The sequence below is a fragment of the Desmodus rotundus genome, chromosome 10 (assembly GCF_022682495.2).
Source record: "Desmodus rotundus isolate HL8 chromosome 10, HLdesRot8A.1, whole genome shotgun sequence".
Taxonomy (NCBI): Eukaryota; Metazoa; Chordata; class Mammalia; order Chiroptera; family Phyllostomidae; genus Desmodus; species Desmodus rotundus.
In genome coordinates, this window is record NC_071396.1 from 59,110,689 (window position 1) to 59,182,777 (window position 72,089).

The window sequence follows — 72,089 nt, forward strand, 5'->3', positions numbered from 1 at the left end:
ACCAAAGAAAGACCCAACAAGAACCAAAAACCAAAGACACACACAGAGCCAACATAAACCACAGCCTAAGATCGGTAAGCTCGGGAGATCTAGGAGACTACCACTGAAACTCACAGGCATTCTACCACACATGTCTACACCATAAACCCAGGGGGTCAGAATAGAGCAACTTAAGAAGCAGAGCCTAACAGGAAGAGTCTCACAAACCATGGGAAGACAAAGAAACAATCCCCAAATGCAAGGAAAGGGGGAAGTCTCAGAAACAATGCTAAATGAAAAAAAGAGACAAGTCAACTATCAGATGTTGAGTTCAAAGCATTGGTTATAAGGTAGCTTAATGAGCTCACACAGAATTACCGGAAGCTACAATGAATACAATATCACTGCAAACAATATCAACATGAAAAAGGAAATAGAATATATCAACAAGGGCTAAGAGGAAAAGAAGAATACAATTTCTGAATTGAAGAACACAGTAGAAGGGATCAAAAGCAGGCTCTATGAAGCAGAGGACCGGATAAGCGAACTGGAGGACAAGGTAGAAAAAAACACACAGAATGAGCAAGAAAAGGAAAAGAGGCTCAGAAAGAATGCAGGGGTTAAGGAAAATGCAGGAAAACATGAAATGTAATAATATCTGTATAATAGGGATACCAGAAGGAGAAGAAGAAGAGCAAGGGATAGAAAACCTGTTTGAAAAAGTAATGATGGAAAATTTCCCTAATCTGAGGAGAGAAAAAATCACCCAAATCCAGGAAACACAGAGAGTCCCAAGCAAGAGGAACCCAAAGAGGCCCACTGCAAGACACATCATAATTAAAATGGCAAAATTCCAAGACAAAGAAAGATCTTAAAGGCAGCAAGGGGGAGGGGGGAGAAGATGGCGGCGAGATAGGTGAGAGCAGAGCCCACTTCCCCTCGGCACCAGTGAAACACCTAGCTGATCCGAGGAACAGAGTGAACAGCCAACGGTATTCCAGCATGTATGAAGATCAGAGACCAAAGATAGAGGACATTGAAAGATTTGATGGTAAGAAGAGTGCTCAAGGACAATAAGGTCCCTGGGACCAGTGCCAGGACCAGGGTGGCTGAAGCCCCCAGCCCAGGCTCAGGGTCTGCTTCAGGATTCTTGGGAGAGAGCCAGGCTGGGCTGTGTGAGAGGCCAGGTGCTTGTTTGGACCAGGTGGGCTTGAATAAGAAGAACTTCTCGAAAAGAGAAAGAGAAAATAGAGGCACTCAGCGGCTGGTTAGAGAACTCTCAGCAGCAGCCGGGGCCTCTGGCTCCCCTCCCCCCTCAGCCCAGGGATTGTGAACACGGGATAAGCAGCCCCAGCACTCATCTGAAGCCCGGCTGGAACGCACCCAGATCAGCAGACTGGGCTCCCACAACTGAAAGCCTTGGTGGGTGCGCACGCTGATAAGTGACCAGGCTGCCTGGGCGCACAGACCCAAAAAGAGCCTGGATGGGCGCGCAGCTCCTTCAGCGGCCTAGGCGCCCACTCCTGAAACCCTGGCTGGGCACCCACACCTTAAACCTCAGGTGGGTGTGCATCCTGATCAGTGGCTGGCTGCCCCTTGCACAGACCTAAAGCTGTGGATTGGCTGCCCAACCGGATCAATGGCTTACCTGCCTGCTGGTGACCACACCTAAAAGCACAGGTTCTGAACAACTCCCACCTAGCTGCTGCACACAGAGCCCTGCAGGGACTACTGGCTCTCTAGGAGGAAGGCAGAATGCCCCGCAGAGGGGAGCTGCAGGGCTAGGAGAGACTGCATTTCCCAGAAAGACTTGACCCAGTAGGGGGCTGAACTACCCTGTAGGAACACCCAGAGCCCCTAGCATCTAAGACAGCAAGGAGCAAGAAGGTTGAGTGTGAGTCGCCCCTAATTCCTAAAACTGAAGAACAGCACAACTGGTGAACTAAAGGACTAGTGGGGAGCAGAAGGACCCTGAGGAACTGGACTGAAGGCTGAACAACAGCGAAGAGTGTGGCTCAGGAAGGGAACAAAGTGAAACCAATCCCTCCAACCACCCCCTCCTGTTTCACAGAGAGGAAGACCAGCAGTACTAAACTGACTGGTTTAAAGCCAGCAGAAGACCTTTTTTTTATTTTTCCTCCTTTCCTCTAAGAAACTATTGCAAAATGAAAGGAAAGGAGGAAGCCTCAAAAAGAATGCTAACTGAAAAAGAGGCAAGTCAACTATCAGATACTGAGTTCAAAGCAATGGTTATCAGGAAGCTCATGCAGCTAACAGAGAACAACCAGAAACTACAGGGAAACTACAATGAACTCACTGCAAACTATATCAACATGAAAAAGGAAACAGAAACTATCAACAAAGGTCAAGAGGAAATGAAGAATACAATTTCTGAACTGAAAAACACAGTAGAAGGAATCAAAAGCAGACTTGATAAAGCAGAGGATCAGATCAGCGAGCTGGAAGACAAAGTAGAAAAAAACACACAGAAGGAGTAAGAAAAGGAAAAGATGCACAAAAAGAATGAAGAGGGATTAAGGGAAATGCAGGACAACATGAAACGTAACAATATCCGTACTATAGGAATACCAGAAGGAGAAGAAGAAGAGCAAGGGATAGAAAACCTGTTTGAAAAAGTAATGATGGAAAATTTCCCTAATATGGTGAGAGAAAAAGTCACCCACATCCAGGAATCACAGAGAGTCCCAAGCAAGAGGAACCCAAAGAGGCCCACTGCAAGACACATCATAATTAAAGTTCTAAAACTCCAAGAGAAAGAGAGGATCTTAAAGGCAGCAAGGGAGAAAAAGGAAGTAACATACAAGGGAGCCCCAATAAGGTTAGCAACTGATTTCTCAATGGAAACGCCCCAACCAACAAGCGAATGGCAAAAAATATTCCAAGTAATGAGAACCAGAGGCCTGCAAACAAAGCTACTTTACCTGGCAAGGCTCTCAATCAAGACAGAAGGCCAAATAAAGAGTTTCCCAGACAAAAGAAGTCTAAAGAATACACCTCCACCAAACCAGCTCTGCAAGAGATGCTAAAGGGACTGCTTTAAGGAAAGGAAGGAAAAGAGAAAGAGAGAGGAACACACGTATGAAAAAATGGCAATGAGTAAGTACCTATCAATAATAACCTTCAATGTAAATGGATAAATGCTGCAGTCAAAAGACATAGAATAGCTGAATGGATAAGAAAACATGACCCACACATATGCTGCCTACAAGAGACCCATCTCAGGAAAAAAGATGTACACAGACTGAAAGTGAAGGGCTGGAAACAAATTTTCTAAGCAAATGGACAGGAAAAAAAAAAAGCAGGGGTAGCAATACTCATATCAGACAAAATAGACTTCCAAAGAAGGGCCATACAGAGAGACCTAGAAAGTCACTTCACAATACTCAAAGGAAAAATCCACCAAGAAGACATAAACATTGTAAATATATATGCACCCAACATAGGAGCACCCGAATACAAAAATAAAATCTTGGAGGACTTCAAGAAAGATATTGACAGAAGCACAATTATAGTAGGGTACTCTAACACCCCAGTGTCAAAAATGGACAGGTCTTCCAAACAAAATATCAACAAGGATATTGTGTCACTTAACAATACCCTAGAGGAAATGGACTTAACTGATATATATAGAGCTTTTCATCCCAAAGAAGCAAAATAAACATTCTTTTCAAGTGTACATGGAATATTTTCAAAGATAGACCACATGATAGGACACAAAGTAAGCCTCAACAAATTCAAGAAAATTGAAATCATATCAAGCATTTTCTCTGACCACAAAGGACTGAAACTAGAAACCATCCCCAAAGGAAAAAAACACAAACACTCAAAATCATGGAGACTCAATAGCGTGCTATTAAACAATGAGTGGGTCAAGAATGAGATTCAGGAAGAATCAAAAACTTTCTGGAAACAAATGAGAATGAACTCTCAACAACCCAAAACCTATGGGACACAGCAAAGGCAGACCTGAGAGGGAAGTTCATAGCAATACAGGCCTACCTTAAGAAGATAGAAATATTTCAAACAAACAACCTAACCCTAGGCCTACAAGAACTTGAGGAACAACAACAAAGACATCCCAGAGCAAGCAGAAGGAAGGAAATAACCAAGATCAGAGCAGAGTTAAATGACTTAGAGACTAAAAGCACAATTGTAAGGATCAATGAATCCAGGAGCTGGTTCTTTGAAAAGATAAACAAAATCGACAAGCCTTTATGGAGGCTCATCAAGAAAAAACAGGAGAGGATCCAAATAAACACAATTAGAAATGAAAGAGGAGAGATTACACCTGATACTACAGAAATACAAAGGATTGTAACAGAATACTACGAAGAACTGTAAGCCAAGAAATTGGAAAATCTAGCCAAAAGGGACATATTTCTAGAAAAATATAATCTTCCTAAACTTATTGAAGAAGAAGCAGAAAACCTGAACAGACCAATAACAGCAGATGAAACTGAAGCAGTAAACAAAAAACTTCCAACACACAAAAGCCCTGGACCAGGTGGTTTCACTGGAGAATTCTACAAAGCTTTAAGGAAGAGCTAACCCCTATCCTTCACAGACTATTCAAAAAAAAAAAAAAAACTGATTGAAGACTCCCAAACTCTTTTTATGAAGCCAGCATCATCCTAATCCCAAAACCAGATAAAGACACAAAAAAGAAAGAAAACTTCAGGCCAATATCACTGATGAACATAGACGCTAAAATTCTCAACAAAATATTGGCCAACCGCATCCAGCAAGATATTAAAAAGATCGTACACCACGATTAAGTGGGATTCATCCCAGGGATGCAAGAATGGTACAATATTCACAAATCAATAAACATAATACACCACATAAACAACAGCAAAGACAAAACTCACGTGATCATATCAATAGATGCGGAAAAAGCATTTGAGAAGATGCAGCACCCATTTCTGATAAAGACACTCAACAAAGTGGTTATAGAGGGAGCATTCCTCAACATAATAAAGGCTATATATGAGAGACCTATAGCCTCATCATACTCAATGGACAAAAACTTAAAGTTTTCCTAATAATATCAGGAATAAGACAAGGATGCCCTCTCTCACCACTCCTATTCAACATAGTATTGGACGTCTGAGCCATAGTAATCAGATAAGGAAAAGAAATAAAAGGAATCTAAACTGTAAAGGAGGACATGAAACTGTCATTGTTTGGAAATGACATGGTAGTGTACATAGAAAATCCTATAGACTCTACTAAAAAACTACTTGACCTAATAATTGAATTTGTCAAAACAGCTGGATACAAAGTCAGAAATCAAAGGCATTGCTGTACACCGACAATGAAACATCAGGAATAGAAATCAGGGAAAAATAATCCCATTTGATATAGCAACAAGAAAAACAAAGTACCTAGCGATAAACCTAACCAATGAGGTAAAAGACCTATACTCAGAAAACTACACAACATTGAAGAAAGAAATTAAGGAAGACACAAACAAATGGAAGCATGTACCATGCTCATGGATTGGAAGAATTAACATCATCAAAATGGCCATACTACCCGAAATGATTTATAGATTTAATGCCATCCCTATTAAAATACCCATGACATATTTCACAGATATAACACACACAGTTCAGAAATTCATATGGAAACATAAATGACCCTGAATAGCTGAAGCAATTTTGAGAAAGAAGAACAAAGCAGGAGGGATCACAATACCTGATATCAAACTGTATTCCAAGGCCACTGTAATCAAAACAGCCCGGTACTAGCGTAAAAACAGGCACATAGATGAATGGAACAGAACAGAGAGTGCAAGAATAAATACAAGTCTCTATGGTCAATTAATATTTAACAAAGGAGGCAGGAGCATAAAATGGAGCCAAAATAGCCTCTTCAACAAATGGTGTTGGGAGATCTGGACAACTAAGTGCAAAAAAATGAAACTCGATCACCAACTTACACCATACATAAAAATAAATTCAAGGTGGGTAAAAGACTTAAATATAAGTTGTTAACACCATAATAGTACTAGAGGAAAAAATTGGCAGGAAAATCTCAGATATTCCACACAGCACCATCCTGAGAGACATGTCCCCTAAAGCAAGGGATAAAAATGAAAGAGTAAACAAATAGCACCTCATCAAAATGAAAAGCTTCTGTATGGCTAAAACAAACAGCACTAAAATACAAAGAGAACCAAAAGTATGGGAAAACATATTTGTCCATGATACCTCAGAGAAGGGTCTGATTTCCAAAATATATAAAGAACTCACATGACTGCACTCCAGGAAGACAAACAAACCAATTAAAAAATGGGCAATGACTTGAACCGACACTTCTCCAAGGAAGACATACATAGGGCCCAGAGACATATGTAAAGATGCTCAGTATCACTAGCCATCAGGGAGATGCAAATTAAAACCACAATGAGGTATCATCTCACACCAGTCAGAGTGGCCAAGTGTTGTAGGATGCAAGGAAAGGGAACCCTAGTGCGTTGTTGGTGTGAATGCGCACTGGTCCGGCCACTGTGAAAAACAGAATAGAATTTCCTCAGAAAACTAAAAATGGAACTGTCTTTTGACCCGGCACTTCCAATTCTGGGATTATACCCTAAGAGCCCTGAGACACAATCCAATAGAACCTATGCACCGCAGTGTTCATAGCAGCACAATTTACAGTAGCCAAGTACTGGAAGCAACCTAAGTGCCCATCAGCAAATGAGTGGATCAAAAAACTATGGTATATTTACACAATGGAATTCTATGTAGTAGAGAGAATGATGGAGCTTATACCCCTTGCAACAGCATGGATCGAACTGGAGAGCATTATGCTAAGTGAAATAAGCAGACGGTGAGGGACAAATACCACATGATCTCACCTTTAACTGGAACATATTCAACAGAAAAAAAAAACATACAAAATATAATCAGAGACATTGAAGTACGAACAATCTAATAAAGGCCAGAGGGGAGGGGCGAACAGACAGTGAGGAGAGGGGTTTTCAGGAAGTACTAGAAAGGACACATGGACAAATCAAGGGGGAGTGTGTAGGGCGGGGAAGGAAGTGGGTTTGGCTCGGGTGGACTGGAGGCATGGGGAGAAAATGCAGACCAGTGTAATTGAAGAACAAAAAAATTAAAAAATAATATCACAGCTCACATTTATTGGGGCTCACCCTTGCCTGGAGCTGTTCTAAGCACTGTCTGTGTGTTCATTCATTTAAGCTGCCCATTCATTACAGGAGGTAGGACCATCGTCATTTTACTCCTTATTTTCTAGGTGAATTGTGGACTTTGCCCAGGAACACAAAACTGGTAAGTGTGGGGCCAGAATCTAACCCAGTTAGCTTGTTTCTAGAGACCTGATTTTGTAACAAATATCCCACATAAGGGAGAGAAAGAGTCCCCTGCTCAGCCATGCAAGAAAGAACATGGCTCTGGGGCCAGGATGGGCAATGCTCCCTCCTTTTCTAGTGACTGTACTGGCATCATAGCTGATCTAGCATAGCCCCTGCCTTCTTGGAGCTTCTCACTATGCTTCCCAGGACACTTAGCGTCCACTCAAGGTTACCAGGCTTCCCTTCCCTTTTCTTCACCTCCATCACTGCCTCTCTGGGGATCTTGACAGCAGGTGAAGTGACAAGTCTTTATGCTTAATTAAGATACATTGTGACATAGATTGGGAATCAGGAAATGGCTGGGCTGTTTTACAAATAGGAACAATTCTTGTTCGTTATCCCATAATTGAGGCAACAAAGGGCTCTGGAAAACATCCATCAAAAATGCATCCATATACATCATCAGAGAGGATTGGGTCTAGAACCACACAAAAACCATAGCAAATGTTCCAATCAGGAGTTATACAAAGGAAACAAAGGCCCAGAAGCCCAAATACAGCAGAATTAGCCCAATTACATAGTTGATGTGGTGAGGAACTGAGTTCTGGCTTCTGGCCAGCTCTTCTCTTGGCCTCTTTTTACCCTCTTTCCCTGGTACCAGCTGGGGAGGAGCAAGAAAGGAATTCCCAGACCCTCTGTAAGCATGACTTTGGTCCCAGAGTGGGGAAGGAATGGGCTGACAGAGAATCTTGGGGGGCTGAAAGTTATAATCTGAATTTCAGATGTGGCTGCTTGTAACTGCCACCTCCCTCTTTCTTGTCACTGATTCTTGTAATATAACCTAAGATACTGAGGCAGCTCATCTCAGTTTTGGTTTTATGGTCAGCTTATGTCTGGCTAAAGTCCCTGAATAATTTTTGTATGATTATTTTTGGGGCTGGGTCTTCTCCATTATATATTTATTCAACTGAATTTTGGAGCCCAAGTTAGGAGTTTGCATTCATCTCTGTTGTTTTAGCTTATTTGTGTTGTCACTTAGTGGAGCTGAGTGAAATTGACCTGCTAAGACCATAACTCAAGCTACTCCTGAGGTGAGCTTTCTGGCCTGTCACCTCTGAAGCAGGGTGCAGCCAAGAGGAGGGCCCCAAGAAGGGATTTGTAATGGGGTCCAGGACTCGGCGTGTCCAGGAAATATTAGAAAAATGTATATAGGATATACTCACCCCCACAAGTCTGAGCTGGGGGAAGGGACACGTGAAGCAGGGCCACTGAGAGCTGTTTTGCATAGCAACAGCTTTGCAACTAACCACTGGCATGGTCATTTAACATATCTATAAGCTTTAACTGGTTTCATGGATGTGTTAAGTAGCTGTGGCCATGCTTTGAGCCAGGGGGATGGGACCAAATTCCACCCAAGATGGGACTGGGAAGCAACTCCCCCTGGTTACAGGGCCTGTGGGAGAGCTTGGAGATGATTGGCTCCATGCCATGGGGCCACACCTGCCCAGACTTACTATGGCAGCCCAGTAAAGCTGGAAGAATACAAGGATGCTGGCAGGTGTAACTGACTGTAGGAGGAGTCAGAAATGGGGCTGCAAAGGGAGATGGGCACTGGGATTTAAAACCTAGGCGCAGCAGCCATAGAAGGGGAGGAGGACCACAAGGTTTTGGGGGAGAAAGGAGGAGACCACGCAGCTCCAAAGTAAATGGGGAGGAGACCATGCGGCTCTGAAGGAAGGAGTAGACCACGCGGCTCTGAAGTAAATGGGAGAACCACGAGGCTCTGAAGCAAGTAGATAGATAGAGGTCCATGTGGTTCTGAAGTGGGGAAAAGGACCAGGGGGTTCTGAAGGAGAGTAGAGAGGACCACGTGGTTTTGGAGTGCTTCCTTTTGCCACGCAGCTTAGGCAGCAGGAGAGAATTTGCAGCCATAGAGAAAGGGGAGAGAGGACTCTTTCTGGTGGGCCATGAGAAGGTGCCACATGGCTTTGGATTAACTGGAGATTGCAGCAGCCACACAGCTGATGGTGCCGGGAGCCTGAATCATGGACTTCTACTTCTTTTCCTGAGACACGGTACCCCGGACTGGGCACAGGGAGAGGGAAGGACTGTGCATCTGTGGGTATTCTAAAGGACTTTAGTATCTTATTGAAGACATTAGGTCATTATTCTAAGTTTGTGTAACTTTTAAATAAACAATTCCTTTCCTTTTCACCAGTCTCTGGCATTGAGAGACGTCTTTCCTCTGGCGGCGGGCATTTCGAACCTAGCAGGTGGGCGTGGGGGAAGGAACCTCCAGAGACAGAAAGGGGGAATCCTTTCTGTAATAATTTATCGTGAACCACCCCCTGCCTTGCTCTGTAACACCTCCACTAGGAGCTGAGAGAAAGAGAAACTTGGACGCTTAACATAGAGCTTTTCTTTTTTTTGTTCTTTATTTTCCTCATTGGTCAGGAAATGACTGGTCATTGTACAAAATTTGGAAATTACCAAAGGTACAAAAATAAATCAGTAAATAAATTAATCCCACTAGACCCTGAGTCAATTTCTATGAACATTTTATTTATTTCCTTCTAGTCTTTCTTCCAGACACACTTTCCTGTGTGGTTGAGAACATGTTACATATGATCTTAAGTTTGGAACCTGTCTTTTTTTCCCAACTTATTGTCATATGTTTAAAAACTTTTAAATTATCTTTTTAATGACTGCACAATATTCAATTATATGAACACGCCGTTGTGGTGGGGATTTTTTTTTTCATGATTATCACTGAACATTTGGACTGTTTTCAATTTCTCACTGCTATGGATGATTCTGTCATGGGCATCTTTGTGCAAAGAACTCTCATATTTCAGATTATTTCCTTAAGATAGATCCTAGAAGTGAAATTGCAGGGTCAAAAGGTATGATTATTTCAAGGCTATTGCTATATATTGCCAAGTTACTTTCCAAAAGGCTACACCAGTTTATAGTTTCACTAGCAGATTATTAGAATGCCTGCTCCAATGTTACAGTACTGATTTTGGGAAAAAAGTTTTGCTTAGGACTTAGCATGTGAGTGTGTATGTGCATGAATATATGTGCATGCATCAGTTCGTGCATGTATACATATATGCACATGTGTGTGGGCATTTGTGTATGTACATATATGTATGCATGTGTTGGGGTTTGAGGAGAGTAGTTACCACATATTTAACATATTTGTCTAGTTGTAGGAAAAAGAGAGATCCTCATTTCCCTCACTCTCCCCATCTCCATACTGGAGGTTTTACTCAAAGCCTTAGCTCAGTCAAAGCTGTATAATCAGATGTCAGCTGCCTGCTTCCCCTCCCCCCTCCCAAACCCATCTGCATCCCTCAGCCATCTCCTTACATTTAGCTCAAACCTGAGTTCCTCCCCTCATGATAGCCAAGCCCTGGCTCCTCCTGCATCTCTCTGTACCTAAAACCCCCTGAGGGCTTGGTGTCTCTTGCTCCATGACACTTCTCACACTGGGCTCAAATCCTGGCTAAGTGTCCATTGACAGATAAATGGATAAAAAAATGTCACATATACATTCAATGAAATATCACTCAACTATAAAAAAGAGGATATCTTATCATTTGTGACAACATGAATGAGACTTTCCAGATAGAGAAAAACAAATACTGTATGATTTCACTTATATGTAAGATCTTTAAATAGAACAAACCCAAACTCAGAAAAAGAGATAAGACTTGTGTTTACCAGAGGCAGATGAGGAGAAAGGGGAATTGGAGGAAAGTAGTTAAAAGGTACAAACTTCTAGTTATAAGATAAATAAATACTAAGGATATAATGTACACCAGATGACTGTAGCCAACACTGCTGTATGATATATGGAAAAATTGTTAGGAAAGTAAATCCTAAAAGTTCTTATCACAAGGAAAAAATTATTTCCTTTCTCTTTTCTTATTATTGTATCTATATGAGAAGATGGACATTAGCTGAACCTATTATACATATTTCAGAACATATGTAAATCAAATCATCAGGCTGTATGCCTTAAATTTATACAGAAATGTATGCCAATTATTTCTCAATAAAACTGGAAAAAAATTGGACTTTCCCCCTCCCCTACTTCCTGTGTGAACAGCTATTTCACCTCCCCATGTTTCAGTTTCTTCATCTGTAAATAGGGATAAAAATCGTTTCTATTTCCTAGGGCTGTCACAAGCATTAAATGAGTTAAATATATGTGAAATGCCTAGCTTTGGGCCTGGAACATAGTAAGTGCTAATCCACATTCAAACCATCTACTTACATGAAGTGAATTTTTGTAAAGTTTAGTAAATATTCAGGTTCCGCTGGGGAGACACTGGGTTTTTCCCCATTATTCTTTGTGTTTCTTTAAAAAAATTTTTTTTATTGTTATTCAATTACAGTTGTATGCCTTTTCTCCCCATCCCTCCACCCCACCCCAGCTGAACCCACCTTTGTGTTTCAAGAGAGGAAGCTACACTTTTCCACAGGGACCTAGCCCCTGATGTGTGAATGGAGCCAACAAAGCTCTTTGCTACCTCCTACCTTTCTGAGCCTAAGAATGGCTACTTAACTTCACTCCAGGCGGGCTTTGGGGAAGTGGATAGCAGAGAAGAACTGGCAGGATCACCAAACAGGCATATATTCCCAAGAGGCTGGTTCCTTCCTCCTCCAGACAGAGAGGAAACAGGCTCCTGCTGCCTTGAGCTGCCCTGGAGGCAGCCATTGGGCCCTCCCTTCCAGGATGCCAATGGTGTCCTGGCCCTGGCTGAGAATGGCCTGATGGCAAGGGCTGGACCAATCTAGTCTATTCAGGGGATCCAGGTACTAAAGGAATGGTGCTCAAGAGTGAGCAATCCCCCAAACCTTTCAAATGTTCCAGAGGAAGATCAACTCCACCCAACCTTCCCTCCTATCTCACCTAGAATTGGCTCTCACCTGACAGGGTTGTGACTCCTTTCAGTGTCCAATCAGAAAGTATTTCATGCAGGGGATTAAGTGACTGTAACCCTGCTGACAGGACTGGTGGAGTGGCTATCCTTGTACTAGCCACAGAACTGACCCAGCAGAGGGCCTGCTTCTCCTGCCATTATCTAGAAGGAGAGTTCAACTCGCATGCTCCTGCTAGACTCACACCAACAGCAAGTGGAAGCTCTGCATACTGCCTCTTCACAACCAAAGGGCCAATGACCACAAGTGACAGGTGAGACATTGGACATAGGAGAGGCCCTGCTGGTAACTGCCACACTGGGTTTTCTGCTGCAAAAAAAGCAGAGATGGCAGGGCCTCTGTCCCTCTTCTCTGTTCCAAATCTCACAAGAGTGTGGACAAGTGGCTGAAACATAAATCACATCAGAATTTGAGCTGCAAGTGCATTTGAGAAATGCCAAGCTTGCTTTCTGGCTTCTGCAACACTGGGAGTGGGGGCTAGAAAGGGTACATTTCCCCACCCTTTACCCATCAAGTGCTGAAACTCCCACTGTAGCCTGACCATAGATTTGCATACTGTGTCCTTTTTGCCTTACTGCAGTCTACTACCTGTTCAGACTAACATTTGCTCTTGGGTTTAGGGGCCTGGAGGAGGTCTGTAAAGGCATGCTTTCCCTTAGTGAAGTTAGGAGAACATTGCTTCCATTTTCTTTCAGAAAGCATTTTCCCCACAATCAGTCCTCTTGGAGTCTTACTTTCAAGAGCCATGCTTCTAAAAACATATCTTTCAAAGAGAGATATTGCCATCCCCAATAGGAATGCTGGAAATGAAAAGATTTTCCACCTTATTACAGGGGTAATTTCTCTTTTCTTTTATTTGCAAGTCATTGAAATTCAAAAAGAGTTATTTAAGCAGAGAAAGGAATTTATTGGTTAATAAAACTAAAAAGTCTAATGTAATCTTCAGGTATGGCTAGATCCAGGTGCTCCAATGATGTCATCAGCTCCCTTTCTTTTCTCTGTTTCTCTGCTTTCCTCTTCACTTTTCAGGAAAATATTTCTGTCTTAGTTTGGGCTGCTGTAACAAGAATAGCATAGGCTGGGTGGCTTAAACAACAGTTTTAAAGGTTGAAAAGTCCAAGATCAGGGTGCTGGTAAATCTGGTGTCTGATGGAAGACTGCCTGCTTCTTGGCTTGCAGATGGCCATCTTCTTGTAGCCTCACATGGCAGAAAGCAAAGAGAGAAGCAAGCTCTCCTGTCTTTACTTATTTGAGCACTAATCCCATTATAAGGGCTTAACTCTCATCACCTAATTATTTTCCCAAATCTTTACCTCCTAATACTTTCACATTGGGGGTTAGGATTTCAACACATGAATCTTGGGGGACACAAGCATTCAGTCCATAACCACTCCCCAAGGCAGTGGAAAATGATCTTTATCAACTTCTTTCCACTTCACTGGGTCATTATCTTGCCAGACAGAATATGCTCCCTTCTCAATAGTTGTTACCAAAGTCCCAGACCTGATTCTTATTGGCCCAGCTTAGGTCATCACCCCTAAATCAATCACTGATTGACTAGGTCTGGACCATGCACTTGCCTCTGAAGGTGCACTAGAGCTGTGGTGGGCCCTATCTGAACCACCTGCACTGAGAATAACAGAAGGCTGTCACAGTGGCCACCCATCATAATCTCTCTGACAATTCTCAGCCACCATCCTACTCACTTCACTGAAGAGGGGTCCAGTGTCTGTCCTCAGTGATCTGCTTCTCCTGGGCACACCATGGGCAGGGTACATGGACCCCTGCCTCATGGGTTGTTATGGGCAGCCCAAGAAGATCTGAGGTACAGTTCCCCAAGGACCTTTATAGACTTGGGTCTTAGCCTATGCTTTGCTTTCCACCCCCTCCTCTGTGTTACCTCTACTATTCTACCCATAAGAGCTAGAGAGATGCCTGGTTACCACATCAGAGGCAGGAGTTCAGGGGTCATGACCATGCAGAGGCTTTAAACACATGGCTTCCTCTGACCTGTCTCCAATGATAGCTTGCAGTATGGTTATGCCAACATAGAGCTGACAGTTACTGAAAACCTCCCCTTGTGTCTAAGTTGGGCCTGTAGAAAACTTACCAACACCTTTGGCTTCTTCTTCACCATCCTTCACACAGTGGTCAGGATGTTAAGCCCAAAATGTGGGCATGAACTCATTCTGGGCTCTGGACTTCCAGTTTCTACAGTGCCATGTACCATGGGCCAGCTCATAGGCCTGCACCTATGTTCTAAATTCATCCATGGGATACCAGCTACTTGTTAGGAATACAGCAATACAGGCCCTTCCTGCCTCTGGGCCTATGTACATCTTGCACCATCACCTTGGAGCCCCTGGCAGAAGCCTATTCCTCCTTTAAGGCCCAGTAGCACCTCCTCTGACTTTTCTCCCTCTTGTCTGTCCCTTGTCTATTCTTGCCCAGCATTTGCTCCTGTTTCACTCTGGGTAAAAAACACCTCCTGAATTAGTGGCTTGAGATGACAACAATCATTTTATTATCTCTTATGGGCAGTGCTCAGTGGGCAGCTCTGGTTCAAGATCTCTCATGCAGTGGCTGTCAGATGAAGAAGCAGGAGCTGGGGAGCAGGGGCTGGGAGAGCAGGAGGCTGGCTGTGTCTCTCTGTGTGGTCTCAGGGCCTCTCCCTGTATCCCTGCAACCAGGGCTAGTTGGGCTTCCTGTGTGGCCTCAGGGAACTGGAGGCTTAGTGGTCTGTCTGGGGGCTTAGGGCTCCAGGGAGCCAGGCAGAGGTTGCAACACCTTTCATGATCTTGTCTGGGAAGTCATTGAGCATCATTGCTGCTTTTGGTTAAAATAGCTGCAAAAACCTGAATCAGTCTCTTGCAGGAAGCACTGGTAGAACACAAGGTCTTGTAAGGCACATCTGTACAAGTAGGAGGGAGGGGACTTGTCTCTGAGGCCCCCAGTAGCACCCGGCACAGAGTCAGGCCCAGATGTGCTCAGAGGATTCTGTTTTTCTCTGAGGAAATTAAAAAAATATCTACCTCGGTTAAGGGTAATTCACATCCCCATAGCACCTAAGGGTCAAAGCTGCCTTCTATGAACCCCCTCTGGCCCTCCCTGACCTGGCATAAGGCTGACCTTCTGTAGCCCTGGGGAGCAGAGCTGGTGGGAGTATCCTTAATGTCACTCCAGGGTAGCTATTCCTTCCCTAAGGAAACCAGAGAGAGCCCTTGTGGGACCCAGTTGTGGTGGGAGCACAGAGGATTTGGCCTTGCCAGCTGAGAATCTCAGCCCCACTGCTTTGGAGCTGGAAGACCACGACACATAACTTAACCTGAGTCTCTATTTTTGTACTTGCAAAATGGACAGAATAATTCCCTCCTCTCAGAGCCACTACCAGGATCGATGGAGATAACAGATGAGAAAATGCTTGGCTAGGAAGTTCTCACCTAGACCCCCTTTTCCCCAGCCTCATGCAGGCTTTAATGAGAGCTGGCTGTTCCTTGGGATTTTTAATTAATTGTTCCGGCCCCCAGCTCAGTGCCAGAAAATTAAACCCTTCCTTGGCAGGAAGTAGGCTGTGGATTGCTTTGGATGCAAACGCCCGAAGCGGAGGATTTCTGTGGTGAAAGGGCTGACTGGGTGATGTTAGAGCAGCTTCTTCTGGGCTGCTCTGGGGTTATTGAGCCTCCACATCCTCAGCAGAATCAGGGCAGCCAGAGGTTACCCTGGACCTAATTGAGAATTCTTGGGGGAATGAGGTAAGGGGGCTGCTGCCTGCCAGCCCCACCAGCTCAGCCAACACCAGCCAACACCAGGTATCTCTCCAGGTATCTTCCAGGTTTCTTTCAAACAGCTCTCCAGGTACACTCTAGGCAACCCTCCAGGTACCCTTCAGATATCCTTCAGGTAATCCTCCAGCTATCTCTCTAGGTAACCCTTCAGGTACACTCCAGGTACCCCTCCTGGTTACATGCAAACACCCTGACCATTTGTTTCTAAGGACTGAGGCATTGCCTACTGCACCATTCAATTTTTGCCACTTTGAGCTTTGGACTTTGCTGCTCTTCTTCCCACACTCTCTCTCCTGGCTGTCCAGTAAGGCTGTCTTCTTTACAACCTCTGGGTCTCCACTTAAGTGTCTTCTCATTGAGGGAGACTCATTTGTTCATCCTGAGCTGCCCCTCTATGCCTCTCGGCCCCCAGGGCCCTGATCCTGTCTTCCATAGCCCTCAGTATAGGAAGCTGTCCTTCATTTAGTGTTTCATTGTCCTTGTTCACTAATTGTCTGCCTTATGGAGGTATGGCCAGGGGATGACCCCATGGACCTCACAGCAGGCTTCTCAGGAGGGCCCTGGCTCAGCCTGCAGGGAGGGAGGAAGCAGGAACAGACATAGGACTCTGAGCAGCTTGGGGCCTGGAGCCAGAGTGGCCCCCAGAGCTGTCCCAAGTCAGGGAGGTGGCTAGGCCTTGATGCGTCTGTATGAGACAGTGACAGGGTGTGAACCTGGAGGTGGCAGGCCTGTGTGATGGTGTCTGAAGCTGGGGTGACAATGAGAGCACCTACTGACAACCCCCAGCAGCTGGGGGAGCACATCCATGTGGCCGCCACAGAAGATAAGGATCTTGAACTATAAGTAGAAAAGTGCTCTACATGATAGGAGCTTATTCACTCTATGGCAAATAAGTGACTGAATAAGATCCAGTTCATGTGAAGCACCCCAATTCTGAAATAGTTTTGCTGCCTGTGTCTCAGCACTTGCTCTATGGAAAGTGACCTCAGTTCTTGAGCCCAGACAGAACCTCTCCTGGGAACTGCATGTCCTTTCATGTGTCTTCCTCACAACCCTGTACTCCAGCTCACTGCTCTGCACTACAGGTGAAGAGGTGGAGGCCCAGGCTCACAATATGGCATTCCTGTGCTGCTGCTTTGCCTGCTCCCACTGGGCTGGACCCCACCCCTCCTCCAACCCTCAGAGTTGGATCCTGACTGAGGTCTGATCTGGACCTCTCCAGTCTGTTGCTGATAACTGCGACAGGAATTCCTGGAATTCCTCTATGCAGCTGGACACATCTTGGGTACACTGTCTCCCCAGGGCTGTTGTACTTGTGCCTGTGGTACACAGCAGCATCTTTTACTGTCCAAACCTCCAGGAAACCCCTTGCCCCACTTGGCCTCTGGGAGTCACACCAAGAAATATTTAAGAAGCAGCATCACACATCTACTGAACCTTTATTATGTGCCAGCTACTCTCTTTACATGCAGTGCTGCGTGCAGCCCTCATAGCAGCAGCTTTTCCTGGGCCCACTGGTGCAGAGCCTACATTCTTCACCAATCATCCCCAAAGCGTAGCACTGCCTAGTCCCTTGCTCTGCAGCAGCAAAGAGTGCCTGGTCTATTTAGACCACAGAATCATTATCATTCCTCAAAGTTTCCCAAAGTTCCAGTACCATATCCCTATGTAGCCATCCTGGACCCACCTCTCTGGCCATGCTGGACCTTGAGCTATACAGGTGAGTAGGGAGTCCCTGTCTGTGGGATGTCACAATCTTGTCGGGGGAGTCTGAGTCACCTCTTCAGGATGACTCTCCCAACAGAGAAGGCACAGGAGTACAGGAGCTACAGGGCAGGGATGTGCCAAAAGAATGAGTGTTAGAGGTGGGAAAGATGGCTGCTCACAGGGTGCATTCAATACCTGGTTCAAGTGGATTGGAGTCAAGTGGGATGGTCCTACACAGGGGCAATGACCACCTGGGTCAGCTTCCCTTCAGAGCCTCTGGAATCCTCTGTGATCTGGCCTTCTCTCAGGTCCTCTTTGCCACAGCTATGAGCTGCACTTGTTATGCCTTCTGTCTTGAATGTTCTCCCTCCCCTCCCCCAAACTCAACCCCCATGTCTTTGCCCAGTTAACTGTGTCTTATCCTTTGGGCTTGAGCTTCAACCACACCTGCCCAGGGAAAGCTTCTCTGGCCCCTGTCCTGCTCCTCACTCTGCACCTGCCTTCCAGTAAGTTGACTGCCAACATACGTTCACTGATGTAGACCCCATGCCTCCTGGTGTTCCTGGAACACAGAAGATACTCAGCAAATACTTGTCACATAAGTGGATGAATGGTAATGAGTGAATGAATGAATAAATCACAGTTTTTATGATGATTTCATTGATACGTGGGTCCCAGTTCAGACTGCAAGATCCATGAGAGCTGGGTTTCATTCTGTTTTGCTCTTCATTATGTCCTCAGTACTTAACAAGGTGTCTGGACTCTAGTAGGGACTCAGTAAATATGTGATGAAATTGTATTTTAATGTGTTAATAATTATTCTTGGTTCATTGTAATTCCTATTTGACCTGCAGCTCATTCCTGGACCATGAGGCATTTGTCCCTGCATGGAGGGGAGTTAGGGAAGGTAAATAAGAATTAATCTTGTCTTTTTCATTTCAGGAGCCTGGTATGCTATTTATCTAAAGCCCTGAGACTTTCAAAGCTTCTTGATAGATTTGAAAGAGCACATGATTGACCAGGGGACAGTTTTTCTTTCCCTAGAGGAAACAGTTTTCCAGGGATGGAAAAGATACAGAGAGGGTATATCAGGTAGCTTTTGCTGCATAAAAAAACAGACCAAAACTCATTGTCATAACTCAGCACAATTTATTTCTCATTGATCTGTTGGTTGGCTGGGTGGTTCTTCTGGTCTTTGCTGGCTCAGCTGGGATTGGATCATCTACAACAGCCTCACCTACACTTCTGGACCTTTGCTGAGAAGCCTGAGATGGCTGGGGCTGCACTCATCCAAAAGGAGGCTGGCTCAGCTTCTTTCCATGGTGGACTCAGGGAAGCTAGAGGGACAAATGCTTTCCAGCCTCTTTGCATAATGTTTTCTAGTGTCCTCTTGGCCAAAGCAGGTCACACAGCCAAGCCAAGGCTCAACAGTCCCACTCCCTCCTGATGGGAGGAGCACAAAATCACATTGCAGGGGTTGAACGTATGGGGATGAAGTGCATTTATGTCTATTTTTTTTTTTTTTTTGCAATTTACCACAGGAAGAGGAAAAGAAGTTGAGTGATATATTCCAATGTCCTTGAGAAGAAGCTCTATATCCTGCCACCATCTTCTGGGCTAAGTTGTGGGAGCAGGAATGATAGAAGTCACAGAAGGACTGGGAGAATTCAGAAAGATACCCATTTTTGCAGCACTCTACAGAAGGCAGCATCAGTCCAGAATGTCAGAGAAGGGGGTGTCCTGGAAGAGGTCCCAGTGCCCATCCATAGGATCAAAACATGGTGAGAGGGGCTGGAACCTAGAGGTGGGATGAGGAGGATGTGGAGCCATCTTATACCAGGGCATGGAGACAACCCAGTAGATGCCAGTGTGGGCAAATGATGATGCAGGACTGGAAACTTCTCAGGCCCCCAGTGCCTTGGCACTCCTTCATCCTGAAAGGAAGAGATTAAGAAAGAGGTCTAGAATATTGGCTGAATGCTTGATCAATCAGTAAAAGGACTCTTGACAGCCTACAATGGGAGGGCATGGTCTGGGATATCATTTTCACATTGAGAAATACAGTGACAAATTTATTGAAATTTTGCTGGATATTTATGTTACTGAACAGCAGGTGGGGTCCTGCTTCCCACCACCACTGTCTAGGTATAGGGAAGTGTTCCACATGTGGGAAATGTAACCCAGCTCCCACTTGGAAAAGCCAGTGGGTGTGAGGTCGGCAAGCAGGACCCATGCCCACGGACAGGTTCTTTCGTGAGGAATTAGGCCTGCATTGTACATAGGCTGCTATGAGACTTGCTTTTGCTAAAACTCCCCCACCCTGAATTGAGGCAGCAAATGTTTACTGAGTATCTTTAACTTCCTAAAGTCTGTGCTAAACCACCCAAGTATGGAGTGTAACCAGTTCTACCACTTTCCCCCTTGAGCTGTAACGTCCTTCTCTTTGAAGTAATTACCAGCATTCTGTCCTTTGTTGTCTGTAAAAGGTAATCACCTACAGTGAACCTGTGCACAGTAAATGAGGACCATCCTCCATGTAATGTGCCCAGAAAAGCAATAAAAGCCTGTCCAGGCAGGGGTCAGCTCTCTCTCTCTCTCTCTCTCTCTCTCTCTCTCTCTCTCTCTCTCTCTCTCAGGCTCTATCTAGTCCTCTCGGCCCTCTTTCTCAGTTAGAGAGTGGCCATGCCGTCCCTTTTTCTCCACAGGATTTCTGTAGTCCGTATGTATTTGTCTATTGCTGCCACAACACAGGATCCTGCTGGCCAGGATCCGCATCATCTAGGCACAATTCCAGAGGAAGATGTTTGTTGATAAAGGAAAGGAGGAGTCTTTATTCAAAAGCTACATAGGCAGATTAAGCACATACTGCCACTCTTCCTCCACCATCTCCTGACGCAGATCTTGGCCAGCAAGATCTGTTGTGGTTGCCATACACACATACACACAGACTGCAGAGATCCTGTGGGGGAAAAGGGACACTGCAGCCACTCTCTCAAGAGGAGAGGGCCTCTGAGCACCTGGGCCACTTGCTCAAGAGGGGAGCACCCTGACACTTGCCTTGACAGGCTTTTATTGTTTTTCTAGGCCCCTTACATCAAAGAAGGTCCTCCTTTACTATGCAAAGGTTTGTTTTGGGTGGTTATCTTTGCAGATACAGGAGAGGGTGTTGCTGAATACATCAAAGGAGGATATTTGCAATGTAAAGGGAGAAGTGGTCGAAACAGGCTATGCTCCATATCTGGAAGGTCTAGCCCAGATTTTAGGAAGATAAAGATACTCAGTAAACATTTGCTTGCCTCAGGGTGAGGGAGTTTTAGCAAGAGCAAGTCTCATAGAGGTCTAGGTACAATGCAGGCCTGATTTCCCACTGGAGAACCTATCCATAGACATGGGTCCTGCCCACTAACCTCGCTCCCCACTGACTTTTCTGAGTGGGGGCTTAGCCACATTTCCCATGCTTGGAACAGTTCCCCACAATCTCCCCCCACCCCGCCCCACTCCATAACACTGGAAATGACAGATATCTTTCTCTGTCTCTCATTTCCTATCTTCCATCCTCTCTCATAAATCTAGAACAGGTCTAGAAAGAATGACAAATAAGTGTCATAAGTGAAACAGATATTTAGAGGAAGTCATGAGAATCAGAATGCAGATGGGGTTAGATTAACGAAGAACCCCAAACATGTTGTCTTAGGTGTAAGGGATCCTAGGGTCACCTCAACCCAGGGGCCATAGACATAGAACTGGGGTTCTGTTGTCTATGGGACAACAGGGGGCTGAGGATTTTGTTGAGATATCTGGATGCAAAAATTAGGTTCTTAGTAATTGGCAGGAGCTCCTTCCTCCATCCCCAACATGGGTCAAGAAGAGAGGCCCTTGGGGGTTTGCCTCATTCTAGAGCAGTGGAGTGGCTGTTTGAAAGTGCTCAGGTGATGGGGGGTCCAGGAGAAATGGAAGACAAGATATAGGGGTACCTGGAAGTCATACAAAGCTGTCATAGTAAACAAAAGCAGCATCTACCAACTGGGCAAAATCAGTTAATGAACAAGCCATCCAAGAATCATGGAAGCTGTGAGGGAAACTCTCACCCAATAAGGCAGCATAGCACTCAAGAGCTGAAGAGCAAACACCCAAAGAGATGCAGTTAGTAGGGCAAAGAGAAGAGCTTTAAAATGTAATTCATGTCTTCAAAAGAATAAGGACAAAATTATAGTAGCATGAAGACACACAGCTATAGATCTTGGAACTATAATCACTGAGATGAAAGTTTAATAGATGGGCTGAATGGTGAATGAACACCTCTGAAGGTAACTTTGTAAGCAGGAAGATGGAGCTGAAGACTGCTTGCATTGAGGCACTGAAGAGATGGCAAGAATGAAAGAATTTTTTCCTTTTACTAAGTACATTAATGAGCATTCTAGATAGGATGTGGCAAAATTATGATTCAGGATGGCTGGTCAGATTATGAGCCACATCTACAACATACTTCAAAGGACTGTGCATTGCTCAGAGACCTGAGATTTGGGGTAGCAGGCAATAATTAAATGCAATTTTGGATTATTTCCCTTTGGGGAGAGGAGTGTATTTTGGATTTATGTGGGGTGAAAGCATAATTTAAACAGGAGATTAAATTAAGAATTTTATGTGTAGTGAGAAGCATGTGTTTCTCTTCTTAGCAGCCAACAGGTGGATTGTAGTGGGCTTTTGCAGCTCTGGTTTTTGTCTTTTCAGATTGCTTGTTGTCTCTCTCTCTCTCTCTGTCTTTCTGTCTCTCTCTCTTTTGGTAGTAATAGCACCTCTTGCCTGAGGAATCTGCCCCCATCCCATGTGGTTCTGATGAACCTGCCAAACTATGTCCATACCCTCCTCTGATCTGCTACACATAATCACTGGGATAGTCACCATGACCCTGGCTGGATGCTAATGACAACCTATGGCTTGTTGGATAACTGACTCAGCAGTTGGAATGCAACCCAAAGTGGACCACCAACAATACTCTCTGGAAAAAAATATGTGAATATGGCAAGATGGGAGTATTTTTCCTGCTGGAATTGTATTCATATGTCAAGGGCTGCCAGTAACCATTCTCCCTGATGCTTATAAAATTCCTGCCTAGAGAATGGAGTAGACAGAGACAGGCAGACACTCAGGTGGATAGGAAAATAAAAAGAAGTGTTGGTGTTATGGAGGCCTTGGAACTAGCTATGCTGAAGGCAGAACCATTGCAAGGCAGTCTGGTTGATGAGGGGAATAAAACAAAACCTTTTTGCTTTAAACCATTTTGACTTGCATGATCTTTTGTGTCAGGTAACATTCTGATATAGGATATTTGGAAATCATGATGTATTTTGATATTAATATTATATCAATATCATCTGAATTCTCTTCTTGAATTTCTAGGTAGATATTCACATCAGCTGCAAAGACTTGTAGTTTCAGTTTTTTCCTTCTGATATTTATATCTTGTCTTTTTTCCTATTTATTGCCATATCTATAATCCCCAGGAAAATGTCAATTAATGTTAAGTGTGGGCATCTTTTTTCTGCTATTAGTTCGCTCATTATTTATCCACCAGTTGCTGGGTGGCAGAAATCCCTCTGGGTCACAGAAATGTAACTGTGACTAAGCTGGACAAAATCCATCAGAAATTTTTAAGAGAAATAAGTAAGGAGTGAAAGGGTTATCAAGGAAACTGGATGTAGCTCTACCTACCTTGAAGAACAAGAGAATTCTTCCCTGAAGAACTTATCAATAAAGTGCAGTAAAAACAAACAAAAAATGAACTGTGTCTTTCATCATAAAAAAGATCTTTGCTACTTATTTTAAAAGATATTTTCAATTTTATAATTACAATTAATACATAATGTTATAATAGACATTTAAAATTTTTTTTATTATTTAATTACAGTTGTATGCCTGTTCTCCCCATCCCCCACCCCACCCCAGCTGAACCCACCTCCCTCCCACAAGTCCACCCTCCCCCTTGAATTTGTCCATGTCTCCTTTAGAGTAGTTCCTGTAATCCCCTTTCCTCACTGTCCTCTCCCCACTCCCCCCTGGCTATTGTGAGATTGTTCTTAACTTCAACGTCTCTGGTTATATTTTGTTTGCTCTTTTCTTCTGTTGATTATGTTCCAGTTAAAGGTGAGATCATATGGTATTTGTCCCTCACTGTCTGGCTTATTTCGCTTAACATAATGCTCTCCAGTTCTATCCACGCTGTCTCAAAGGGTAGGAGCTCCTTCTTTCTTTCTGCTGCATAGAATTCCATTGTGTAAATGTACCATAGTTTTTTGATCCACTCATTTACTGATGGGTACTTAGGTTGCTTCCAGTACTTGGCTATTGTAAATTGTGCTGCTATGAACATTGCGGTGCATAGGTTCTTTTGGATTGGTGTTTCAGGGTTCTTAGGGTATAATCCCAGCAGTGGAATTGCTGGGTCAAAGGGCAGTTCCATTTTTAGTTTTCTGAGGAAATTCCATACCGTTTTCTACAGTGGCCTCACCAGTCTGCATTGCCACCAACAGTGCACTAGGGTTCCCTTTTCTCGACATCCTCTCAAACATTTGTTTGTTGATTTGTTTATGTTGGCCACTCTGACTGGTGTGAGATGGTACCTCATGGTGGTTTTAATTTGCATCTCTCTGATGGCTAGTGATGCTGAACATCTTTTCATATGTCTCTGGGCCCTCTGTATGTCTTCCTTGGAGAAGTATCTGTTCAAGTCCTTTGCCCATTTTTTCATTGGGTTGTTTGTCTTCCCGGAGTAGAGTTGTGTGAGTTCTTAATATATTTTGGAGATCAGGCCCTTGTCTGAGGTATCATTGGCAAATATGTTTTTCCATACTGTTGGTTCTCTTTGTAATTTGGTGCTGTTTTCTTTAGCCATGCAGAAGCTTTTTATTTTGATGAGGTCCCATTTGTTTATTCTTTCCTTTATGTCTGTGAGGATGTTGCTGCATGGAATGTCTGCTGAGATCTTCCTGCCATTGTTTTCCTCTAGGACTTTTATGGTGTTAGGACTTATATTTAAGTCTTTTACCCACCTTGAATTTATTTTTGTGTGTGGCGTAAGTTGGTGATCGAGTTTCATTTTTTTGCATGTAGCTGTCCGGATCTCCCAACACCATTTGTTGAAGAGGCTGTCTTTGCTCCATTTTATGCTCCTGCCTCCTTTGTCAAATATTCATTGACCGTAAAGACTTGAGTTTATTTCTGGGCTCTCTGTTCTGTTCCGTTGGTCTATGTGCCTGTTTTTATACCAGTACCAGGATGTTTTGATTACAGTGGTCATAATAGACATTTATATAACTTATGAATTGATACCTCCACATAAGATTATTACCGGTATTCCCTATGCTGTATTTTACATCCCTGCAACTATTTTTATAACTGGCAATTTGTACATCTTAATTGCCTTTTGTCCCCATCCTGCCAACCCCCTCACATCTGGCAACCATCAAATGTCTCTATAGCTATGAGTTATTTATTGACTTGTTTGTTCATATATTGTTTTTTAGATTGTACATAAAAGTGAAATTATATGACATTTGTCTTCCACTGTCTGGATTATTTCATGTACCATAATATCCTATATTTCCATACATTTTGTTTCAAGTATTAAGACTACATTCTTTTTTATGGTCAGGTAACAGTCAATTGTGTATATATACCCCATCTTTATCAAATCATCTATTGATGGGCGCATAGGTGGCTTCTATATCTAGGCTATAGTAAACGCTGTAATAAGCCAAACAATGCATATACCTTTTCTAATTAATGTTTTGAGTTTCTTCAGATAAATACCCAGAATTAGAATTGCTAGGTCATATGGTAGTTCAATTTTTAATTTTTAGAGGAACCTCCATACTGTTTTCCATAGTGGCTGCACCAATATACAATCCTACCAATAGAGCACGAGGGTTCCCTTTTCTCCACATCCTCGCCAACATTTATTTGTTGATTTACTGATGATAGGTATTCTGACAGATGTGAGATGCTATTTCATTGCGATTTTAATTTGCATTTTCTAATAATTGGTGATGTTGAGCATCCTTTCATATGTCTATTGGCCACGTGTATGTCCTCTTTGGAAAAATGTTCAATCGGTCTTTTGCACATTTTTAATTAGATTTTTTTTTGGTGTTAAGTTGTATTATTGGTTCCACATATATTTTTTATATTAACCCCTAATCAGATGTATCATTGATGAATATCTTCTTTTATTCGGTAGGTTTTCTTCATTCGTTGATGGTTTCCTTTATTGCGCAAAACTTTTTTAGTTGATGTAATCCCATTTGTTTATTTTTCTTTTCTTTCTGTTGCTTGAGAAAACACATCCAAGACAGTATTACTGAGAGCAATGTTAAAGAGTTTACTGTCTATATTTTCTTCTAGGAGTTTTATGGATTTGAATTATACTTTTAAGTTTTAACCCATTTTTAGTTTATTCTTTATATGGTATAAAAATATGATCCACTACTCTTTATAGCATGTGCCTCTTCAGTTCCCCAACACCATTTATTATAGACATTGTCTTTACCCCATTGTGTATTCTTGCTTTCTTAACCATTGGTTAATTGGCATGAATTTCCTTCTGGGCTTTCTATTCTGTTCCATTTATCTATCTATTTTCATGCCAGCATCATGATGTTTTTATTACTATAGCCTTGTATTATAGTTTGATATCAGATGGCATGACATCTTTTTTCTCAAGATTGTTTTGACTATTTGAGTTCTTTTGTGGTTCCATATAAATTTTAGGATTATTTTTTCTAATTCTGTAAAAAATGCCATTGGTATTTTGAAATTTTATAGATTTGAATTTATAGATTTTATAGATTGAATTTATAGATTTCTTTGGATAGTAAAAACATTTTAACTATGTTAACTCTTCCTATCCATGAGCATGGTATATACTTCCATTTATTTGTATCTTCAGTTTCTTTCCTCATGTCTTACAATTTTTTGAGTACAGGTACTTTACTTCCTTGGTTGAATTTATTCCTAGGTATTTTATTTTTCTGTTGTATCTGTAAATGGGTTTGTTTTCTTAATTTCTCTTTCTGATAGTTTATATAATATATAAATACAACCAATTTCTGAATAATAATTTTGTATCCTGATATTTTAATGAATTGTTTATCAGTTCTGGTACTTTTTCATGGGATATTTAGGGTTCTCTATATAGAATATCATGTCATCTGCAAATAGTGACAGTTTTACTTCTTCCTTTCCAATTTGGATGCTTTTTATTTCTTCTTGTCATATTGCTGGGGCTAAGACTTCCAGTTGTATGTTGAATAAAAGTGGTGAAAATGGACGTCCTTGTTGTGTTCCTGATATTAAAGAAAATACTTTTAGCTTTTCCACATTGAGTGTTAGCAGTCAGTTCACCATATATGGTTTTATTATGTTGAAGTATGTTCCCTCTGTCCTCACTTTGCTGAGAGATTTTATTATAAATGGATGCTCGATTTTATCAAATACTTTTCTGCATCTATTGATATGATCATATGCATTTTATTCTCCTTTTGTTCAGGTGTTGTATTACATTAATTGATTTGTTGATATTTTACCAAACTTGAATCCCAGGAGTGAATCCTATTTGATCATGGTGTATGATCTTTTTAATGCATTTCTGAATTTGGTTTGCTAATAATTTGTTGAGGATTTCTACATCTATATTCATCAAGGCTATTGGGCTGTAATTTTCTTTTTGGTAATGTCTTTTTTTTTTTTTTTTGAATCAGGGCAACATTGCCTTTGTAAAATGAGTTTGACAGCCTTTCTTCCTCTATAATTTTTTTGGCATAGTTTGAGAAAATTAGGTGTTAATAGTTTTCAATATTTTATAAAATTCACCTGTTGAGGCAGGTTTAGAACTTTTGCTTTGGGGGAGTTTTTTTAAATTACTGATTTGAATTTGTTGGTAATAACTTCTGTTCAGATTTTCTGTTTCTTCATGATTCAGTCTTAAAAGACTGTATGTTTCTAGAATTTATTTATTTCTTTCAGTTTATTCAATTTATCGGCATATAATCATTCATAGTGTTTTCTTAAAATCCTTTTATGTCTGTGATGTCAATTGTCAGTTTTCATCTTTTATTTTTTATTTTATTTATTCAGGTTCTCTCTACTTTTATGTCTGGTTAAAGGTTTATCAATTTTGTTTATTTTTTCAAAGAACCAGGTATTAGTTTCATTGATATTTTGTACATTTAAAGACTCTCTCTTATTTATTTTTCTCTCTGATCTTTATTATTGCCTTTCCTCTGCTTACTTTCATCTGTTTTTCTTTCTCTGGTTCCTTTAGGTGTAAGGACAGTTTGTTTATTTTTTTTGTTTTTGTTTTTGTTTTGTTTTGTTTTTGAGGTAGCCTTGTATTGCTATGTTTTTCCCTATTAGAACTGCTTTGGTTGCATTCCATAATCTTTGAGTAATTTTAATTTTTATTTGCCTCAGGGTATTTTTAATTTCTTCCTTCATCTCATTGTTAACCCATTTGTTACTTAGTAGCATGTTATTTCACCTCCATATGTCCATGTATTTTCCTCTTTTTTTTTTTTTGCTTGCAATTAATTTTTAGTTTCATATCACTGTGGTCAGAGAAGATGCTCAATATAATTTCAATTTAAAAAAATTAATTTTTTTATTCAGTTATGAGTGGATCCAAAAACTATGGTACATTTACACAATGGAATTCTATGCAGCAGAGAGAAAGAAGGAGCTTATATCCTTCGTGACAGCATGGATGGAACTGGAGAGTATTATGCTAAGTGAAATAAGCCAGGCGGTGAGGGACAAATACCATATGATCTCACCTTTAACTGGAACATAATCAACAAAAGAAAAAAAACAAACAAAATATAACCAGAGACATTGAAATTAAGAACATTGTAACAATAGCCACAGGGGAGTGAAGAGGAGATAGTGGGGAGAGGGGTCTATAGGAGCTACTATAAAGGACACACGGACAAAATCAAGGGGGAGGGTAGAGGTGGAGGAGGGAGGTGGGACTGCCTGGGGTGGGGTGGAGGGATGGGGAGAAAATGCAGACAATTGTAACTGAATAAAAATAAATTAATTAATTTTAAAAAAGTCTCGTTTTGTCTGATACAGGTTTTGCTTCCCTAGCTTTTTGTTTTCATTTCCATTTGCTTGAAATGTATTTTCTCAGCCCTTTACTTTCAGTCTGTGTAAATCTTTGGATCTAACTGGGTCTCTTGTAGGCAGCATACATATGGGTCTTGTTTTCTCTTATCCTTTCACCCACTCTATGCCTTTTGATTGGAGCATTTAACCATTTACATTTAAAGTAATTATTGATAGGTATGTAGTTACTGGCATTTTATTATTCATATTTTTATCTCACTTTCCTCTTCCACCTCCTTCTCCTCCTCTTACTGCTTCTTCTTCTCCACCTCCTCCTCCTCTTCCTCCTCTTCCATCTCCTTCTCCTGCTCCTCCTCCTCCTTCTTCATTCTTCTTCTCCTCCTCTTTTTCTTCCTTCATATTTATATTCTTCTCTCCTTATTCAGTCCCTTTAAATCTTTTGCAATACTGGTTTGGTGGTGATTTGGTAATACTGGTTTTTCTCCTTTAGCTTTCTTGTTTTGTTTGGGAAGCTCTTTATCTCTTCTTTGATTCCATATGATAACCTTGTTGGGTAGAGTTCCTGGTATCCTGGTTTCTTGGTTTTAATCACTTTGAATATTTTGTATCAATTTCTTCTGACATGCAATGTTTCTGTTGAGAAGCCTGCTGTTTTATGGTAGCTCCCTTAGTAGGTAATTACTTGCTTTTCTCTTGCTGCTTTTGAACCTCTTCTTTATCTTTAACATTTGGCATTTTATTTATTTATTTATTTATTTATTTATTTATTTATTTATTTATTTATTGCTGTTCAATTACAGTTGTAGGCATTTTCTCCCCACCCCAACCCACCACCCCAACAAAACCCACCTCCGAACACTGCCTCCACCCTCCCCCTTGGTTTTGTCCATGAGTCCTTTATACTAGTTCCCAAAACGCCCTCCCCACTATCCCCTACAAACTCCCCTCTGGCTACTGTTAGATTGTTCTTAACTTCAATGTGTCTGGTTATATTTTGTTTGCTTTTTTCTTCTGTTGATTATGTGACAGTTAAAGGTGAGATCGTATGGTATTTGTCCCTCACCGTCTGCTTATTTCACTTAGCATAATGCTCTCCAGTTCCATCCATGCTGTCTCAAATGGTAGAAGCTCCTTCTTTCTCTCTGCTGTGTAGAATTCCACTGTGTAAATGTACCATAGTGTTTGGATTCACTTATTTGCTGGTGGGCACTTAGGTTGCTTCCAGTACTTGGCTATTGTAAATTGTGCTGCTATGAACATTGCGGTGCACAGGTTCTTTTGGATTGGTGTTTAAGGGTTCTTAGGGTATAATCTCAGCAGCGGAATTGCTGAGTTAAAAAGCAGTTCCATTCGTAGTTCTCTCAGGAAACTCCATACTGTTTTCCACAGTGGCCTCACTAGTCTGCATTCCCACCACCACTGCACTAGGGTTCCCTTTTCTATGCATCCTCTCAAACACTTGTTCCTTGCTTTGTTTATGTTGGTCATTCTGACTGGTGTGAGATGGTACCTCATGGTGGTTTTAATTTCCATGTCTCTGATGGCTAGTGATGCTGAGCATCTTTTCATATGTCTCTTGGCCATCGGTATGTCTTCCTTGGAGAAGTGTATGTTCAAGTCCTTAGCCCATTTTTTCATTGGGTTGTTTGTCTTCCCGGAGTGGAGTTGTGTGAGTTCTTTATATATTTTGGAGATCGGGCCCTTGTCTGAGGTATCATTGGCAAATATGTTTTCCCATACTGTTGGTTCTCTTTGTATTTTAGTGCTGTTTTCTTTAGCCATGCAGAAGCTTTTTATTTTGATGAGGTCCCATTTGTTTATTCTTTCCTTTATGTCCCTTGCTTTAGGGGACATGTCTGTGAGGATGTTGCTCTGTGGAATGTCTGAAATTTTGCTGCCAATGTTTTCCTCGAGGACTTTTATGGTGTTACAACTTATACTTAAGTCTTTTATCCATCTTGAATTTATTTTTATGTATGGTGTAAGTTGGTGATCGAGTTACATTTTTCTGCATGTAGTTGTCCACATCTCCCAATACCATTCATTGAAGAGGCTATTTTTACTCCGTTTTATGCTCCCGCCTCCTTTGTCAAATATTAATTGACTATAGAGACTTGAGTTTATTTCTGGGCTGTCTGTTCTGTTCCATTGATCTATGTGCCTGTTTTTATGGCAGTACCAGGCTGTTTTGATTACAGTGGCTTTGGAATACAGTTTGATGTCAGGTATTGTGATCCCTCCTGCTTTGTTCTTTCTCAAAATTGCTGCAGCTAGTCAGGGTCATTTATGGTTCAATATAAATTTCTGAAGTGTTTGTTCTATATCTTTGAAATATGTCATGGGTACTCTAATAGGGATGGTATTGAATCTATAAATCCTTTTGGGTAATGTGGATGATGTTAATTCTTCCAATCCATGAGCATGGTACATGCTTCCATTTGTTTGTGTCTTCCTTAATTTCTTTCTTCAGTGTTGTGTAGATTTCTGAGTACAGGTCTTTTACCTCCTTGGTGAGGTTTATTTCTAGGTACTTTATTTTTCTTGTTGCTATATCAAATTGGAATGTTTTCCTGATTTCTGTTTCTGCAGTTTCATTGTTGGTGTACAGGAATGCCTTTGATTTCTGAGTATTGACTTTGTATCCAGCTGTTTTGCCAAATTCATTTATTAGGTCGAGTAGTTTTTTGGTGGAGTCTATAGGATTTCCCATGTACACTATCATGTCATCTGCAAACAGTGACAGTTTCATTTCCTCCTTTCCAATTTGGATGCCTTTTATTTATTTTTCTTGTCTGATTGCTGTGGTTAAGACTTCCATTACTATGTTGAATAGGAGTGGTGAGAGAGGGCATCCTTGTCTTGTTCCTCATCTCAGTGGGAAAGCTCTAAGTTTTTGTCCATTGAGTATGTGTGCTGTAGGTCTCTCATATACGGCCTTTATTATGTTGAGGAATGCTCCCTTTATTCCCACTTTGCTGAGTGTTTTTATCAAAAATGGGTGCTGTATCTTATCGAACGCTTTTTCCGCATCTATTGAGATGATCATGTGAATTTTGTCTTTGATGTTGTTGATGTGATGTATTATGTTTATTCATTTGCGAATATTGTACCATCCTTGCTTCCCTGGGATGAATCCCACTTGATCATGGTATATGATCTTTTTAGTGTATTGCTGAATGCAGTTTGCCAATATTTTGTTTAGAATTTTAGCGTCTATGTTCATCAAGTATATTATCCTGAAGTTTTCTTTCTTTGTTGTGTCTTTATGTGGTTTTGGGATTAGGATGATGCTGGCTTCATAAAAGGAGTTTGGGAGTCTTCCATCTTTTGAATTTTTTGAAATAATCTGTGGATGGTTGGGGTGAGGTGTCCCTTAAATGCTCTTTAGAATTCTCTAGTGAAACCATCTGGTCCAGGGCTTTTGTGTGTAGGAAGCTTTTTGATTACTGTTTCAATTTCATTGGGTGTTATTTGTCTCTTCTGGTTTTCTGCTTCTTCATCATTGAGTTTTGGAAGATTATATTTTTCTAGAAATTGGTCCATTTATTCTAGGTCTTCACATTTCTTGGTATATAGTTCTTCATAGTAATTTCTTAGAATCCTTTGTATTTCAGTGGTATCAGGTGTAGTCTCTCCTCTTTCATTTCTGATTGTGTTTATTTGGGTCCTCCCTCTTTTTTGTCTTGTTGAGCCTGCTTAAGAGATTGTCAATTTTTCATGGAAATTATGAATATTGTAACAATAGCCACAGGGGATTGGGGAGGGGAAAATGGAGAGGGGGTCTATAGGAGCTACTATAAAGACACAAGGACAAAATCAAGGGGGTTGCTAGCGGTGGGGGAGGGAGGTGGGACTGGCTGAGGTGGGGTGGACGGAAGGGGAGAAAATGCAGACAATTGTAACTAAATAAAAATAAATAAATTAATTAAGAAATGAATAAATAAAAAGTCAAAAAAATAAATGAACATAAAAATAAGAATGTTTTGAGGATGAATGTAAAAATCTTTGTAAGTGTAAATAAAACTAAAATAAAGTAATAGAGTTATGCAAAAAAAATAGATTGTCAATTTTCTTTATCTCCTCAAGAACCAGCTTCTGGATTTAGTGATCCTTACAATTGTGCTTTTATTTTCTATGTCATTTAATTCTGCTCTGATCTTGGTTATTTCCTTCCTCTACTTGATCAGTTGTCTTTGTTGTTGTTCCCTGAATTCTTGTAGGTGTACGGTTAGGCTGTTTTTTTGAAATGTTTCTATTCTTTTTAGGTAGGCCTGTATTGCTATGAACTTCCCTCTCAGGATTGCCTTTGCTGTGTCTCATAGGTTTTGGATTGTTGTGAGTTCATTTTTATATGTTTTCAGAAACTTTTTGATTTTTTCCCTAATCTCATTCTTAACCCATTTATTGTTTAATAATATGCTATTCAATCTCCATATTTTTTAGTGTTTGGGGTTTTATTTCTTGAGATTTGTTTCTAGTTTCAGTCCCTTGTGGTCAGAGAAAATGCTTGATATGATTTCAGTTTTCTTGAACTTGTTGAGGCTTCTTTGGTGTCCTAGCATGTGGTCTATTTTTTAAAATGTACCATGTGCATCTGAAAAGAATGTGTATTTTGCTTCTTTGGAAAGAAAGGCTCTCTCTATATATCAGTTAAGAACATTTCATCTAGGGCAGTGCTCAATGCCAAAATATCTGATGATATTTTGTTTGGAAGGTCTGTCCATCTTTGACACTGGAGAGTTAAAATCCCCTACTATAATTGTGTTGCTGTCAATATCATTCTTGAAATCCTCCAAGATTTTCTTTATGTATTTGGGTGCTCCTATGTTGCGTGCATATATATTTACAATGTTTATGTCTTCTTGGTGGATTCTGCCTTTGAGTATTATGAAGTGACCTTCTGGGTCTCTCTTTATGGCCCTTCTTTGGAAGTCTATTTTGTCGGATATTAGTATTGCTAACCCTGCTTTTTTTTTCCTGTCCGTTTACTTGGAAAAATTTTTTCCAGCCCTTCACTTTCACTCTGTGTAGGTCTTCTGTCCTGAGATGGGTCTGTTGTAGGCAGCATATGTGTGGGTCATGCTTTCTTATCCACTCAGGTGTTCGATGTCTTTTGATTGGAGCATTTAATCCATTTAAATTTAAAGTTATTATTGATAGGTACTTATTCATTGCTGAATTTTTGTACCTATATTCCTCTCTTTGTCTCTCTTTTCCTTTCTTTCCCTAAAGCAGTTCCTTTAGCAACTCTTGCATAGCTGGTTCGATGGAGCTGTATTCTTTAGACTTCTTTTGTCTGGGAAACTCTTTATTTGGCCTTCTATCTTGATTGAGAGCCATGCTGGGTTACGTAGTCTTGGTTGCAATCCTCTGGTTCTCAGTATTTGGAATATTTTTTTGCCATTCTATATTGCCTTGGAGTGTATCCACTTAGACGTCAGCTGGTAACCTTTTGGGTGCTCCCTTTTATGTTATTTCCTGTTTCTCCCTTGCTGCCTTTAAGATCCTCCCTTTGTGTTGGAATTTGCCAGTTGAATTATGATGTGTCTTGAAGTGCGCCTCTTTGGGTTGCTCTTGCTTTGGACTCTCTGTGTTTCCTGGATTTCTGTGACTTTTTATTTCATCTAATTAGGGAAGTTTTCCATCATTACCTTTTAAAAAAATTTTTATTGTTTTCCAATTACAGTTGTATGACTTTTCTCCCCATCCCTCCACCCCACCCCAGCTGAACCCACCTCCAACCCGCCCGCCACCATCCCCCCCCATTTTTCCATGTGTCCTTTATAATAGTTCCTGCAATCCCCTCTTCCCACTGTCCCCACTCCACTCCCCCCTGGCCACTGCTAGACTGTTCCCAATCTCAATTTCTCTGGTTGTATTTTGTTTGCTTTTTTCTTCTACTCATTATGTTCCAGTTAAGGGTGAGATCATATGGTATTTGTCCCTCACCGCCTGGCTTATTTCACTTACCATAATGCTCTCCAGTTCCATCCATGCTGTTGCAAAGGGTATAAGCTCCTTCTTTCTCTCTGCTGCATAGAATTCCATTGTGGAAATATACCATAGTTTATGGATCCACTTGTTTGCTCATGGGCACTGAGGTTGCTTCCAGTACTTGGCTATTGTAAATTGTGCTGCTATGAACATTGGGGTGCGCAGGTTCTTTTGGATGGGTGTTTCAGGGTCCTTAGGGTATAATCCCAGTAGCGGAATAGCTGGGTCAAAGGGCAGTTCCATTTTTTAAGTTTTCTGAGGAAATTCCATACTGTTTTCCACAGTGGCCTCACCAGTCTGTATTCCCACCAACAGTGCACTAGGGTCCCCTTTTCTCCGCATCCTCTCGAACACTGGTTTGTGGATTTGTTTATGTTGGCCACTCTGACTGGTGTGAGATGGTACCTCATTGTGGTTTTAATTTGCATCTCTCTGATGGCTAGTTATGCTGAGCATCTTTTCATATGTCTCTGGGCCCTCTGTATGTCTTCCTTGGCGAAGTGTCTGTTCAAGTCCTTTGCCCATTTTTTCATTGGGTTGTTTGTCTTCCTGCAGTGGAGGCATGTGAGTTCATTATGTATTTTGGAGAACAGGACATCGTCTGAGGTATCATTAGCAAATATGTTTTCCCATACCATTGGTTCTCTTTGTAATTTGGTGCTGTTTTCTTTAGCCATGCGGAAGCTTTTTATTATGATGAGGTCCCATTTGTTTATTCTTTCTTTTATGTCCCTTGCTTTAGGGGACATGTCTGTGAGGATGTTGCTGCGTGGAATGTCTGAGTTTTTCCTGCCAATGTTTTCCTCAATGACTTTTATGGTGTTACAACTTATATTTAAGTCTTTTATCCATCTTGAGTTTATTTTTATGTATGGTGTAAGTTGGTGATTGAGTTTCATTTTTTTCACGTAGTTGTCCAGATCTCCCAACACCATCTGTTGAAGAGGCTGTTTTTGCTCCATTTTATGCTCCTGCCTCCTTTGTGAAATATTAATTGTCCATATAGACTTGAGTTAATTTCTGGGTTCTCTGTTCTGTTCCATTGGTCTATGTGCCTGTTTTCATGGCAGTACCAGGCTGTTTTGATGACAGTGACCTTGTAATACAGTTTGATATCAGGTATTGTGATCCCTCCTGCTTTGTTCTTCTTTCTCAAAATTGCTGCAGCTATTCGGGGTCGTTTATGGTTCCATATGAATTTCGGAAATGTTTGTTCTGTATCTGTGAAATATGTCATGGGTACTCTAATAGGGATTGCATTGAATCTATAAATTGCTTTGGGTAGTATGGCCATTTTGATGATGTTAATTCTTCCAATCCATGAACATGGTACATGCTTCCATTTGTTTGTGTCTTCCTTAATTTCTTTCTTCAGTGTTGTGTAGATTTCTGAGTACAGGTCTTTTACCTCCTTGGTTAGGTTTATTCCTAAGGACTTTATTTTTCCTGTTGCTATATCAAATGGGATTTTTCTCCTGATTTCTGTTTCTGAAATTTTGCTGTTGGTTGACAAGAATGCCTTTGATTTCTGAGTATTGACTTTGTATCCAGCTGTTTTGCCAAATTCATTTATTAGGTCGAGTAGTTTTTTGGTGGAGTCTATAGGATTTCCCATGTACACTATCATGTCATCTGCAAACAGTGACAGTTTCATTTCCTCCTTTCCAATTTAGATGCCTTTTATTGCTTTTTCTTGTCTCATTGCTGTGGCTAGGAATTCCAATACCATGTAGGAGTGGTGAGAGAGGGCATCCTTGTCTTGTTCCTCACTTCAGTGGGAAAGCTCTAAATTTTTTTCCATTGAGTATGATGTGTGCTGTAGGTCTCTCATATATGGCCTTTATTATGTTGAGGAATGCTCCCTTTATTCCCACTTTGCTGAGTGTTTTTATCAGAAATGGGTGCTGTATTTTATCAAATGCTTTTTCCCCATCTACTGATATGATCATGTGATTTTTGTCTTTGCTGTGGTTTATGTGAGGTATTATGTTTATTGATTTGCGAATATTTACCATCCTTGCATCCCTGGGATGAATCCCACTTGGTCATGGTGTATGATCTTTTTAATGTATTGTTGGATGCAGTTTGCCAATAATTTGATGAAAATTTTAGTGTCTATGTTCTTCAGCGATATTGGCCTGAAGTTTTCTTTCTTTTTTGTGTCTTTATCTGGTTTTGGGTTTAGGTTGATGGTGGCTTCATAAAAAGATTTGGGCTTCTTCCATCATTTTGGATGTTTTCATATAGTCTGTGAAGAATAGGGGTTAGCTATTATTTAAATGCTTTGTAGAAAGAATTCTCCTGTGAAACCATCTGGTCTAGGGCTTTTGTGTGTTGGGAGTTTTTTATGACTGCTTCAATTTTGTCTGCTGTTATTGGACTGCTCAGGCTTTCTGCTTCTTCTTCATTCAGTTTTGGAAGATTATATTTTCCTAGAAATGTGTCCATTTCCCCTAGGTTTTCAAATTTCTTGGCATACAGTTCTTCACAGTAATTTCTTACAATCCTTTGCATTTCTGTGGTATCAGTTGTAATCTCTCCTCTTTCATTTCTAATTGTGTTTATTTGGGTCCTCTCTTGTTTTTTCTTGATGAGCTTACTTAAAGGCTTGTCGATTTTGTTTATCTTTTCAAAGAACCAGCTCCTGGATTCATTGATCCTTACAATTGTGCTTTTAGTCTCTAACTCATTTAATTCTGCTCTGATCTTGGTTATTTCCTTCATTCTGCTTGCTCTGGGCTGTCTTTGTTTTTGTTCCTCGAGTTCTTTTAGGCCTAGGGTTAGGGGATTTGTTTGAAATGTTTCTATCTTTTTCAGGTAGGCCTGTATTGCTATGAACTTCCCTCTCAGGACTGCCTTTGCAGTGTCCCATAGGTTTTGGGTTGTTGTGAGTTCATTTTCATTTGTTTCCAGAAAGTTTTTGATTTCTTCCCTAATCTCGTTCTTGACCCATTCATTGTTTAATAGCATGCTATTCAGTCTCCATGATTTTGAGTGTTTGGGGTTTTTTCCTTTGGGGTTGGTTTTTAGTTTCAGTCTCTTGGGGTCAGAGAAAATACTTGATATGATTTCAATTTTCTTGAATTTGTTGAGGCTTGCTTTGTGTCCTATCATGTTGTCTATCTTTGAAAAAGTTCTATGTACACTTGAAAAGAATGTGTATTTTGCTTCTTTGGGATGAAAAGCCCTATACAAATCAGTTAAGTCCATTTCCTCTAGGGTATTGTTAAGTGACATAATATCCTTGTTGATATTTTGTTTGGAAGACCTGCCCATTTTTGACAGTAGGGTGTTAAAGTCCCCTACTATAATTTTGTTGCTCTCAATATCTTTCTTGAAATCCTCCAAGATTTTCTTTATGTATTTGGGTGCTCCTATGTTGGGTGCATATATATTTACAATGTTTATGTCTTCTTGGTGGATTCTCCCTTTGAGTATTATGAAGTGACCTTCTGGGTCTCTCTTTATGGCCCTTCTTTGGAAGTCTATTTTGTCTGATATGAGTATTGCTACCCCTGCCCTTTTTCCCTGTCCGTTTGCTTGGGAAATTTGTGTCCAGCCCTTCACTTTCAGTCTGTGTAAGTCTTTTGTCCTGAGATGGGTCTCTTGTAGGCAGCATATGTGTGGGTCATGTTTTCTTATCCATTCAGCTATTCTTTGTCTTTTGATTGCAGCATTTAATCCATTTACATTGAAGTTTATTATCGATAGGTACTTACTCATTGCCACTTTTTCATACCTGTGTTCCTCCCTCTTTCTCTTTTCCTTCCTTTCCTTATAGCAGTTCCTTTAGCATCTCTTCCAGAGCTGGTTTGGTGGAAGTATCTTCTTTAGACTTCTTTTGTCTGGGAAACTCTTTATTTGGCCTCCTATCTTGATTGAGAACCTTGGTGGGTAAAGTAGTCTTGGTTGCAAGCCTCTGGTTCTCATTACTTGGAATATTTTTTGCCATTCTCTTCTACTTGGAGCATTTCCATTGAGAAATCAGGTGGTAACCTTATTGGGGCTCCCTTGTATGTTACTTCCTGTTTCTCCCTTGCTGCCTTTAAGATCCTCTCTTTGTGTTGGAAATTTGCCATTTTAATTATGATGTGTCTTGCAGTGGGGCTGTTTGGGTTCCTCTTGCTTGGGACTCTCTGTGTTTACTGGATTTGAGTGACTTTTTCTCTCATCAGATTAGGGAAATTTTCCATCATTACTTTTTCAAACAGGTTTTCTATCCCTTGCTCTTCTTCTCCTTCTGGTATTCCTATTATACGGATATTGTTATGTTTCATGTTGTCCTGCATTTCCCTTACTACCTCTTCATTCTTTCTGAGCCTCTTTTCCTTTTCTTTTCTTTCTGGTTTTGTTTTCCTAGTGTGTCCTCCAGCTCACTGATCCGATAGTCTGCTTCATCAAGTCTGCTTTTCATTCTTTCTACTGTGTTCTTCAATTCAGATATGTGTTCTTCATTTCCTCTTGGCCCTTCTTGATAGTTTCTATTTCCTTTTTCATGTTGATATAGTTTGCAGTGAGTTCATTGTAGTTTCCCTGTAGTTTCTGGTAGTTCTCTGTGAGCTTGTTGAGCTTCCTGATAACCATTGCTTTGAACTCAGTATCTGATAGTTGACTTGCCTCTTTTTCAGTTAGCATTCTTTCTGAGGCTTCCTCCTTTCCTTTCATTTGGATATTGGGTATTGTTTCTTTGTCTTCCCATTGTTTGTGAGACTCTTCTTGTTAGCCTCTCCTTCTTAAGATGATCTATTCTGACTCCCTGGGTTATGGTATGATCTTTTATGTTAGAATGCCAATGGGATTCAGTGGTGCTGTCTCCTTAATCTCCTGTGCTCGCTGGTCTTGAGCTGACGTTTATGGGTGTAACACGGTTTAACTCTGGTCTTTTCAGCACTCCTGGTTTTATTGTCTCACCTGTGGGAAAAAGAATAAGGGGGGGAGTATAAGGGAAGGAGGGAAAAAGGGAATAGAAAAGGAATGGAAGGAAGGAAGAAGGAATAAAGAAAGATCGGAGGCAACATAAGAAGGAATTTTAATAACAATTAAAACAAAAGAATAAATAAAAGAAGGCCGGAGGAAGGAATAAAAAAGGTAAAGGATGGAAGGAAAAAATAATAAAAAAAAGAAAGAAGGACAGTAAGGAAGAAGGGATTCAGGGGGAAAGGAAGGGGAAAAAAAAATCTTCTGCTGGGTTTAAACCTGTCACGTCAGTTCTGCTGGTCTTCCTGTCTGTGAAATGGGAGGGGGTGTTTGGAAGAATTGGTTTCACTTTTCTCTCTTCCCGAGCCACACTATTCACTGTTGTTCAACCTCCTGTCTAGGTCCTCAGGGTCCTTCTGCTCCCCACTAGGCCTTCAGTTCACCAGTTTTGCTGTCCTTGAGTTGCACCAATTAGGGGCAACTCACATTCCACCTTCTTGCTCTTTGCTGTCTTAGATGCTAGGGGCTCTTGGTGCTACTTCATGGTAATTCAGCCCCCTACTGAGTCAAGTCTTTCTGGGGACTGCAGTCTCCCCTGGCCCTGCAGCTCCCCTCTGCTGGGCATTCTGCCTTCCTCCTAGAGAACCAGTAGGCCCTGCAGGGCTCTGTGCGCAGGTGTAGGTAGGAATTGTTCAGAACCTGTGCTTTTGGGTGTGGTCCCTCCCAGGCAGGCAGGCAATTGATCAGCCGATTAGCTGCTTTGGGCCTGGGTTGCCCGAGTGGTGGGTCTGCTGCTTTGGGTCTGGGTTGCGTTGCCAGCTGGTCAGCCGCTTTTGGCTTGTGGGTGGGGCAGCTAGCCTCTGCTCTAGGTGCACACCCACTCGAGGTTTTAGTCGTGGGCGCCCAGCCGGGGTTTCAGGTGTGGGCAGCCAGCCAGGGTTTCAGTTGAGGGCACCCTGTCCGCTAATCTGGGTGTGCACAACCGGGCCTCAGATGAGAGTTGGGGCTGCTTATCTTGCGTTCACAGTCCAGGGGCTGAGGGGGGATGGGCGCCAGATGTGGCTGCTGCAAAGAGTTCTCTAACTAACCGCTGAGCGCCTCTATTTTCTCTTTTTCTTTTTGAGAAATTCTTCCTATTCAAGCCCCCCCCCCCCCCCCCCAAAGAAGCACCTGGCTGCTCACACAGCCCAGCCTGGCTCTCTCCCAAGAATTCTGCAGCAGATCCTGCGCCCGGGGAAGGGCTTCAGCTACCCTGGTCCCTGCGCAGGTCCCAGGGACCTTATTGTCCTTAAGCACTCTTCTTACCGTCAGATCTTTCAATGTCCTCTATCTTTGGTGTCCGGTCTTCATATATGTTGGAATACCGTTGGCTGTTCGCTGTGTTCCTCAGATCAGCTAGGTGTTTCACTGGTGCTGAGGGGAAGTGGACTCTGCTCCCACCTATCTCGCTGCCATCTTCCCCACCCGTCCTTATTGTTCATAGTTTTAATCTTTTTCTTAAATAAGTCCCTTTAACATTTTTTTCACGTTTTTTATTTGTTGTTCAAGTACAATTGTCTCCATTTCCCGTCCACCACTCCCCTCCCTCCCACAGCAGCCATCCCCACTTCTTATCCTTGATCCTACCACCCTTTGATTTTGTCCATGTGTCCTTTTACATGTTCCTGACAACCCTTCCTCCTTCCTACCCCCCATTATCCCCTGCCACCTCCCCTCTGGTTACTGTAAGTTTGTTCTTAATTTCAATGTCTCTGGTTATGTTTTGCTTGCTTGTTTGTTTTGTTGATTAGCATTTCATATAACAATGGTTTGGTGATGATGAACTCTTTTAGTTTTTTCTTGTGTGAGGAGCTCTTTATCTGCCCTTCAGTTCTAAATGATATCTTTGCTGAGTAGAACAATATTGACTGTAGGTCCCTTCTTTTCATTACTTTGAATATTTCTTGCCAATCCCTTCTAGCCTGCAATGTTTCTTTTGAGAAATCAGCTGACAGTCTTATAGCAACTTCCCTGTAGGAAACTAACTGCTTTTCTCTTTCTCCTTTTAAGATTCTTTCTTTACCTATAACCTTTGGCATTTTAATTATGATGTATCTTGGAGTGGGCCTTTTTTGCATTCATCTTGTTTGGGGCTCTCTGTGCTTCCTGGACTTGCATGTCTATTTTCTTTCATTATTTTTTCAAATAGATTTTCAATTTCTGGCTCTTTCTTTTCTCCTTCTGCCACCCTATGTTCTGAACATTGGAATATTTGAAGTTGTCCCAGAAGCTACTTACACTATTCCCACTTTTATTTTTTGCATTCTTTTTTCATCTTGTTGTTCTGATTGGTTGTTTTTTGCTTCCTTATATTCCAAATCATTGATTTTATTCCTGGCTTCATCTGCTCTACTGTTGTTTCTCTGTAAATTGTTCTTTATTTCAATTTGTGTGTCCTTCATTTATGACTGGATCTTTTTATGCTCTTGAGGTATTCACTAAGTTCCTTGAGCATCCTTATAACCAGTGTTTTAAACTCTGGATCTGACTGATTGCTTATCTCCACTTTGTTTAGTTCTTTTTCTGGAGTTTTGATCTGTTCTTTCATTTGGCCATGTTTCTTTGTCTCTTAATTTTGGCATCCCCCCCGTGTTTGTTTCTATGTATTAGGTAGAGCTGCTTTGACTCTGTGTCTTGGTAGTGTAGCCTAATGTAGTAGGTGTCCTGTAGGGACCAGTGTCACAGTGTCTCCTATCACCCAGCCTGGGTACTCAAGGTGCACTCTTCATGTGGGCTATGTACTCCCTCCTCTTGTAGTAGACTTTGATTATTGTTGGCAGACCAATGGGAAATATTTATCCAGGCCAGTCAGTTACAAGGACTGGCTGTGACCACTGAACACCAACCTCCACCCTCCATAGAGAATCAGCGATGCATGGGCAGAGTGGTTGTGTTCTGACATGGTCTGTAGTTGTCCATTGGGTTTCGGGCTCTGGGGATCCTGAATAGTACAAGCCAAGGTCAGCCCCTACCTGTGTTCTGCCTGGGGTAGCCCTGTAGGAACTATAAAGCAATATGGGGTAGCTGCTACTTGTGCTGGGCTTGGAGATGAAACTAAGCTGTATATCTAGGCTGACTGCTGCTAGTGCTGGGCCTGGGGCCACTTAGCAAGATGTTCATGGTATGGGAGCTACTGAGGACAACTGTTACTTGTTTGATAGGATTTAGGAAGTTGTGAAGCATGAGTCAAGACAAGACATTCATGGAAAAGTCTCTGTTAACAACTTGGGAGGGCTCTTAAGTTGGGGGGTGGTGTTAGAGTCTCAGGTGATATCTAGGGTAGGCAAACAGTATTAGCCAGGTTGCTGGAATCTCAGATATGACACCTGACTACTGGCTCTGTGGATCTGTGGGAGTGGGTTCAGAAAAAAGACATGGCCTCTGCCTGCCTTTCTCTCTGGGAGAAAGCTGTTCCCCGGCTCCTGCCTTGATGCCAGACACTTAAATTTCTCTCTGTATGCCACTGGTGCCTTTCAAGTTGCTACCCCAGTGCTGGAGTTCACAGGAAGTGAGTCTGAGTAAGTCTGTGTATGGGTTCTTTAAAACAGTACTGCTTGGGGCTTCAGCAGTTTCTTCCACCTATTTAGTCTCCACTGGTTTTTGCAGCCAGAAGTTAAGGAGATGTATCTTCCTGGCACTGGGACTCTGGTCTAGGGGGCATAGTGTGGGGCTGGGAATCCTCACCACTGAGAAATACCTCCCAAATTTTAATCCACCACACGTGGATGTGGGACTAGCCTAGTCCATATCTCTGCCCCTCCTCCCAGTCTGGGTGCATGTCATTTCTTTAATTCTGTTGTCAGACTTCCATTCAGTTCTATTTCTGATGATTCTGAGTGACAGTTGTTCTATGTTTTAGTTGTATTTTGATATTGTTTTGTGAGAAGGTGAACCATGTTTACCTATGCCACTATCTTGACTGGAATTATGCTCTATTTTGAGTTTATTATGTTTTCTGGTATTCATATTATGGAAAATGGACTCCTTCCTGTTTATGAAGTGATATAAAGTTTCCTGTTAGGTATACAAGGGGGGACCCCCAAAATTGAATTATTTATTAAAAATTGTGTATTTATTCTTATATGTTTAAATCTTAGTCACCTTCAAAGTAGTGTCCATTTGATATAATACTTATCGAGATGTTTTTTCACTGACCAAAAAGTTTTTGAACTTGTTGGTTTTGGTGCCATTTAGTGCTTCTGCTGATTTCTGTTTTACCTCTTCCATATCAGCAAAACATTTCCTTTTGAGGACTTTTTTCATTGAGGGAAACAAAAAATGTCACTTTGGGTGAGATGAGGTGAATAGGGAAGGTGGGGTACAGGGGTCATGCTGGTTTTGATGAAAAACTGCTGAACACTCAGTGGTGTGGGCAGGTGTACTAGTAAATCACCCATCATGAAACAGGCAAATGTGGTGAGTCTTCTAAAGAAATTCACAGAAGCCAAAGACAGCCTCTCACAACAACGTCAGATGGTACACTGATACACATGGGTTCCTAGAATATTCACCTAGTGGGGGAAGCCTGTATTACAAGGCCTTGCCCTCTAAAAGATAATTTCATTTTGGGGGGTCCCCCTTATACACTGAATATAAATAAAAGAAAAAAGCAAATTTAGGTATAAATTAAAATTTAACTGATATTTGAGAAAATATTAATTTGAGAAAGTCTGAAGTAAAAATTAAAGGAATAGATAAAGGGGTGTTTGGTAGGTGTGTCAAAACCAGGACATGGGTTTTCTCATGTAAGCAGGAGAGCAGGTGGGTGTTCTAGGACCATGCTCAAAGCATCAATCAGCCCATTGCAGTGGGTCCTCAAGGCTTCTAAAGCAGCCCCTTTACCACAATCACACTGCTGGTCACAGATATACCTCAGCTGGAGGATCAAGATATGGCTCTTGATTTGAGGGACCTCTAAGCTACATCCAGGATTGAGACTTGAGGGCTATTGAAATCATCTCCATCATCCACCTTCCAAAGGTCCCACTCTGGGAACTGCTCATGTTCCCTGAATACCAGGAAGCTTGACTGTAGTCCTGGCACACTGCCCTGGTCTTGCCCAGTTCACTCTCTCAGTCAGAATCTTAATAAGTAAGGAAGAAAACTGTTTATCACACTCCTAAACATAAACTTTGTCCAGAATTTCCTCAGCCAAAAAGCAACCCGACTGATATACTCAGGGCGTGCCTGTCTTCTCTCATGCCTGGGTTAACCAAGAGGACATGGGTGCTTAAGCAAAAGTATTGGGACGGTTGATCTAACCAGATGGAATGAACCTGATTTTTACTCACACAAAACCATCTCTTCCACCACCACCTCTTTTTTTCTATATTGTTAGAGCCCCAGGCCCGTCTGGGTGTCTGTCCACTGTCTTCCATAAAGCCCTGGGGAGGAGTGAGTCTTAATAGTTTAAGCCAATCATAATAAGTTCATTTACTTAGTTAGTGGTTGGCATAGGAAGAGGCTGATATCTGATTAAGGTCATTGAGATGTGAAGTTGCCTCTGTGATGACTGGAATTTTGGCAGCCATTTGCAGACCTTGAGAAACATTATAAACCTGAGGGAAATGTGCTGAGAAAGACAAAGCAGAAAAGTGGAAGGCTCTGGGTGCTAGGCTTCTTATTGGGTGGGATAATAAAGTCTTTTATCTAATCCATTTTCAGTTTAGTTTTTTGCTACTTGCACCCAAAAAGCATCCCAACCAATACACACAGGGTGAGCAGGAAGCAGTGACCTCAGGGACCAGGAAACAGCACTCCAGTCTCTGTCTTTCAGTGCTGATTCCCCCTTGTCTGTTTCATTCCCCTTCTCCTCTGAGAAGGCTGATGTTTCCTTTTATTCTCTTTACTGTAGCCTGAGGGCACAAGAGTAGGTGTAGAAAGCTTATTTTGATGAAGGAAAGGTGTGGGGACACTTGGGTCTATTCTCTCTCCTGGAGTTGTGACCCCCCTCCACACAGCAGATGGGTTTGGGCTCTTCCACACATCCAAAACAGCCTGGAAGTATCCCGGTCTCACCCCTCACTGTATCTCTCGGCTATCCTCCTTCCCTTCTCTAGACTAGGGGCAAGATCAGAATGCTCAAACCTGATTTATGGTGACTGTTTTTAAAAGTGGTTTTATGGCATGAGGTTTTTCTAATCCTGTAGGTTAGTACTCATCAACTTTCAACTTTTTTAAAAAAAGTTACCCCCCCTTTTAAAATGATTTTTCACTTGTTTCACTAGGTATTGGGGTAGGAAAGTCTGTCTCTTGCTTCATTTTTAGCATCTTTACCTCAATTTCAGCCTGGCTGGCCTCTATGGCCCCCTCCTGAGAAATCTACCCTATCACAACCTTCCCCCTCACCCCAAACAAAACTTGGTTCAGGCCAAGCAGTGATATACATCTGCCATTGTAACAGAGTATAGGCTGGGAGGCCACAGGGCCCCCCAAAGAGAGGATTTGTAAGGGGGTCCAGGACTTGGGGTGCCTGGGAATAGAGGATATCCCCCGCCATAAGTCTGGCTGAGGGAAGGGAGACATGAAGCAAGGCCATTTAGAGTTATTTTGTATATCAGTAACAGCAGGCTAACTAGAAAGGTATGCATGACTTAAACCCATGATGTAACTGGGAGGCAGCCCCCTTACCACACTTGCATGAGAGCTTAGAGACGGTTCATTCCATGCCATGGGAACATGCTTGCCTGGACTAACTATGGCAACCAAGAAATGCAGAAACTGCAGGAGTGCTGGAGGGTATAGCTGATTGTGGGAGGAGTTGGAAATGGGGTTACAGAGAAAGATCTGTGCTGGGATTTAAACTTAGTGCAGCAGCCATGCAGGGTTGAACCATGTGATTTTGGGAGTGGAGAGTGGGGCTCCCTTGACCACATGGTTTAGGAAGCAGGAAAGCAAGATGTAGCAATTTCAAATAATGTAGAAGGATTCCCTGGCTCACTGTGAAGATGCAACTTTGGATTAAGAATTGGATGGTGCTGGGGACTGCAGGAGACCTGTCCAGCTGAGCACGGATTATTGGGAGGAACCAGGAGTGTAGCTGAGCTATGGACTTCTATTTTTGCCCCTGAGATAAAGAACCCCTGACTGGCCTGGTTGGGCAAAGGAGGGAAGGAAAGACTGTGTGTGTTTGTGGGTGTTTTAAAGGGACTTTGAGATTTTAATGGCGACATTCTGCCATTATGCTAAACCTGTATGACTTTTGAATAAATACTTCCTTTCTATTTTACCAAACTCTGGCAATTGAGAGCCACAGTTTCTACCTAGTGGCAGGCAAGATGAACTTAGTACAGAAATACCCTGGGGGAGGGGGCTTGTTTCAGTATCTGGGCCCCCCATGGGTTTTACCGTTCCCTTCTCCTAATCTTTTTTTTTTTCATCTCAAATTTTAATTTTGCCATCTTAGCCTGTTTTTATTCTTTTTCTTTTTTGCCTTTCTTCTATTTTTCTTTCATCTTTTTATTTTTCTTTATTCTCCCCTTTTTTTCTTTTTCCTTACATCTCTCAAATTTTAATTTTTCCCTCTGTTAGTCTGGTTTTTATTCCTCACTCTTAGTATTCCATCTCCTTCTATCACTTCAAAATCACTTCCCATTCCTCTAACCTTCTCATAGGCTTTTCTTTGATTTGTTTTTCCCTCTTATTCCCATACCACCTATGTTAATTTTAGCTCATTTGTTGTTGATAGTACTGTGGCAGATTTTTCTTTCCAATTTGGCTCCTATATTTTTATTAACTATTTACTATTTCCCCTCTTTTTTCTTTCTCTCTCTCTCACTTTATTTTATTTTATATTATTTTAATTTCTCTTTAAACCTAAAATTATACACTTCCCTTCTTATACTCCATTCCACATTCTTCATTCCCTTTTTTATTCACGAGGTAAATTTTACCTTCTCTCTTTCCATTGATCCAACTCCTAACTCATTAGTGTTTCTCCATCTACCCTATCAAAATCATTTGTCCTTCAGTAGATCATCTTATATTCACTCTCCTTTCTTATAATAGTCTTAATCTCATTACAACCTTAATAATACTGGTTACTTGTTGTTGGGGGGGTATATTTGCAGGTGTGGGTTTGTTTCCTGGGCTTTGTGGTTTTCTTCTGACAGCACCTGCACAGCAGCACACAAGACATGGTGGGTGGAGTGACCCTCAGTCAACCAAATGGAGGGAAGGACACACCAAAGAAAGACCCCCAAACAATTAAAACCCACTTACGCCAAGAGAACCAGAATAAAAGGCATAAAGGACATCCCAAGAGCATGAAGTTCAAGTGATCAAGGAGACTGCACCACTGAATCTCACAGGCCTCCCACCATAGACCATCACACCACAAAGTCAGAAAGTCAAAACACATCAATATAAGAAAAAGAAGCAAACATGAAGAATCCCACAAATAATGGGAAGACAAAGAAATAACCCCCAATCAAAAGTAACGGAGGAATCCTCAGAAAGAGTGCTGAATGAAATAGAGGCAAGTAGATAAGAAGATGGCGGTGAGATAAGTGGGAGCAGAGTCCACTTCCTCTCGGCACCAGTGAAACACCTAGCTGATTTGAGGAACACAGCAAACAGCCAACGGTATTCCAGCATATATGAAGATCGGAGACCAAAGATAGAGGACATTGAAAGATCTGACGGTAAGAAGAGTGCTTAAGGACAATAAGGTCCCTGGGACCAGTGTGGGGACCAGGGTGGCTGAAGCCCCTGGCTGGGGCACAGGGTCTGCTTCAGGATTCGTGGGAGAGAGCCAGGCTGGGCTGTGTGAGAGGCCAGGTGCTTGTTGGGACAGGACGGTAGGGTTGTGGAGAGCGGGGAGCTTGAATGGGAGGAATTTCTCGGAAAGGAAAAGAGAAAATAGAGGCACTCAGCGGCTGTTAAGAGATTTCTCTGCAGCAGCCGTGGCCTCTTGTGCCCCGACCCCCTCAGCCCCTGGACTGTGAACACTGGATAAGCAGCCCCAGCATACACCTGAAGCCCAGTTGGTGTGCACCCAGATCATAGGCCTGGCTGCCTGGGCCCACAGGCCCAAAGCCCCTGGGTGCGCAACCCGATCATCAGCCTGGGCGCCCACACCTGAAACCTCAGGTGGGTGCGCACTCTGATCAGTGGCCAGGCTGCCCAGGCTCACAGGCCCAAAGCCTGGGATTGGTAGGCAACCCGATCAACAGCCTGGCTGCCCATGGGCGACCATGACCACGCCTGAAGCACCAGGGGCTGAACACCTCGTACCTAGCCCCTGCGCACAGAGCCCTGAAAGGCCTACTCACTCTCTAGGAGGAAGGCAGAACGCCCAGCAGAGGGGAGCTGCAGGATTAGGGGAGACTGCAGTCCCCGGAAAGACTTGACTCAGTAGGGGGCTGAACTACCATGAAGGAGCACCAAGAGCCCCTAGCATCTAGGACAGCAAAGAGCAAGAAGGTGGAGTGTGAGTTGCCCTTAATTGGTGCACCTCAAGGACAGCACAACTGGTGGACTAATGGCCTAGGGGGGAGCAGAAGGACCCTGAGGAACTAGACTGGAGGCTGGACAACAGCTGAGGGTGGCTCAGGAAAGGTGAAAAGTGAAACCAATCCCTCCACCCACCCCCTCCCGTTTCACAGACAGGAAGACCAACAAAACTGACCGGACTGGTTTAAAGTCAGCAGAAGATTTTTTTAATTCCTTTTCTCTCCTTCTTCCTTTCTGTCCTTCTTTCTTTTTTATTATTTTTTCCTTCCTTCCTTTACTTTTTTACTCCTTCTTCCTGCCTTCCTTTATTTATTTGTGTTATTTTAATTTTTGTTAAAATTCCTTCTTCTGTCCTTTCCTCCAATTTTCTTTTATTCTTTGTCCCTTCCTTCCAGCCTTTCCTTTTCTATTCCTTTTTCGTCCTTCCCTTTTTCTTTTTTTTTTCTTCTCTCCATTTCCCACAGGCATCCCACCATAGAACTTCACACCACAAAGTCAGAAAGTCAAAACACATCAATTTAAGAAAACGAAGCAGGAGTGTGAAGATGGTGGAGAGATAGGTAGGAGCAGAGTCCACTTCCCCTCAACACCAGTGAAATACCTAGCTGATATGAGGAGCAGAGCGAACAGCCAACGGTATTCCAGCATATATGAAGATCGGAGACCAAAGATAGAGGACATCGAAAGATCAGATGGTAAGAAGAGTGCTTAAGGACAATAAGATCGCGGCGACACACGTGGGGATGAGGGCGACTGAAGCCCCTGCCGGGCACAGGGTCTGCTGCAGGATTTGTGGGAGAGAGCCAGGCTGGGCTGTGTGAGCAGCCAGGTGCTTGTTTGGACCAGGGGGGCTTGAATAGGAAGAATTTCTCAAAAAGGAAAAGAAAATAGAGGCACATAGTAGCTAGTTAGAGAACTCTCTGCAGCAGCCGCAGCAGCCTCGGCCTCTGGCACCCCTCCCCCCTCAGGCCCTGGACTGTGAACGTGGAAAAGCAGCCCTGGCACTCACCTGAAGCCCAGCTGGCGAGGGTCTAGGGGCCCACACCTGAAACCCTGGGTGAGCGCGAGCCCTGAAAAGTGGCCCAGCTGCCTGAGCGCCAGTCCCAAAGTGCCCCAGTGGGTGCGTACCCCAATCAGTGGCCTGGGGCCCACACCTCAAACCCCAGTGGGTGGGTGCCCTGATAAGCGCCCAGCTGCCTGGGAGCACAGACAAAAACCTCCTGGGTGAGCACGCAACTGGATCAGTGGCTGGCTGCCCCCACGCACAGACCCAAAGGGGGGGATTGGTAACCAACCAAAGTCCAAAGCGGAGATCGGCCACACAACCCGATCATAGGCCTGGCTGCCTGCAGGTGACCACAGCCAAAAAAAGCACTGGTTCTGAAAACTCCTACGTAGCCCCTGCACACAGAACTCTGCAGGGCCTACTGGCTCTCTAGGAGGAAGGCAGAACGCCCAGCAGAGGGGAGCTGCAGGGCTAGGAGAGACTGCTTTCCCCGGAAAGACTCGACCCAGTAGGGGGCTGAACTACCCCATAGCAGCACCGAAAGCCCCTAGCATCTAAGACAGCAAAGAGCAAGAAGGTGGAATGTGAGTTGCCCCTAATTGGTGCAACTCAAGGACAGCCACAGCTGGTGAACTAAAGGCCTAGTGGGGAGCAGAAGGACCCTGAGGAAATAGACTGAAGGCTGAACAACAGTGAAGAGTGTGGCTCAGGAAAGGAGAAAAGTGAAACCAATCCTTCCAACCACCCCCTCCCGTTCCACAGACAGGACAACCAGCAGAACTAACCTGACCAGTTTAAAGCCAGCAGAAGACCTTTTTTTTTCCTTTTCTTTTCTTCTTTTTTCTTTCCTTCTTTCCCCCCTGAATTCCTTCTTCCTTTCTCTCCTTCTTTCTTTTTTTATTCCTTCTTCCTTCCATCCTTTACCTTTCTTATTCCTCCTTCCTGCCTTTTTATTTATTCTGTTGTTTTAATTTTTGTTAAAAAATTCCTTCTTATCTTTCCTCTGATCTTTCTTTATTCCTACTCCCTTCCTTCCTTTCCTTTTCTATTGCCTTTTTCCCTCCTTCCGTTTTTGTTTTGTTTTGTTTTCTTTTTTCTTTTTTTTCCCTAATTCCTTTTTCCCACAGGTGAGACAAGAAAACCTGCAGTGCTGAAAAGACCAGAGTAAGACTGTGTTACACCCATAAATGTCAGCTCAAGACCAGTGAGCACAGGAGATTAAGGAGACAGCACCACTGAATCCCATTGGCATTCTACCATAGAAGATCATACCATAAACCCAGGGAGTCAGAATAGATCAATTTAAGAGGCACAGGCTAACAAGAAGAGTCTCACAAACAATGGGAAGACAAAGAAACAATCCCCAAATGAAAGCAAAGGAGGAAGCCTCAGAAAGAATGCTAACTGAAAAAGAGGCAAGTCAACTATCAGATACCGAGTTCAAAGCAATGGTTATCAGGAAGCTCACTGAGCTCTCGGAGCTCAAAGTGAACTACCAGAAACTACAGGGAAACTAAAATGAACTTCACTGCAAACTATATCAGTATGAAAAAGGAAATAGAAACTATCAACAAGGGACAAGAGGAAATGAAGAATACAATTTCTGAATTGAAGAACACAGTAGAAGGAATGAAAAGCAGAATTGATGAAGCAGACTATTGGATCAGCGAGCTAGAGGAAAAAGTAGAAAAAAATACCCAGAAAGAGGAAGAAAAGGAAAAGAGGCTCAGAAAGAATGAAGAGGGATTAAGGGAAATGCAGGACAACATGAAACATAAAAATATCCATATAATAGGAATACCAGAAGGAGAAGAAGAAGAGAAAGGTATAGAAAACCTGTTTGAAAAAGTAATGATGGAAAATTTCCCTAATCTGAGGAGAGAAAAAGTCACCCACATCCAGGAATCACAGAGAGTCCCAAGCAAGAGGAACCCAAAGACGCCCACTGCAAGACACATCATAATTAAAATGGCAAAATTTCAAGACAAAGAGAGGATCTTAAAGGCAGCAAGGGAGAAAAAGGAAGTAACATACAAGGGAGCCCCAATAAGGTTAGCAACTGACTTCTCAATGGAAATGCTCCAAGCAAGAAAAATATGGAAAAAAATATTCCAAGTAATGAGAACCAGAGGCGTGCAAGCAAGACTACTTTACCCAGCAAGGCTCTCCATCAAGATAGAAGGCCAAATAAAGAGTTTCCCAGACAAAAGAAGTCTAAAAGAATACAGCTCCATCAAACCAGCTCTGGAAGAAATGCTAAAGGGACTGCTTTAAGGAAAGGAAGGAAAAGAGAAGGAGAGAGGAACACAGGCAGGAAAAAATGGCAATGAATAAATACCTATCAATAATAACCTTAAACGTAAATGGTTTAAATGCTCCAATCAAAAGACATAGAATATCTGAATGGATAAGAAAACATCATCCACACATATGCTGCCTACAAGAGACCCATCTCACGACAAAAGACTTACACAGACTGAAAGTGAAGGGCTGGAAACAAATTTTCCAAGCAAACGGACAGGGAAGAAGGGCAGGGGTAGCAATACTCATATCAGACAAAATAGACTTCCAAAGAAAGGCCATAAAGAGAGACCCAGAAGGTCACTTCATAATACTCAAAGGAAGAATCCACCAAGAAGACATAAACATTGTAAATATATATGTACCCAACATAGGAGCACCCAAATACATAAAGAAAATCTTGGAGTATTTCAAGGAAGATATTGACAGCAACACAATTATAGTAGGGGACTTTAACACCTATCAAAAATGGACAGGTCTTACAAACAAAATATCAACAAGGATTTTGTGTCACTTAACAATACCCTAGAGGAAATGGACTTAACTGATATGTATAGGGCTTTTCATCCCAAAGAAGCAAAATACACATTCTTTTCAAGTGTCCATGGAACTTTTTCAAAGATAGACCACATGATAGGACACAAAGCAAGCCTCAACAAATTCAAGAAAATTGAAATCATATTAAGTGTTTTCTCTGACCACAAGGGACTGAACCTAGAAACCAACCCCAAGAGTTGGAAGATGGCGGCAACATAGGTGGGAGCGGAATCCACTTCCCCTCAGCGCCAGGGAAATACCTAGCTGATCTGAGGAGCAGAGCGAACAGCCAACAGTACTCCAGCATATACGAAGATTAGAGACCAAAGATAGAGGACATTGAAAGATCTGACGGTAAGAAGAGTGCTCAAGGACAATAAGGTCCCCGGGAACCGGGACCGCGCGGTACAAGGGCTGCAGAGGCGCCAGCCCTGGCGCAGGGGCTGCTGCAGGAGTCCTGGGAGAGGGCCAGGCTGCGCTGTGAGCAGCCAGGTGCTTGATTGGACCAGGGGGGCTTGAAAAGGAGGAATTTCTCAAAAAGAAAAAGAAAATAGAGACACTCAGGGGCTAGTTAGAGAACTCTCGGCGGTGGCCCAGGCCCCTGGCGCCCCTCCCCCCTCCGCCCCTGGTCTGCTAACGCGGAACGCGGGATAAGCAGCACCGGCGCTCACCCGAGGTCCGGTTGCGCGCGGTCGCGCGCGCGCAGATTAGCGAACGGGGCCCATACATGAAACACCGGAGGGGCGCCCACACCTGAAACCTCCGAGATCTTTTGGAGCAGAGACTAGCTGCTCCACCCACAGACCCAAAACCTCGGAACCGAGTACCGCGTGATTCGGTCCCAGGGCGGCCCCGCCCACCCGAGAGTCTCAAGCCCCGGGCGGCTGGATCGGGCCCCCAAGCGTAGAGCCGCTGGCTCGGCGGCGGGCTGCGCGCTCACCAAGCGTAGGGCCGGCTGGATGCGCACTTCCCAAGCACAAAGGGGCTGGCGAGAGTCGTAACACCAAGGCGGCTGAACCAGCAGCTTGCAACGCCAGCCTCCCTAGCCGGGGCGGCTCGATTGGTCGGCCGGCTGCGCGCTCAGAGCCCAAATAACGTCACAAACCCGAAGCGGCTGGATTCCCCTGCTGCGCGCGCACGCGTCCGGAGCCAAAGCGGCTGGAGCGGCCACTCGAGAGTCCCAAGAACAAAGCTGCTGGATTGGCTGATCAACGGCCTGATTGCCTGCCAGGGACCACACCTACAAAACAGTGAAGAGTGTGACCCAGGAAGGAAGAAAAGTGAAACCAATCCTTCCAACCACCCCCTCCCGTTGCACAGACAGGACAACAGCAGAAATAACCTGAACGGTTTAAAGCCAACAGAAGATTTTTTTTTTTCCCTTTTCTTTTTTTTTTTTTTCCTTTTCCTTTCCCCTTGAACTCCTTCTTCCTCTCTCTCTCTTTTTTTTTCTTTCATTCCTTCTTCCTCCCATCCTTTACCATTTTTATGTCTTCTTCCTGCCTTCTTTTATCTATTTCTATGTTTTAATTTTTTTTAAAATTCCTTCTTATCTTGCCTCCGATCTTTCTTTAATCCTTCTTCCCTCCTTCCTTCCTTTCCTCCTTTCCTATTTCCTTTTTCCCTCCTTCCCATCTTTGGTTTTTTTTTTTTTGTTGTTTGTTTGTTTGTTTTTTCCTTTTCTTTCTCCCCCCCTTTCTATTTTTCCCACAGGTGCGACAACAAAACCTGGAGTGCTGAAAAGACTAGAGTTAGACCGTGTTAAACACATAAACGTCAGCTCAAGACCAGTGAGCACAGGAGAGTAAGGAGACAGCACCACCGAATCCCATTGGCATTCTGCCATAGAAGTTCATACCATAAACCCAGGGATTCAGAACAAAGCAATTTAAGAAGCAGAGGCCAACAAGAAGAGCCTCACAAACAATGGGAAGACAAAGAAACAATTCCCAAATGAAAGGAAAGGAGGAAGTCTCAGAAAGAATACTAACCGAAAAAGAGGCAAGTCAACTATCAGATACTGAGTTCAAAGCAATGGTCATCAGGAAGCTCACTGAGCTCTCTGAGCTCAAAGAGAACTACCAGAAACTACAAGGAAACTACAATGAACTCACTGCAAACTATATCAACATGAAAAAGGAAATAGAAAATATCAACAAGAGCCAAGAGGAAATGAAGAATACAATTTCTGAATTGAAGAACACAGTAGAAGGAATTAAAAGCAGAATTGATGAAGCAGAGGATCGGATCAGAGAGCTGGAGGATAAAGTAGAAAAAAACACCCAGAAGGAGCAAGAAAAGGAAATGAGGCTCAGAAAGAATGAAGAGGCAATAAGGGAAATGCAGGACAACATGAAACGTAACAATATCCGTATAATAGGAATACCAGAAGGAGAAGAAGAAGAGCAAGGGATAGAAAACCTGTTTGAAAAAGTAATGATGGAAAATTTCCCTAATCTGAGGAGAGAAAAAGTCACCAAAATCCAGGAATCACAGAGAGTCCCAAACAAGAGGAACCCAAAGAGACCCACTGCAAGACACATCATAATTAAAATGGCAAATTTCCAAGACAAAGAGAGGATCTTAAAGGCAGCAAGGGAGAAAAAGGAAGTAACATACAAGGGAGCCCCAATAAGGTTAGCAACTGACTTCTCAATGGAAACGCCCCAAGCCAGAAGAGAATGGCAAAAAATATTCCAAGTAATGAGAACCAGAGGTCTGCAACCAAGACTACTTTACCCAGCAAGGCTCTCAATCAAGATAGAAGACCAAATAAAGAGCTTCCCAGACAAAAGAAGTCTAAAAGAATACAGCTCCACCAAACCAGTTCTGCAAGAGATGCTAAAGGGACTGCTTTAAGGAAAGGAAGGAAAAGAGAAAGACAGAGGAACACAGGTAGGAAATAATGGCAATGAATAACTACCTATCGATAATAACCTTAAATGTAAATGGATTAAATGCTCCAATCAAAAGACATAGAACAGCTGAATGGATAAGAAAACATGACCCACACATATGCTGCCTACAAGAAACCCATCTCAGGACAAAAGACTTACACAGACTGAAAGTGAAGGGCTGGAAACAAATTTTCCAAGCAAACGGACAGGAAAAAAAAGCAGGGGTAGCAATACTCATATCAGACAAAATAGACTTCCAAAGAAGGGCCATAAAGAGAGACCCAGAAGGTCACTTCATAATACTCAAAGGAAGAATCCACCAAGAAGACATAAACATTATAAATATATATGCACCCAACATAGGAGCACCCAAATATATAAAGAAAATCTTGGAGGATTTCAAGAAAGATATTGACAGCAACACAATTATAGCAGGGGATTTTAACACCCCACTATCAAAAATGGACAGGTCTTCCAAACAAAAGATTAACAAAGATATTGTGTCACTTAACAATACCCTAGAGGAAATGGACTTAACTGATATATACAGAGCTTTTCATCCCAAAGAAGCAAAATACACATTCTTTTCAAGTGTCCATAGAACTTTTTCAAAGATAGACCACATGATAGGACACAAAGCAACCCTCAACAAGTTCAAGAAAATTGAAATCATATCAAGCATCTTCTCTGACCACAAGGGTCTGAAACTAGAAACCAACCCCAAGGGTAAAAACCCAAAACACTCAAAATCATGGAGACTGAATAGCATGCTATTAAACAATGAATGGGTCAAGAACGAGATTAGGGAAGAAATCAAAAACTTCCTGGAAACAAATGAAAACGAACTCACAACAACCCAAAACCTATGGGACACAGCAAAGGCAGTCCTGAGAGGGAAGTTCATAGCAATACAGGCCTACCTTAAGAAGTTAGAAACAGTTCACACAAACAACCTAACCCTATGCCTACAAGAACTGGAGGAACAACAACAAAGACAGCCCAGAGCAAGCAGAAGGAAGGAAATAACCAAGATCAGAGCAGAACTAAATGACATAGAGACTAAAAGCACAATTGTAAGGATCAATGAATCCAGGAGCTGGTTCTTTGAAAAGATAAACAAAATCGACAAGCCTTTAAGTAGGCTTATCAAGAAGAAAAGAGAGAGGATCCAAATAAACAGAATTAGAAATGAAAGTGGAGAGATTACAACTGATACCACAGAAATCCAAAGGATCGTAAGAAATTACTATGAAGACCTATATGCTAAGAAATTTGAAAACCTAGATGAAATGGACACATTTCTAGAAAAATATAATCTTCCAAAACTGACTGAAGAAGAAGCAGAAAACCTGAACAGACCAATATCAGCAAAGGAAATTGAAGCAGTCATCAAGAAACTCCCATCACACAAAAGCCCTGGACCAGATGGTTTCACAGGAGATTTCTACAAAGCATTTAAGGAAGAACTAACCCCTATCCTTCACAGACTATTTGAAAAAATCCAAACTGATGGAAGACTCCCAAACTCTTTTTATGAAGCCAACATCATCCTAATCCCAAAACCAGATAAAGACACAACGAAGAAAGAAAACTTCAGGCCAATATCGCTGATGAACATAGATGCTAAAATTCTCAACAAAATATTAGCAAACCGCATCCAGCAATATATTAAAAAGATCATCCACCATGACCAAGTGGGATTCATCCCAGGGATGCAAGGATGGTACAATATTCGCAAATCAATAAACATAATACATCACATCAACAACAGCAAAGACAAAAATCACATGATCATATCAATAGATGCGGAAAAAGCATTCGATAAGATACAGCACCCATTTCTGATAAAAACACTCAGCAAAGTGGGAATAAAGGGAGCAGTCCTCAACATAATTAAGGCCATATATGAGAGACCTACAGCCAACATCACCTTCAATGGACAAAAACTTAGAGCTTTCCCACTAAGATCAGGAACAAGACAAGGATGCCCTCTCTCACCACTCCTATTCAACAGAGTATTGGAAGTCCTAGCCACAGCAATCAGACAAGAAAAAACAATAAAAGGCATCCAAATTGGAAAGGAGGAAATGAAACTGTCACTGTTTGCAGATGACATGATAGTGTACATGGAAAACCCTATAGACTCCACTCAAAAACTACTCGACCTAATAAATGAATTTGGCAAAATAGCTGGATACAGAGTCAATACCCAGAAATCAAAGGCATTCCTGTACACCAACAACGAAACTGCAGAAACACAAATCAGGAAAAAAATCCCATTCGATATAGCAACAAGAAAAATAAAGTACCTAGGAATAAACCTAACCAAGGAGGTAAAAGACCTGTACTCAGAAAACTACACAACACTGAAGAAAGAAATTAAGGAAGATACAAACAAATGGAGGCATGTACCATGTTCATGGATTGGAAGAATTAACATCATCAAAATGGCCATACTACCCAAAGCAATTTATAGATTCAATGCAATCCCTATTAGAGTACCCATGACATATTTCACAGATATAGAACAAACATTGCAGAAATTCATATGGAACCATAAACGACCTCGAATAGCTGCAGCAATTTTGAGAAAGAAGGACAAAGCAGGAGGTATCACAATACCTGATATCAAACTGTATTACAAGGCCACAGTAATCAAAACAGCCTGGTACTGGCATAAAAACAGGCTCATAGACCAATGGAACAGAATAGAGAGCCCAGAAATAAACTCAAATCTATACGATCAATTAATATTTGACAAAGGAGGCAGGAGCATAGAATGGAGCAAAAACAGTCTCTTCAACAGATGGTGTTGGGAGATCTGGACAGCTACGTGCAAAAAAATGAAACTCGATCACCAACTTACGCCATACACGAAAATAAACTCAAGATGGATAAAAGACTTAAATATAAGCCGTAACACCATAAAAGTCCTTAAGGAAAACATTGGCAGGAAAATCTCAGACATTCCACGCAGCAACATCCTCACAGACACATCCCCTAAAGCAAGGGACATAAAGGAAAGAATAAACAAATGGGACCTCATCAAAATAAAAAGCTTCTGCATGGCTAAAGAAAACAGCACCAAATTACAAAGAGAACCAACAATATGGGAAAGCATATTTGCCAATGATACCTCAGACAAGGGCCTGATCTCCAAAATATATAAAGAACTCACACGACTCCACTCCAGGAAGACAAACAACCCAATTAAAAAATGGGCAAAGGACTTGAACAGACACTTCTCCAAGGAAGACATACATAGGGCCCCAAGACATATGAAAAGATGCTCAGCATCACTAGCCATCAGAGAGATGCAAATTAAAACCACAATGAGGTATCATCTCACACCAGTCAGAATGGCCAACATAAACAAATCCACAAACAAATGTTGGAGAGGATGCGGAGAAAAGGGAACCCTAGTGCACTGTTGGTGGGAATGCAGACTGGTGAGGCCACTGTGGAAAACAGTATGGAATTTCCTCAGAAAACTAAAAATGGAACTGCCCTTTGACCCAGTAATTCCGCTGCTGGGATTATACCCTAAGAACACTGAAAAACCAATCCAAAAGAATCTGTGCACCCCAATGTTCATAGCAGCACAATTTACAATAGCCAAATACTGGAAGCAACCTAAGTGCCCATCAGCAAACGAGTGGATCCAAAAACTATGGTATATTTACACAATGGAATTCTATGCAGCAGAGAGAAAATAGGAGCTTATACCCTTTGCAACAGCATGGATGAAACTGGAGAGCATTATGCTAAGTGAAATAAGCCAGGAAGTGAGGGACAAATACCATATGATCTCACCTTTAACTGGAACATAAGCAATAGAAGGAAAAAGCAAACAAAATATAACCAGAGACATTGAAGTTAAGAACAATGTAACAATAGCAAGGGCGGGGATGGGGGGTGGGGGCGGGGACAGTGGGTAGAGGGGATTACAGGAACTACTATAAAGGACACATGCACAAATCCAAGGGGGAGGGTGGAGAGGGGGGAGGGAAGTGGGTTCACCTGGGGTGGGGTGAAGGGATGGGGGAAAAGGCATACAACTGTAATTAAATAACAATAAATAAATTAAAAAAAAAAAAAAAAGAAACCAACCCCAAAGCACTCAAAATCATGGAATCTGAATACCATGCTATTAAACAATGAATGGGTCAAGAATGAGATTAGGGAAAAAATCAAAAAATTTCTGGAAACAAATGAAAACAAACTCACAACAACCCGAAACATATGGGACACAGCAAAGGCAGTCCTGAGAGGGATGTTCATAGCAATACAGGCCTACCTTAAGAAGGTAGAAACATTTCAAACAAACAACCTAACACTACGCATACATGAACTGGAGGAACAACAACAAAGACAGCCCAGAGCAAGCAGAAGGAAGGAAATAACCAAGATCAGAGCAGAGTTAAATGACTTAGAGACTAAAAGCACAATTGTAAGGATCAATGAATCCAGGAGCTGGTTCTTTGAAAAGATAAACAAAATCGACAAGCCTTTAAGTAGGCTCATCAAGAAAAACAGAAAGAGGATCCAAATAAACACAATTCGAAATGAAAGAGGAGAGATTACAATGGATACCACAGAAATACAAATGATTGGAATAAACTACTACGAATAACTGTATGCCAGGAAATTTGAAAACCTAGGGGAAATTGACACATTTCTAGAAAAATATAATCTTCCATAACTGAATGAAGAAGAAGCAGAAAGCCTGAGCAGTCCAATAACAGCAGATGAAATTGAAGCAGTCATCTAAAAACTCCCAACCCACAAACGCCCGGGACCAGATGGTGTCACAGGAAATTCTACAAAGCATTTAAGAATGAGCTAATCCCTATCCTTCACAGACTATTCAAGAAAATCCAAACTGATGGAAGACTCCCAAACTCTTTTTATGAAGCCAGTATCATCCTAATCCCAAAACCAGATAAAGACACAACGAAGAAAGAAAATTTCAGGCCAATATCGCTGATGAACATAGATGCTAAAATGCTAAAGAAAATATTGGCCACGTGAATCCAGCAATACAATAAAAAAGATCATCCACCATGACCAAGTGGGATTCATCCCAGGGATGCAAGGATGGTACAATATTTGGAAATCAATAAACATAATACATCACATAAACAACAGCAAAACAATAATCACATAGTCATATCAATACATGCAGAAAAAGCATTTGATAAGATGCATCACCCATTTTTGATAAAAACACTGAGCAAAGTGGGAATAAAGGGAGCATTCCTCAACATAATAAAGGCCATATATGAAAGATCTATATCCACCATCAAACTCAATGGACAAAAAATTAGAGCTTTCCCACTGACATGAGGAACAAGACAAGGATGCCCTCTCTCACCACTCCTATTCAACATAGTATTGGTAGTCCTAGCCACAGCAATCAGACAAGAAAAAACAATAAAAGGCATCCAAATTGGAAAGGAGGAAATGAAACTGTCACTGTTTGTAGATGGCATGATAGTGTACATGGAAAGTCCTATAGACCACTGAAAAACTACTCGACCTAATAAATGAATTTGGCAAAAAAGGTGGATATAAAATCAATACTCAGAAATCAAAGGCATTACTGTTTACCATTAATGAAACAATAGAAACCATAAGCAGGAACAAGTCCAATTTGATTAGCAACAAGAAAAATAAAGTACCTAGGAATAAACCTAACCAAAGAGGTAAAAGACATAGACTCAGAAAACTACACAACACTGAAGAAAGAAATTGAGGAAGACACAAACAAATGGAAGCATGTACCATGCTCATGGATTGAAGAATTAACATCATCAAAATGGCCATACTACCGAAAGCGATTTATAGATTCAATGCAATTCCTATTAAAGTACTTATGACATATTTCACAGATATAGAACAAACATTTCAGAAATTTATATGGAACCATCAACGACTCCGAATAGCTGCAGCAATTTTGAGAAAGAAGAACAGAGCAGGAGGGATCACAATACCTGATATCAAACTGTATTCCAAGGCCACTGTAATCAAAACATTCTGGTACTGGCATAAAATCAGGCACATAGACCAATGGAACAGAACAGAGAGCTGAGAAATAAACCCAAGTCTTTATGTTCAATTAATAATTGACAGTGGAAGCAGGAGTATAAAATGGAGCAAAAATATCCTCTTCAACAAATGGTGTTGGAATATATGGACAGCTATGTGCAAAAAAATGAAACTCGATCACCAACTTACACCATACACAAATATAAATTCAACATGGGTAAAATACTTAGATATAAGTCATAACACCATAAAAGTCCTAGAGGGATACATTGACAGGAAAATCTCAGACATTCCACGCAGCAACATCCTCACAGACACATCCCATAAAGCAAGGGACATGAAAGAAAGAATAGACAAATGGGACCGCATCATAATAAAAATCTTCTACATGGCTAAAGAAAACAGCATTAAAATGAAAAGAGAACCAACAGTATGGGAAAACTTATTTGCTAATGATACCTCAGACAAGGGTCTGATCTCCAAAATATATAGGTAACACACGATTCTGCTCCAGGAAGACAAACAACCCAATTAAAAAATGGGCAAAGGACTTGAGTAGACACTTCTCGAAGAAGACACACAGGGGGCCCAGACATAAAAAAAGATGCTCAGCATCACTAGCCATCAGAGAGAAGCAAATTAAAACCACAATGAGGTACCACCTCACACCAGTTAGAGTGGCCAACATAAACAAATCCACAAACAAATGTTGGAGAGGATGCGGAGAAAAGGGAATCCTAGTACATTGTTGGTGGGAATGCAGACTGGTGCAGCCACTGTGGAAAACAGTGTGTAATTTCCTCAGAAAACTAAAAATGGAACTGCCCTTTGACCCAGCATTTCCGCTCCTGGGATTATACCCTAAGAACGTGAAACACGAATTCTACAGAACCTATGCATCCCAATGTTCATAGCAGCACAATTCACAATAGCCAAGTACTAGAAGCAACCTAAGTACCCATCAGTAAATGAGTGGATCAAAATATTAAGGTACATTTATACAATGGAATTCTGCGCAGCAGGGAGAAAGAAGGAGCTTATACCCTTTGCAACAGCAAGGATGGAACTGGAGAGCATTATGCTAAGTTAAATAAGCCAGGCAGTGAGAGACAAATGCCATATGATCTCACCTTTAATGGAACATAATCAACAGAAGAAAAAAGCATGGAAAATATAACCGGAGATATTGAAATTAAAAAGAATCTAACAATAGCCATTGTGGAGTGGGCAGTGGATAGTGGGAGAGGGGTTTACAAGCACTGCTATAAAGGACACATGTACAAAATCGAGGGAGATGTTGGGGGCCGGGGAGAGACTTAGGTTCGGCTGGGGTCGGGGGGAGGGAAGGGTAGAAATGACAGACAACTGTAATTGAATAACAATAAGAATTAATAAAAAAAATAGAGTCAAGTGAACTATCAGATATTGATTTCAAAGCCATAGTTATAAGGAAGCTCAATGAGCTCACTGAAAATTTCCAAAAAGTACAAGGAAAGTATGAGGAACTTATTGCAAATTGTATCAGCAGAAAAAGGACATAGGAACAATCAACAAGGGCCAAGAGGAAATGAAGAATACAATTTCTGATTTAGAGAACACAGTAGAAGTAATCAAAAGCAGGCTCAATGAAGCAGAGGATTGAATCAGCCAGCTGGGGGACAAGGTAGGAAAAAACTCCCAGAAAGAGCAAGAGAAGGAAAAAAAGACTGAAAAAGTAAGAAGAGTGGTTAAGGGAATTGCAGGATAACATGAAATGTAATATACTTATAATAAGGTTACCAGAAGCAGCAGAAGAAGGAAGAAATAGAAAACTTGTTTGAAAAACTAATGATGGAGAACTTCCTTAATTTGATGAGAAAAAGAGTCATAGAAGTCCAGGAAACGGAGAGGGCCCCAATCAAGAGCAACCCAAAGAGGCCCAGTGCAAGACACATCATAATTAAAATGGGAAATTTTAAAGACAAAGAGAAAATCTTAAAGGCAGCAAGGGAGATATCGTAAGTAACATACTATGGAGCCCTGATAAGGTTAGCAGCTGACTTCTCAACAGGAACATTACAAGCCAGGGTGGAATGGCAAGAAGTACCTCAAGTAATGAAAATCAAAGCCCTGCAACTGAGACTACACTACCCAGGAAGGCTCTCAATTAAAATGGAAGGTGAAATACGGAACTTCCCAGACAAAAGAAGGCTAAAAGAATACACCTCCACCAAACCAGCATTGCAAGATATGCTAAAGGAACTGCTTTAAGAAGATGAAATACAGCGACAGAGAAAGTAACAAAGGTACAAAGAGAGTAAAATGACAATGAATAAGTACCTATCAATAATAACCTTAAATGTTAATGTATTAAATGGTCCAATCAAAAGACATAGAGTAGCTGAGTGGATAAGAAAACATGACCCATACATATGTTGCCTACAAGAGATCCACCACAAAATAAAAGAGCTACACAGACTGAAATGAAGGGTTTGAAAAAAGTATTCTAACCAAACAGACAGGAAAAAAAAGCTGGTTAGCAATACTTATATTTGACAAAGTAGACTTCAAAACAAAGGCCATAAAAAGAGACCCAGTAGGAAACTTCATGATACTCAAGGGAAGAATCCATCAAGAAGACATATACACTATAAACATATATGCACAAAACATAGGAGCACCCAAATACATAAGGAAAATCTTGGAGGACTTCAAGAGAAATATAGACAGCAAGACACTTATACTAGAGGATTTTAATGCTGCACTGTCAAAAATGGATAGATCTTCCTGTTGGGAACCACCCTGCCTGATTTCAGAAGCTGTAAACCCCCATGGCTAGGGCTGAGTGAGAGACCTTGGGACCATAAGCCACTAAGGAGACAAAGCTTATCTCCCTTGCAGGGGCACCACCTCTGCCCCCTTTACTTTACCCTGCTTGGCCTCCAGTGCTTGACCAGTTAGCCAATGATGGGTAAGATTCCTCAAGGGAAGGAGAACCTAATACAGGCATGGTCATGAAGAGGCCCTCAAGGAAGGACTTGGGGGGTATAGAAAAAGGGGGTGATGGACCCTCACCCCTTGGCTTTGACATAGCCTGAGTTCTCATTATGTCTGCAAGAAGTTTCCTGTTCTCTTGGCTGCCTTACTTCCCCTCAATGACTTAAGCCTGAAACAATGACAGAGGGCAGTGCAGCCCTGTGCTGGAAAGCACAGATTCCCCGGGGTGATCAAGCCTAAGAAAGAATACATAAAATCCTGTGAAACCTGCTTTGCTAAGAATGCCCTCAATTTTCTGATAAGGGTCCAAGCATGAAATGAGTTTGTTTCTCAAAGTTTTATTGTTCTTTAGCTAACTGACCCTTACTCAGAATAAGCCCTCATAGTTCTTTGTATGTTATCTATTGTTTGATCCTTACTGCCTGACAATGATTGATGAGCTTTACCTGTATTCCTGTGCAAATTGAACCCAATAAAAGCCCATTGAGGAAAAGGCTCTTGGCCCTTCTCCTTTGAGAGATCGGCCACCTTTCCTCCACAAGTAGATCATGTCTTGGTAGACTTATTCTCATCCATGGTGTATGGGAGGGCCCTGTGGGCAGAGCCCCTCCACATCTTCCAAACAAAGTATCAACAACGATATTGCGACATTGAACAATGCTCTAGATCAAATGGACTTAACTGATATATATAGAACCTGAGATAGGGTGTAAGGATGTAGGGGTGGATAGGGCAGGGAAAATGGTGGTGGGAACATGGAAACTACTGTATTTGAACATTAATAAAAGAAAGGTATCAAAAAACTTATCAAAATTGGTCAATTTTTGTGTAGCCATTTTAATATTGAATATGGAAGAAAATACACAACATTTTTTGAACATTATGCTTTATTACTTCAAAAAAGCTAAAAATGCAAGTGAAATGCAAAAAAAAGCTTTGTTCAGTATATGGAGAAGGTGATATGATTCATTGAATGTGTCAAAAGTGGTCTGTGAAATTTCATGCTGGAGATTTCTCACTGGACAAAGATCCATGGTGAGGTGGACCAGTTGAAGTTGATAGTGATCAAATCAAGACATTGAGTGCAATCAATGTTATAGCATGCGGGAGATAGCTGATATACTCAAAATATCCAAATCAATAAAGTTATTGGTGAAAATAAAAAATGTGTCTTTTACTTTATGGAACAAACTAAACAGACTTTTTGGCCAACCCAATACATACAGTAGTATTAACTATGGCCATCACATAGTATATATTACATCCTTAGTACTTATCTATCATATAACTGGGATGTGTGTGGCCATTTTGATCAACAGCTGTACGTTTTTCACTGAGAAATGGGCATAGGGCAATGGTGGTGGTGGAGGTAGGGGTTGTGGTATTTCCTCTGACTGGAGGAAATAGTCATTCCTGTTTTGATTTCACCTGCAAATGAATTCCTTTTGGGGGAATACATCAGTTATTGAACAGTTTTAGGTAAGTGGCTGGTTCCATGAATTGGGAAGTTAACATAAACACCCAAGAAAACATAGAGCAGGAGACATAGCATCAGTCTTCATACCGGGAAAAGGGGCATCCACACAATCCACCTCAGAAATTTGTGCTGAATCCAGTGAAGGAGGTGCAGAGGGGGAACACTGAAGACCCAATCACAAGGCGCTCTCTCAAAACCAGAGGGACTACCTTCCTGTCATTGAAGGGAGCATCAGCAAGCATGGAGGAACCTTTGATTTGGCATTGGGGAAGGCTCTTCTGCTCATCACTCTTCCTCTTGGGAACCAGACTCAGCCAGAAATGTGCACAATGGTTATTCGCTCCCTGAACAGCCCTTCTTCAGAGGGAAGGAGGGATGGAGTGAGGAGGACTTGGGCAGAGGGAGCAATTGGGCTGCTGTGTAGCCTCACTGAACTCCCAGAGCTCTGGGGCTAGAAAGGGCTTCAGACATCCCAAAGTGAGGCCAGGGGACTGGACCTTTTCAATCCTTAAAGCCTTTAAGAACAACTGAGGCTTACCTGAGGAATATGGAAGTTTCTAGCGTGTCTATCCTGACAGCCTACCCTACATATTTCAGATATGCCTAACTGGCCCCCACAACCACATAGTATTTCTTGCAATAAATCTATCTGTCTATCATCCATCATAATCTATCTATCATCTATCTATCTATCATCTATTTATATCTATCTATCTATCTATCTATCTATCTATCTATCTATCTATCTATCTATCTATCATCTGTCTATCTATCTAATCTCTCTACTAAGTTCTTACTGGTTCCATTTCTCTGGTAAAACTCTAACTAAGATAGATGAATAATCAGAAATGATTAAATTTAAGAGGCAGCTATGAACACATTTTGCTCTAACTGGAATAGATAATTTGTCAAGGCATGTCTGGTCAAGACATAATCACCAAGGACCTGATCAAGATAGACCTAGATATCTAGATATATGTAGATAGAACAAAGATAGCCATGGTCATAGATCCAGATGACACAATCAGTATAATAGTTGCTCAGAACACAGTTGACCAGCACATAATGATCAAGGACACAATGTAGAAGATAAGACAAAGATGAACAATTGTTCTGGAGATGGCTGGTCAAAAAGACAGTCAGAGGAAATGATCAGTGTCACTAGTTTTCCAGGATTTAGGTGACCAGTCCATAATCATAAGGACAAAGCCAGAGGGTATTTGCTATCCAAGACACCATAGTCAAGAGCATAGTCCTTGAGGCCAAAGCTAGTGAAGACACTGTAGACCATTCATTACTGACCAAGAACAAGTCTTGAGGATACACAACAAGTACTAACAATGTAGACATCTGTACAGGGTACTTATGGTCATTGTGTGCTCAGGGGAAAATCACCCTTGAGATAGGTACCACATGCCCTTGTGCTAGAGGTAAGCTGTGGTTTATTTTTCTTATTTATCCAGAAACTATTTTTGCTCATTAAAACTGAGTTACTTATTATGTCTAGCAAGGATCCTGGAGTGCTCACTTGCTTAATTTAAGCAATAAGAGCTTTTATTAAGCAGTTTTACTGTCTTCTGCGACTGGCCAGCTTATGCCAAGCCTCACTTTTTCTGTTCAAAGGGAGTTCATTTTTGCTGAAATTAATTCTTAGTAGACAAACACATTCTCCTATCATTGAGGGCTTATGCTTCTGCAGCTCTATTATTCCTTAGTTTACACACACAGGCAGCACAAGATTCATGCACAAGAAAGACAAAGACTCCCATGCAAGGTGAAAAAAGGTAGAAGAGGGTATGGCAGCATCTGCTCAGCCCCAGATACCTGGTTAGAACTAGCCATTAGCTCTTAGTCATTAACCATTCAATTGTCTGCACAGTCGTAGTTCCACTATACTGAGCTCTGTGCCATCACAGCAAGGGAATACAAAGAAGCTGTGAACCCTGTCTTCAAAGAACTCAGTTTATCTGGGAGGTGAGACTTAGAAAATAGACTCAGAAATGACACAGGACAAAATTAATGCAGGCTTTGGCTCTGGTCCAGGAGATGAGAGAATGAGCCCACTTTTAGATGGGATGTGAACAGAGGCAACCTGAAAAAGGAAGAAAATGATCTTTTAGGGATCTGTGGTGGAGAAGCCCAGAAGCTTCTGGGGACTTCAGAGAGGCACTGCAAGGGTGAGAATGGTTAGGATGGACTGGGTGAGGGGGTCCAGAAGGGTACAAAGACACTCACTGTGTTTCAAAGGGGTAGTCAGGCCATGGCAAAGACCATGGCTGGAGTCAAGTTCATGATGATTAAACCAGCATATGAGCCACTATCAGTGCAGCATCTGAGGCATAAAGGGGGTCAAATATAAGAGCAAGACTAGAGGGAGGGTCAGTATGGGCCCACAACCACTGTCTTGGCCAACATCATGGAGAGTTTCAGTAGGTGCTGGTGCAGGGAGCTTCCACAGCCAGTGGGCATAAATATTCAGATCCCAGTTATGCAAGCAGATATGTATAAGTCCATATACTTTAATTTAGCTTTAGCTAGAAAGTGCAACTGAAGAAGAAGATGTGGGCTTTGCCTAGCAGTTAATGAAAAACCTTAAGAAAAATTGAGAATCTATTAGTACAGATGCTTTGAAAAGATGAGCAATAAGATAGCCATCACAACTCATTAGATGGAGTAGGAGAATGCAGGAGAATATTTGCATACCAATTACCATAAAATTTAAGTTCAATATCTACTTATTTTATGTCTTGCCTTCAGACAGTTGAATTTCTGTCTACCTTTGTTTGCTAAGATCCATTTTCCTATAACATTGAAGAATTTGGCATAATAGTTTCAAAAATGTTTACTTATAACATTGAGATAAAAAGCATTTATTAGCCCTGCCTGGTGTGGCTCAGTGGATTGAGCGCTGGCTGGCCTGTGAACCAAAGGGTTGCTGGTTGGGGCACATGCCTGGGTTGCAGGCCAGATCCCCTGATGTGGGGGTGCATGGGGAGCAAACACACATTGCTGTTTCTTTCCCTCACTGCTTCCTCCCTTCCTGTATCTCTAAAAATAAATAAATAAAATTTTTAAAGAAAGGAAAAATGTTTATTATAATAAACTACATTTTTTAAAATGTTTGTACAAGAAGAGCATTCATGCGAAGGTATGTATTTACCTTGATGATACTTAATCCACTATTTCTCTAATTAGTCCAGCAAAGTGCAGTCAAGTGAAGACAGTGCTGGATTTCTTGCTAATGGTAACACAGTAAGATGCACATTTCTATTAAAATGTATTTGGAAGTACAGCACAAAGATGCTAACATATTAACTTTTAAACCCAAAGCACAAACTTTGTTTGTGGAGGGGCATGTGTGCCTGCTCTAGGCTCAGAGATCACAGCTTTGATCCTGCCCCAGACAGAGGCTGCAATCTCTGTCTGTGATCCTGCTCAGGCATTCATCCCACATCTCTGGAGCCATGATTCACCAATGGACCATACAGTTTTTATCTTACTTGTATTGTCTCTGTGCTACCACCTGAAATTGTGATTTTGCTTTAAAGCTAAGCTGAGTTCATAAAATTTAAGAAAGTATTTGAGTACTTCCACACTTTGGGGGTACACGTAGGGTATCTACCATTTTACCTTGACCTACAAGTCCCATTGTTAACTCCTGGCTGGTTAATTACTTGGGTACTAGTCAAGACTTTCACAATGCTTCACACAAAATAGAACTTACTAGTTGTTTGAGGAATTGGTGAACAAATAGATGAAAGAGAGAGAGAGAGAGAGAGAGAGAGAGAGAGAGAGAGAGAGAGAGAGAGAGAGAGAAGAAAGAAAGAAAGAAAGAAAGAAAGAAAGAAAGAAAGAAAGAAAGAAAGAAAGAAGAAAGAAAGAAAGAAAGAAAGAAAGAAAGAAAGAAAGAAAGAAAGAGAGAGAGAAAGAGAGAGAGAAAGAAAGAGAGAGAATAAGAATGCAAAAATAAAATGAAAGAGCATTAAGTTTGGACTTTTGGCTTCCTAGGAAAGCAAAATATCTGAAATTCAGGAGGTGAATCACTGGTATCAAAGGGCAGGAGGAATGCAATGTGTTTGGAAATGATTTAACCAAAATCTGGTACAGCCTCACCTGGCCTCAGAGGCTGTCTAACACACAACTCAGCCCAAACCTGAATGATGTGACAGGAGAAGAGGGATTTGTGGCTGGGGGTCCCCACTTGTTCTTGAGAGAAAGGGGGGCAGTGCAATGGCCTAGATTCTCTCCAGTTTGGGGATCTAAAATTAGACAAATTTCAGTTTGAGTCTTATCCTTACACTTATGAGCTGTGGGACCTGGACAGGTTACTCAACCACTAGCATCCAAGCTTACTCAAATGTGAAATAAGGATCAATGGAGAGTGCAGCCTCATCAGAGCACAAAGATGATTAGACATTTTGCATTGCATGTGGCACAGAGAAGACACTAACATAGCCATTAGTATTGCTGAGCAAGTAACACCGGTTGCCTCCCACTGGGAACAGCAATTTACAGATGTCTGAGTCACCAACAAAGACATAACTCACACAGGCACTGGATGGAAGAATACTTTATTCACAGAAGAGACAGGATAAGATCAACTTCAATAGTGGGCATCTATCCTTCATGTCCAGCAGGTCTTGCCCCAGAGCCTGCACAAGATGATGGTCTCCACGCACCTCTCTTGTGCTGCAGGCAGAAAACCCAGCTCTCTCCACTTAGGGAACAGATACAGTGGTGGGGTTGGCCAAATGCCACATGACACACATGCTTAAGCAGAACAAAAAAGTACACATCAAGCCTGGAACAAGAAAAGAGGTGTGCTTAGTACATGTTATGAGGGTTCCTTCTCTCCATGGAAGGAAATGTTCCAGGTCCCAGGCACAATCTTATGCCATATTTCAAAGTTTGAGCAAGCTGTGCATGACTACCTTTCCCAACAAGTCTTGATAGATCATTAATGTCATGGTGGTGGTTGTTTTTCCTTGACCCTGTCTGTGCCTCCTTCCCAACTGCTTCAGTAGGAAAGTCTCTGTCCAGTAAATGCTGAATCCCAGGCTTCAGCTTCAGAGGCAGGCCCATCTACCTTGGTGCTTCCTTTATCTCCTTTTCTTGTTTTACTTTTCAGTGTATATGAGATCTGTCCAGAAAAAGTCAAACCATTGTTAATAAAACAAGAACCATTTGCATGGCATACATGTAACCTGGCAGCCAAAGAGAATGGACTGGAATGTACATGTGTGAACAATGATGACTTCATTATACTAGTCAGTGGGAGCGATAGAAGCCATTTAGTGAGTATGTGTACTTTGTGGTTGTCACATTCAAAATGACTGAGCAAGAAGAGCAATGAATTTGCATTAAACTTTTCCTTAAGCTTGAATATTCCTCCACAAAAAATATTCAGATGATTCAGATGGCCACAGCTCTGGGCAACTGGTGATTGGCAGCTTTGTCAGAAAAATGTGCCCACTCATGCATCATGTCTCATGCAGAGGTTTTTGGTGAAACATCAAATCACCTGGCGGGAATCAGTCCCCCTACAACCCAAATTTGGTGCTTG